This window comes from Ciconia boyciana, chromosome 9 (genome assembly GCF_034638445.1).
Source record: "Ciconia boyciana chromosome 9, ASM3463844v1, whole genome shotgun sequence".
Lineage (NCBI taxonomy): Eukaryota > Metazoa > Chordata > Aves > Ciconiiformes > Ciconiidae > Ciconia > Ciconia boyciana.
Window position 1 is genome coordinate 32,561,448 of NC_132942.1, and position 60,948 is coordinate 32,622,395.

At 46.7% G+C, this 60,948-nt stretch overlaps 2 protein-coding genes and 1 long non-coding RNA gene across 5 annotated transcripts; 2 read left to right on the plus strand and 1 right to left on the minus strand.

The window, feature by feature from the left end:
- The first annotated feature begins 18,249 nt into the window (after positions 1-18,249).
- On the plus strand, positions 18,250-21,482 carry POP4 (POP4 homolog, ribonuclease P/MRP subunit). Its single transcript, XM_072873403.1, has 7 exons — positions 18,250-18,309; positions 18,385-18,437; positions 18,922-19,145; positions 19,805-19,882; positions 20,063-20,124; positions 20,468-20,569; positions 21,060-21,482. The coding sequence occupies exons 1-7, from the start codon at positions 18,303-18,305 to the stop codon at positions 21,194-21,196; spliced, it is 663 nt and encodes a 220-aa protein (XP_072729504.1). The 5' UTR covers positions 18,250-18,302; the 3' UTR covers positions 21,197-21,482.
- A 63-nt stretch (positions 21,483-21,545) lies between these two features.
- On the minus strand, positions 21,546-40,346 carry LOC140657005 (uncharacterized). Its single transcript, XR_012044188.1, has 5 exons — positions 39,977-40,346; positions 38,579-38,678; positions 36,721-36,772; positions 35,952-36,107; positions 21,546-24,028 (listed from the first exon to the last, which is right to left on the minus strand). It is a non-coding gene; the product is annotated as an uncharacterized lncRNA (long non-coding RNA).
- Positions 40,347-40,554: 208 nt separating this feature from the next.
- On the plus strand, positions 40,555-48,627 carry PLEKHF1 (pleckstrin homology and FYVE domain containing 1). 3 transcript variants are annotated; one of them, XM_072873063.1, is made up of 3 exons: positions 40,584-40,660; positions 45,666-46,027; positions 46,314-48,627. In XM_072873063.1, exon 3 carries the CDS (start codon positions 46,326-46,328, stop codon positions 47,142-47,144), a length of 819 nt encoding a protein of 272 aa, XP_072729164.1. In that variant the 5' UTR covers positions 40,584-40,660; positions 45,666-46,027; positions 46,314-46,325; the 3' UTR covers positions 47,145-48,627. The 3 variants fall into 3 exon arrangements, with proteins under 3 accessions (XP_072729163.1, XP_072729164.1, XP_072729162.1); XM_072873062.1 differs by lacking the exon at positions 45,666-46,027 and having other exon boundaries at positions 40,555-40,660; XM_072873061.1 differs by lacking the exons at positions 40,584-40,660; positions 45,666-46,027 and adding an exon at positions 43,195-44,455.
- Positions 48,628-60,948: the final 12,321 nt, after the last annotated feature.

Consider the following 60,948-nt stretch of genomic DNA (forward strand, 5'->3'; position numbering starts at 1 on the left):
TTGTAGCCTGTTACCTGCACAGGGATGTGGCAGCAACTGGAAGTTTTGTGTGCAGTGGCAGGAGTAGAATTATCAAGGTCTTTTAGACTTTAATCACATTAAAGGTGAAAAAATATTAAATCTGCAACTAAAAATAACTTTTTATCCTTTCTGAGATCAGAAGTAAGCGTGCCGCAGTAGGAATAACAATTCTTATATTCCAATTCACTATAAAACCTCAGAACTACTAAACAATAACCTGAGGATTTGATGAAAAGTCTCTTCTAACAAAAGCAATAGGCATCTTTTATTTCCAGCGAAGACCTGCACACACGCAGAGATAACTCATTCCCAGGACACAGGATAACCTCAACCAGGGAGCAGATTGCCAAGATAACCTGGCTCTCCCCCTACCTTCGCTATATTTCTGCCTTCAAAAATGTGCAGAATGAGTCCTCCAGGTTTTGGGGCCTTGGTTTCCACATTCGGGCCAGCCTTTTTGCAAAACACACAGCCTGTGTTTGGCCTGGTATTTGCGTAGTGCAGGGGAAATAACTGGCTTGAGAGGAGGCTGCAGCTTTCGGTACAGTACTTAGCTTTAAAAAGCACTTAAAGGAATGAGAAACATTTTGATGGAAAAATGTAAAGAATTTGGAGCCTTATTGCCTGTGAGCGTGTTGAGGACTTGTGCTAAAACATCTGTCCTTTGAGCGTGCTCTTTCTTCTGAAAAGGGCAACTGCCTCACTTCTGCTGATTGTACTTACAAAGGGCAAAGTGAGGTTTTGCTGTACCCTTAACGAACGGAGGCTAGTGGCGAATCTTGCTCTTTCATAAATCTCAGCATTCCTCGTGGTGTCTGCTGTCGGAATCGATTAGGAGTAAGTGCTTGGACTGCAGAGCCGTGGAACGGCGGCCTGTCTCCTGCAGTGCCCTGCAGAGCCGGGCAGAAAGTCCTCCGGTGCTGGTGGTGGGCTGGGTGCGTCCGGGGGGACAGCCCCTGGCCCCTGCGCTGGGGACAGCACGGGCAGCAGCTCCTCCTCGCAAAGCCAGCGAGCAGCCCCGCTGGGAAGCATGAGCGATGGCTGTTAGGGGCCAGAGCTGAGTCATCGATAATATAATCATAAGGAAACACACATTTTTCCTGAGAGAAAATCAATAGAACTTTGCACTTTTCCTTGTAATATTTCCAGTCTGTGCCATCAGCCATAGTTTGCTCACAGTTATACTGCTGTAAATTCACTGCGAGTTAATGGATTTCTACAAAAATGAATGGATTTACAACAGTGTAAGAGAGCTGATGCTAGAGCCATGCACATGTAAAAATACACGGAACAAAAGTAGTTTTATAGCACACAGGTGACCTTCAAAGTGCCAAGACCTAGCAAGTAAAAAGCAAAATTACCTAGTTCCTGGTATGCTCCTTTTCTGGCAAAACTCCCAAGGAAAATAAAGCGTGCAGTCCTGGAACCATCGCTGTGCGTGGCAAGAGGGCCAGAGGCCCACCGAAGGGAAGACGGGCGAGCGAGCAGCTTCACGCCGTGATGGAGAATGCAAAAGACTGAACATGTCATTTTTCATTTCCTGCATAAAACATTTTGGAGCCTCGTATCACTGAGAATTAGTAAGTAAGTAAATAATGTGCTCCCAACCTTGTGTGTCAAAACTGGGTTGGTTAATGTATGAGCTGCCTCTGTTGCATTTGTTACTACACAGTAAATTTCATGCTTAGCCAGAGGCTGGCAAAGTTCATTTATTCATTATCCCCAAACTTCGGGCAGTTATTATTCAAACTCCCCTAGTACATCTATTTAATAAGAAGAGAACAGAAAATTGATGGGATCAAAAATGTTAAAGTCTTAATTAAAGCTTTTAGCAAAATACTGATGGGGGGGGGGGGTGTTGTGAGAATATTAATTTGTAGCGAGCGAGCGTGCTGCCCGGTTTTGCTGGGAGCAGGAGGGGCTCTCCCAGCCCTGCCGAGGGAGCTCGGCCCCTGCAGCCTGGTGCGCTGCGGGCCCCGCGGGGACACCACCCTGTCACCCCGGGGCTCTCCGCCACCCGGCGAGGGAGAACCAGTGCTGCAAGCCGTGGGAGAGGGCTAAAATACCGACATACGCAAATTATTGCTGATTAATAAGGAGAGTGTTTAGATGGTAAGACATTCGCTTACGGCATGGAAAATATGTGGGATTTTTTTCTTCAGTGTTTTGGGGCTTTTGTGGTGTTTTTGTCCCCCGGCAGCCCTGTAGTACCGCAGACCCCTGAGCGGTGATGCAGGGGGCTGCCGGGCGGTGGAGGGCTTCACTCTGGTGAGGTGCCCTGAGGCAAAGCCCCGGGCTGTGTGCGTGCATGCGTGGGGCAGGTTTGGGTTTTGCTCACACAGGAGCGGTTAGAGTTATTCCACGGGAAAACTGACTGGCCCTAAACCAAAGGGAAGGAGACGCAGGCTGGCAGAGTCCCAGGCAGGCAGGAGGGCGGCCATGGGGGTTCCTGCCCCAGAGCAGCAGCAGCGCCCGTCCTCTGGGCACGGCCATGTGGGGGGACGGGGATGGGGACGGGGACGGGGAAGAGGAAGGGAGACGGGGGCTGTTGCTGGTTTTAGACCATGGTTTTAGAGCAGCAATCTCTGCTGAGTAAAAAGATGCATATCATTATAAATGGAGCGAGCCGGGGAAAAGACGTGGTTCAGATCTGCATCAACAACAATCCAAAATATAGCACTAAACAAGATGGCTTTTTTTAAGGATCCGTGCTAATATCAGTGAATGGATTGAAATCTCCTATTTTTCCTCTGGTGACTGCCAGCCTTTTAATTATAGCAATTATGGACATACCAAGCAAATCACAGTTATATTAAGAGTCTAATCGAAGAGGACTGTGCTGTAGAGTTAGTTAATGGATTTCCCTATTTGTTGTCTATAGATTTGGTTTCCTGTTATTGTTAAAATGTTTCTTAAATCTCATACGGAAAATCATCTGTAGTTTAATACAAATTAAATGACAAACATCTTGATAAATAACTCAAAAATGCTTACAGTTCAATTCAGGATTATACTTTTCTGATAGGACAGTTTTTTGGAATTTACTCTAGGGAAGATGGGAAAGGGGATGTTAAGCTGTTGGTTTTTTTCTATTCCGTGACCAGATCTGTCAAAAACTTTAATTCATCTCTGTGTTAATACCCTTGAAATAGGAAGCAACAGCTAAGACTTTGGGAGTGTTATGCAGGATGAAAAAAAACAGATGACCACATAAAATGGGCTCTTATTTTTGGATCTTCTTGTCATTTTCCTTGAAAAATCTGAAGTCATTGATTTTTTTAACAAACTAGAATAGGAATTCTTCATTACTAAATATTTTTCAGGCTTGTAAGCTGCTCTGACAATCCAGTGAGCATCATGACTCATTCTGGGTTTCCGAGTGATCTACATAGTATCTAGGCAGGTGTTGATATTCAGGCTGTCAGTCGAAGTCAGCTGTTTTGGCAAAAATTAGTAGAATACTCCTGATTTCCAAGTGCTGTGGTTTTTATAATAGTTTTTTATTTCATTTTTTTTAACAGAGTGCTTCTGTATTCATGGTCCATGGTAAACATGAGACTGAGCTCTGAATTCCCATGGCAGAGCCTCCTTTTAATGTATATGCTGTAATTTATTTACTTACTGTTCGGGACAGTTGTATTTCAGTGCTCCCAGAGTTGTCAGCGTTGATCCAAGTGACTGATCCCTGTCAGTATGTCATTAATCAACTGTCTCTGCAGTTTTAAAAAATGTGTCATCAGCCCCACAGGGAGAGCTGCTGCGCTGTTCGGATGGGTCTGGGGAAGGTCGGTGTCAGGACTGTGACACCCTCCTTGGTTTGCCTCATCCTTCCCTCCCAAGAAGAGCAGCATGAAGGGTTGCTGTGACCTAGATATGAGCAGCTCGGCCAAATGTTAGCGAAGGGTCTGATAACTAAATTACCCCTTGGGACATGTGCCCTCCCATGGCATCGGCCAGCCCTGGGCCGGGGCACAGTCTGTGCTTCGAGACGTGCACTCAGAGCATCAGTCCTCTGGGGCCTCCGGAGCATCGCCAACGTGTTGAGGACTCCAGTTTTCTTTCTCTGCTTTCTGGGATCCCCTCGAAAGCACTGAAAGCAGTATGGCAGGGACTAAATTGCCAGGCTCCCAGAGCTGTGGCCAGCGCAGCTCAGGAAACCTCTTGCCCAGCGTCCCAGAGCGCGACTCAGCCTGGCGTGCTCTGCTCTGGCAGCACAGCCGCCCCCTCGCCCCAGCTTTGAGCCAGCAAGGACAGCGGGAGCACAAGGAAAAGCCGCCCGTTGGTTCCTGAAGGGACCCTCCAGTGCCTCAGGATTTAAAAACCTGCTTTCCCTAGTTAATCTAATCCCGTGTCTCCGACAGGAATTAGGATGTTGTTGAAACACCCCACATTGTTATACTGAACACACATTGCTCTGAGCTCTGGAAAGCGGGACGTACCCAGTCAGCGTGCCTTGCCGCAGCTAAGCCAAGCAGTGCGTGAGCTTGGGAGCTGCGCTTGCTCGGGAACGTTGATAAATCTTGGGACAAGGACATGGTGGGCACATCTAAATCCGTGTCAGGCCAAGGAATAACTGTACTGAGTGATGATCCAGACCGAACCATGTCTGTCAGTGATACCTGTTACCCTGAGGGGAATGCAGCACTCGAGAAGGCGCACAAGAGAAGCTAAAGGCAACAAAATCAAATGAGACGATGAAAATGTACAATTTGATTAAGGAAGCATCAGTTACTTTACGATCTTTACCAAATACAGTCAACGTTTGTGATTCATTTATGCTAATTCAGTGCAAGACAGTAAAAATACAATCATTCAGTGCTACAAATAATAGTGTAATCCATTTATAGAGTGCTTGGGTATAATTTCAACTTTTACAGTATAGTGGTATGAAAGTCTCAAGTTAGTTAAATGCACAGCAAGGTGCTAATTGCAGTCCTGGTTAAAATGAACCTCAGTTTATGGTTAAGTCGCTGGTTGAGCTAATGATTTTGTATCTGAGCTAGCTGAGTCCCACTGAAGTCAGCAGCCAGACTCTTATATAGTGAAATCTTTTTAATAATTAATAACACTGGCATTTCAGTCTCCAGAGAAGTAAGCAGGGTTTGACAAGACAGGAAAACCAAAGCTGAGCACATGCGGGTGCATTGATCCTGTTGCGGGTTGGTTGATGTGGCCACCTTGCAGTTCTTCAGCATGCAGGGAGAGACAGAAGAAAGGCTCGCTCGCCTTGCTGCCGCCAGGACTGGGAGAGCTCAGACTCAAGCAAATAGTAGTTAGCAACACACAGCAGGCACCTGTCAAAAGCTGAACTGTAACATGATTTAATATCAAGGCTGAGTAAATGGAACTAAATCCAGCTTGCCGCAGTGTCAAATGTGAGAAGTTGAACTTTTTGCAATATTTTTCAAGAACATAAAATCTCTTTATTAACCCAAGGGTTAATTATTTTGAGACCAGAGAGATCTTATGCTACTTACACTAGACTGAAGCATTTCGCTAAAGCAAACTGTCTCAAAAGCAAATGCATGGAGCTTTGCTGAGTTCAGAAAGTATTTGTCAGCCTGGTCGTAAATGTGCACGGAAAAGTCAGCTAAGTTTAGGCTCATTACCCAGGGTAATTCAAGCCTTGCCACTGCAGGTTTTTGGAGCAGAGCAGCACCACAGAAAGCGCTGCTCATGTGCAGTGCCATGAAAATGCCATGTGTTCACGCAGCGCGTTTCCCCTCATTCAGTGCTCAGCTGTTGCTGCTGGCATTTACAGGGCTCAAGGAAAACATCCGTCCGGTTTGTTGTTTATAGCTGGGAGTGCGACTGCAAAATGGCGAGGGAGGAGGGGAGGCGGTGTGGGAAGCCACCGGGGCCATTTACCGGGGACACTGTAAAACGCACCTGCTGTGGGGTCTTGGGAGCAGGAGGCAGCCGCGCTGCACAGTCTGCACAGGGAATGTGGTCAGTCAGTTCTGCGGTCATGCTGAAGCCATTTATTTTTATTTGAGCAACACTTAATATTCCCAAAACAGCCGGATGGAGCTCAAGGAGACAGGTGAATAAGCAGGAGCAGCACGATTTGCCACGGCTCAGAGTTTCACTCTGCTCTAAAACAAGCCTTTCTCAGTGGAGAAAAAGGGTGTGTGTTTTTTTCTTCATATGCTGAACCAAGTAGCAAAATAAGGTGTTTTCCCAAATAAACACACTGATAATGATTTTCGCTATGCATCCCTAGCTAATTGAGGTGCAATGAAGTGCATAATTCAAATGCTATCTAGCCTGAGGGCTTAAAGAAAAGCTTAACTCTGCCTGCAAACCAGAGTGGAGATAGCTGATGTGACAACTGCCTATCAGGAGGCTGCAGGCTTTCAAACAAGCAGGCGACATGGGTGCACTATCTGATTGCAGCTTAAATTCTGCCCACAGTCGTGCCTGCTTGGTTCAGCGTAGTTCCTCGATGGCCAATAAGGCATTCAATAGTCACAATGTGCAGCTTATTTCAGGAGAAAGTATTTTAACAGCACAGGTGACTATCGTGCATGCATTAAGAAAACCAGGACACAGCGAACCAAATTTAGTTTAGCTACAGTAAAACAGTTGTAATAGAGCAATGCTGACCCCAGCTACTGAATGGTGACGCTTGGCTTTTGGGGCACAGGAGAGATTAGGTTTTTCTGGTTTGTTTTCCTCCCTCTCTCTTTATATATATTTCATGCATATAGCATATATTTAGTATTCAGATGTTTGAGACAAAACCACAACATTTTAGAGAGAAGTGAGTGCCCTTCAAGCCCAGCAGCGCAAACCATGGTCTCATGGAAACAGCAATTGCAAGTGGAAAATAGCCCCTGCTGTGCAACACCTCCACTTTGTTATATTGCAATATATTTTCTTATTTTTCATGTGCCTCGCTCGTGTGACCCTGCCAGTATGTAAAAATGGTTGTTGACAGTTTCTTTGGTTTTGTTTTATTATAATGTAATTTATGGGATGCTGAAAGTCTGCAAGTTACTTGTACTTGACTGACATTTCTCTGAGAGTGGAAAAATTGCTATGTATACTTGACTGAGATTAAAATGGGTAGACTGTGTATAGCTGTATCCTGCTTTCCAAGTGCAGGATTGGAAGGCTTCCATTAAATTGTTATTTTCAGTTATTATTAGCTCCTAAATCAGTTAATATAATTTCTTTCCCATAATGAATGCACAGCATTGTAAGCCTAAATGCCATATTTTCTATTGATCTATTTCCACAACCTGTTTAGTGAAATAATTAAAATGATTTACAAAGCTGACCCAATATCTTAATGGTTTAGTAAATCACGTTGCTGTGTGGGATGCTCAGCTAGTTTTAATCTCGGAGCTCTTGGCAGCACCCGGACCTGGGAGTGGAGCAGCAGCGAGTGCCGTGCTGTGTCTGAAGGCGCGCTCAAAGCCGCCCGTGGAAACGCCTGTGGAGATGCTCAGGGAGAACAAGGGCTCCAGCTGGTTTGTTCGTTCATCACCTCTGTTCAAAGTAGGAAAATTTCTTGGTGTTACCAAGCCAGAGCAGAATTTGAGCTGCAGTCTGCAGGGAATATATCTTCACTGGCAACTTGAACATCCCTGTTTTCTACCCCCCAGAATTGACCCCACAGGTCTGTGTGGGCAGCAAAAATGGGGGCAGCTGTGGAGGCTGGTATTTTTACATGCAAGACGATGTGGGAAATTATTATTTCTATCTTTTTGGTTGTTTTAAGTTGTAAGAAGAGGACAACTCTAAACGCGATCTCTGTTTAAATGCCAGGGTTATGGAAGGGCTCAATAGGATTCACCAGTGTCCAGACAGAGATACACTGAGGCATGCCCCAAAGTCTCTTAAAATCTCTGGAAGCCTCTCTGGTAATCTCAAAGGGCCACAGGTAACTCCTCAGGCAATAGGGAGGGCTTCATTAAGACGATCTCCCTGGCACAGGAGCCCTTCCCGTAGTGAAACGGGCTCTCCTGACTCCTCCACGTCTCCCACAGCTCTTACAGGCAAACACACAGGGCTGATACAGGTCGGACTTACAAAATATTCCCGGGTTTGTTTCTAGCTCTCCTCCCGGTGTTAGGGTAACGCTAATGGGGAGCCCTGGGAGCAGGGGCAGAAGGACGCCACAGCAGTGCCTGGGAGGAGCCGTAGAAGCCAGTCTCTTCAGCAAGAGTGGCAAGAGCAAACTACATTTAAAGTACTATTATGAAAAGCTGGTAGCAACCCTCTTTCCCATGAAAAAATGTGCATTTTGACAGCTGCAGTCTGGAACAAAAGGGATTGAGGTGACTTCTGCGGGACCAGGGCAATTGCTGCGAAGCACGGAGTGTGCAGCCAGGGCCAGCCCTCGTGGGCATCACGCCCCTGCGGGGCCCTGCCCTGGCCAGCTGCGCAGGGGGACATCCCCTGGGGACACGTGTGCGGGCAGGAAGGTCACAGACCTCCATCCTGGTCCACGACAGGAAGGACAGAGCCCATCGCTCTGAAATCCGTCAGCGTTTGAGACACCATTTAGAATGTCTCCACTTGCAATCCCTGAGCAAGCCTCGAGCTTGCTTTCAGCATGTAGTACATTTTTTTTCATTCTATTCTTTTGCATAATTATACAAAGAAAAGAAAAATGACCTATAAAAACTTAAGAATTTGAAGACAGTTGTTGGATGCGCTTGGCAGCAGATGTCATTATCTTCCTTCCCTGACCCTGACCTGCCACCATTTCTATTTTGCTTTAAATGGGCCTGTAATTTCACAATGTGAATTCAGCTGGAACTATTCTTTTTGTTAAACTTTACCCTTGCGCTGACTGCTCCAGGCTCTGAAAAGAAATACTTCTTGATTGTGACTGTTCCAAAACGTAGGTCTGAAATTCAGAAGGAAGTGTTGGTAAATGGGCTGAAATCACACTGAAGGGCAAGCGAGTATTCCTCCTCCAAGGCAGAAGAAAATAAAGGAAAATCTGCTTTGCCTTCTGCTGCCTCAATGCTGATAATTTTACAGATCAGAGGATTTTTTTAGAAAGAAGCCTGCTGTGCTGCAGTGTGTGTTTCAGAGCTGAAACACCCATAGTCATGCCCCTAACGCCACACTTGGAAGTGTGAATCGGGGCCTCATTTCTACAAGCACCGCGCACCCAGCAGAACCTTGTGCTGCCGGTGGTGGAGGGCCTGTGCGGTGGCACGCACCACCAGCAAGCCCCGGCAGCTCCGGATTCACCGCAGGGAAGAGCGTGCAATGTTAATGGCATAGCTATCCTCTAATGCGTGCATGAGAGCCGTAGGGATGTTACACGAGAGCTTGATGGCTGTGGCAAATATGATTGAAACTGGACACAAGGGTCCAAAATGACCTCAGAGAGGGACCGTAACGCACAAACACACCCCGCCCATGTGCACAGCGGGGTCACAGTCCCCTCACTGCCTTCTGCAGCGGGTGAACATCTCCCCACTTCCATGTCTGTCTGGCCTCAGAATTAGTTTTCTTCCAGAACAGGACAACCACAAACCAGAAGGAGCTGGGCAGCTCTGTCAACAGTAAGTGCCACATGGCTAAAGCCGACGTGGCCCTGAGCAGAGACTCATTGCCCCGAGCCCAGACAGCACGTGCAGTTCTGTGATCACCAGCGCGCTTTTACATACAAGTCAGTCCTTTCCTGCAGCTCCTCCGTGCACCTACCAAAGCAGCTGTGAGCTCACCGTAGCCTCGAATAACCACTGTTCTTCTGTAGGTGCGATCCACCACTGCGGCACTCCTAATGTCACACTCGTCTAACTCTTAGCAATCCTTTTAAGCCACACCAGCACAGAGTGGCTCAAGCTCAAGCTATTTGCTAACTAGGGCTCTGCACTTACTGAGCTGTGGCAAAGCAAAGGATCCCAAGCAGCTGTCTGCAAGTGTGGTTCAGGTCAGTTATAAGTCCGTGATTAGTTAATTCTGTTGAGAGAATCTGCTTAAATTGAACATTTTCCCTCTCCCATTTTCACCCACTGTTCTGTTTTTAAGAAGTATAAGGTGCTTAATAATCTCTACCACCTGAAATAATCACTGGCAGGATGAAAGCTCTCCCCCTCCCACCCCTGCCATTTTGTCCCACTGCAAATTGTATAAATTATTCTCATGCTAAAATTAACATATATTGCTGAGGCAAATGAATTGGCATCTCCATGTATATCTATTACCTTCCAGCATTTCCTGAGAGGGCCTTTCATTTAATTACCACCTGACAGGCTAGCTCACTCCAGAACTGCAGGCGCATTTATTACTTTTATCTCCTTGGACACCTGCCTCTATCCGTGGTTTATCAGATTTCTACTGAAGAGATGGACAAAATATTTTCTATTGCACCAGGTTATTGTTTCTTTAAAAGGCACTTACTAGAGCACTGATCTCAAACAGAGGTTTTTTTGGTTGCCTTTGGATGAGCTGCTTTTTTTTTTCAATTATCAAAGCAATCCAGCAGCATTAACCCCCTCACTGCCCCACCACACACCTGCAGTTCAGAAGAAACCAGATTACGGACAGGGAGCTGAAAGCCTCCCGGCTAGCTCTGTGCGAGCAGCTGACCACCCTGACCACTGTTCACAAAGACCTGGCCTGCAGTGGGAGTCAAAACCCTTAGATGCTGCGACTACTTTTCATCCGCCCATGGATGAAAACTTCACGTGGAAATGCCGAGAGACTCCCGAGCACATGGCTCGGTGCCCTCCATTGCAGTCCAGTGAGGGGGATCTGCCTGAATTCCTCCTGACGGTTTGGGCCACACTTTATATTGTCACCAATGCCTCTATAACTGGTTAATAAAAAGCTAATGTAGATACAAGGAACATTAAAAAAAAAAATGCTGCCTACGTGCATTACCGGCATAGTCACAGCCAGTGTTATGGGTTATGCGTGACCTGTGTGACTACGCACCACTCCATAACGCTGGGTGAAGCAGCTATTCTCTCTTACTGCCTCAGGCAGCAGCTCAGGACGCTGCTAGTTCAGGTGTTGACTGTGGCAAAAGGGACATCGTGGGACTCATTCAGCCCGATCAGACAAATAGTTCCCACTTGTTTTTCCCTGGGTCGCACTACCTGGATTCATGGAGACACACAGATCCCATGGGCAGGACTCGCCTGGCGCGGCGTGTTGTGACAGACACGTTCAAACCAGTGCGACCTGAAGCTACGGGATGCCTCGGCAGATGAGGCCTTCGTGTGTGTGGACTCAGCAATGCATCTCTTGGACAAGGAGAGCGCAAGCTGATTAACTTTATTAAAAAGAATGGTTCACTCCTGACAGTCTAAATGTGTTGCTTCAAAAGAGTCTGGCAGGAACAGGGCCTTGCTGATAGTGATGCCTTTAAGAAGACGCCTCATTACAGAGGAGAAATGAGAAATTTGTGTCTGTTTAATTAATGAACCTTTTCAGCTTCCTTGGGATGTCATCCTAGTCCCTAACTCCAGGCACGCTGGCTGTTTGGCATGAAGCACCTGCTGACTGCGGGCTGCGCAGGAGGCGGCTGCGCTGCAGACACTGCCCTGCTCGGCGGGAGCCTCCTGCTCCTTCGTGGGTCGGGGCGGCAGGAGCAGCCCCGTGGTCCCGGCGAGAGCCCCCTGAGCTGGAGTGCCCTCTGCCCGGACTCTGACCCAAGCAGTTAGCGCTTAAGCACTGCCCGGGAAAAAGATGCTTCAGGGAAACATAAATTATTTTAACGTAAGCCTTGTGCGAAAAGTGCCTCTTCCTTCCTGTCGACTTAGTCCTAGTAAAAACTGCTTCGTCTCACTCCAGAGCCCTGAGGCTGAGTTACACACAGCATATGTAAAACTCTTGTTCATGGTCAGGAGCTCACTGTGTGTGGTCTGTGAGCGTGTGGGTGGCCTGGCTGTGCAGGAGGTCTGGGGTGACCAGAGGAAGCTCCCAGGCTGACAGGGATGCGCAAATACTGCAGCAGCCGCAGTACCGCAGCAGGAAGCTCTTCGAGGTATCATTTTGCTATTGCGCTCTGTTACAAATAGTAACATGCAGTACCCATAACATATTTTTGGCCGAAACCTACTTACCATGGGTAAAGTGCCAAGTCAAGACAACCAAACCATGTTGCGCAGGCTTGCAGAACTTGACAACCCTTTTCTAGAAAAAAGTCTAAACAGTTTATGATGAAAATCCAACATAATTGATTTTTGAGCCTAAAACCTTTTTATTTGTATTCTTTTTAAATGTCAATGAATTATGTTAATTTTATGTAGTTTAACCAAAACCAAATGAAATACGGTAAACTGTCCAATCTGCTATAGCTCTGATGACGATTATTACTTTCCAATTTATCATTTTTAATACTCATTTTGCATCATACATCCCTATCACACATAAGCCAATGTTAATTATGTTTTAAAATAAAATATTCAACAAGATCTAAACGAGACTCAAAGAACAGCAAAAGTAATGACTGTCAGACAGACTGTCATGGAATAATACATGAATGCAGAATGCTGGTTTGAATTAGAAAATACAAGCTGTTCAGGAGCAGCAGTGGTGTCTGTCATCCTGATGTGGGTTTGGATCATACGTGATCTCAGCACGCAGGGAAACCAAACATCAGCTGCCAAAGCCTCAGCTTACCAACTCCTCGTTACTGTTTTGGGGAGCAAGTGTTGCTTTGTTAGCGCTGCTCTGCGAGGCAAGGCTGGGTAGTTCTAGTGTGCAGTAGTTATCTCCAGGTATTCTAGGGTCGCTCATATTTTTTATATTTTAAGAAGGATATCATTTCTTATTTTGATACAAGAATATATTGGCGTTTAAAAAAGTGGCCTCCTTAACTTGTGATGAAACTGAATGCCTTCAAAATCCTCTTTCCCCTCATAATTCTACTGTGGTGCAGAGGAGGTTGGTGTATGGGAGAACTGGAGTCACATCTGCCAAAAAAAGCAGCAAACAGGCAAATTTCTTCCAAAAGAGGAACCAATTTTTAAATTTAGACTTGGAACGTGAACTGTAACGTGAACTGTAACAACAGGCAGAAACACGTATAGGGAATTCACAGCAGGCAGCACTCAGCAGACAGCAGCAGGCAGGCAAGGCAGGCAGGCAGGCAGGCAAGGCAGGCAGGCAAGGCAAGCAGGCAGGCAGGCAGGCAAGGCAGGCAGGCAGGCAGGCAAGGCAGGCAAGGCAGGCAGGCAAGGCAGGCAAGGCAGGCAGGCAAGGCAGGCAGGCAGGCAAGGCAGGCAGGCAAGGCAGGCAGGCAGGCAGGCAAGGCAGGCAGGCAAGGCAAGCAGGCAGGCAGGCAAGGCAGGCAGGCAAGGCAGGCAGGCAGGCAAGGCAGGCAGGCAAGGCAGGCAGGCAGGCAAGGCAGGCAGGTAAGGCAGGCAAGGCAGGCAGGTAAGGCAGGCAGGCAGGCAGGCACGGCAGGCAGGCACGGCAGGCAGGCAAGGCAGGCAGGCAGGCAGGCAAGGCAGGCAGGCAGGCAGGCAGGCAGCCATCCTGGTTGGGTCTGGCCTCTGGCGAGAGCAGCCGCAGCGGCAGGGCCCGGGTTCCTGCCTGCAGCCCTCCGCCAAAGCTACTGGTACCTTTGTTTGCGCTTTAAAACTTGGCTTTTAAATCGCTGGACTTTTCTGAAAACATTTTTGGATTCTTATTTGCCTTCTGACTTCTGTGCCACCAAGATATATTTGGATGGTGTTTCCAAACACCATCCACTTGGTTTCTTCCCACACAGAAAAGCCACTCTTTTTTGTTCACCCTGAAGTGGTATCTGCAATTTCAGATGGCAAGGAGCCAGGACTGTAAGGAAATAATGAACCTTCAGCTGGAAAGAATAGTTTATCAGCTGGGGGGGGGGGGCATGTCTCATCCTGATCCACAAGTTAAAGACAAGCTGATAAAGCAGAAAAATTTAGGGAAAAATGTATGGAAAAGAAACATTTGTGGGATACAGGGTACCTCAACAGATGACACTCATTAACCAGCTACAGCTGTCTAAAATGGGTCAGCCAAACCCGTAACGCAAGAGTTTGGGCTTCCACACACAAAACTGACAAACTTTCCTCTAGTAAACCTACACTGACATGAAATGAAAACTGGAGCTGCTAACATCAAATACTCTGTCTACCCACCGGGCCGAACGGCAGTTCTCACCCTGCCTGCCCACCGCCACCCCCCAGACACCACCCCTTCCTGAGCTGGTTTTTGCAGGGAACCGTGAGTACCGAATCCCTGGAAACCTACCGCACACCAGCACCACCAGCATCACCAGCACCGCCCTGACACCGCACAGCCAGAGCTAGGAGGAAGCCAGCTGTGCAGGGCACGGTCAGCCAAGGTGCCCTAAAAATGCTGGCAGGGAGCGGCCCTGCGCTCGCTCCCCGCCAGGCCGAAAGGAGATGTGGGCAGGAGGGGGAGAAGGCAGCTGCGGAGGGGCAGGGAGACGCAGGCAGGAGGCGGCGGGACAGCCGGGGGACTTAGGCAGGCCGGCTGCACGCCGCTTCAGCGCAACTGTGGGAAAGGGGGTGGAAATTGTATTAGCAGCTTGATATTTGGATGGAGGAAATCAGATCAGAGGGTTTTAAATGGAAATTATTCTCACCAGTACAGCCGTCCCCAGGGACCAAGTTCAGCTGCTAATACAATTTGGCCAAGAGGAATAAACTGTATTGATCTTGAGAGCTCCAATGCTTGCTAAGACAGTCCTAGAGAATTAAGGTATTTATTTCTTGTATCAATGACAATCAGCAAAAGTATAACAGTGATGACAGCCCAGTCACTTTTTACACCCATCGGTTAACTTCACGCACTTCTGCTCATCTCTCGCTTCGGTTCATAATTACTCTTTTTTAAAAAAACACTGACCTTCTATTCTTGTGTCACACAAATATCTGTAATTACCATCTTTGGTCATACTGCATCTCAAGTTTTAGCTTTCTGTGACTGTCGATATGCAGCTCTTTCTATAATTGCTCCCACATTCACTCAGCTTTCCCCAGGACACCGTGGTTACCTAGCCTGGCCTGCACACGTTTTTCCCCATCACTGTAATTCAACAGTACCTACAGGTACAGCAATACGGCCCCCTAGTGCACACGGTTAGATTGCTTCAATGCTGGATTTTTGCATAGGTTTTTCTTATTATTATTATTTTTAGAGAGCAATAAATAAAGCCATACATAGATTTAATAGAATAAGAAATGCCAACGTCGGCACCTGTAACTTTGTATTAATGATATATATTCGGGATTTATATCACTATAAACCCATTCCAAGGTGATTTACTTGAAGTAAAAAGCTTCAAAAGTCTAAGACATTAAGACAGGCGGAGCGGGTGATGCTGCACGTTCGGAAACACGCATTATAATTATTTTGTTTGCATATTTCCACCTCATTTTATATTCACATTTTACCCACCTTTCCTCATTTCTCTGAGCCTTCTCTTTCTTATCTACAAACTGTCTTTGCCTATTCTCTGGTTCTCGCCTATTCTTTTTCATGTTTATGTGATGGGAGTCTCAACTCCTGAGGCGGAGCCTTCTTGCTGGGACACACACTAACGCGCTGATCTCGCTCCCTCAGACATTATATCTGAAGATAAATTGGGAAATGAAGATGTAGAGCTGTTGGAAGAGACTGGCTTCCCCAGGCACCAGTTTAGCCTGGATCATTGGATTTATGACACCAGCACCACCAACACTGATTTGACTATTAATCCCTGAAGTGCCCTAGGAATTGCAGCATAAATCCAGTGAAGGAGCACTCATATGGCCCTAAAGACCTATAGCGCTTATCCTGGTACTCCATTCATGAAAATTGATCTTTTCTTAGTAGCAATGACAACTCAAGGAGTCCATGCTTTGTAAAACCAAGAGATCTGCTTGCTGTGGCAATGTACTTAACTGCCAGGAGGTCTGTGATACAAACCAATCGGCACTTACACTTAATACTCTGCAGAGAGCAGCCCTTTTTCCTTTACACACATACAGAGAGATCTACAATTTCATTCCCTGTTAGGGATCACTTTAGTGCCTTTGTGCTCCACAGCAGCACTCAACGAAATCATTGTGTTTCCTATACCCTGTCTCAGTAACTTGCTCCCTAAAAGTACCCTTTACCAAGCAGTGCTTAATTATCTGCTATGCCAATATCCCCCCGTGACAAGAATATAAACCTCTTCTCTATTTGGAGAACCATCATGTCCGAGCAGAGGGCAGCATGAGTTGGGACTAGGCTGGCAGGGAAAAGGAATTGGCTGCTCTGGTTTCAAGGTACCTCTGTCTTGTACAGCGAGCGGGACTTTGTCCTGTCCCAGGAGGAAAGGGGCAGCGACATCCCAGAGGAGGTAAACCCCACAGCGAGCGGCATCTTCCTGATTTTTTGACCTTGATTGCTAGAAACACAGGGACAGATTTTAAACAAAGATCTCATGTTGCTGGATGCGCAAGTACAGGCACGGTACTGTAGCATTTGACACGCTGTTAGCTACTGGCAACAGCTGAATGGGAGCGGGTACCTGCAACGGCAGCGAGGGCTATGGCTGGAGAGACCTTGAAGGACAGGCTGGGACTAGGAAAAAAACCCTCCCTCCTACCAAGAGAAGTGGGATGGGAAGAACTTTGGCGGGGGGCAGAGCGGGCCGGTGCCTGCCCACAGCCTGGGGAGCTCAGGCAGTGGCTGGCTCCAGCACCACATTTGTAAATCCTGGGCAGGGGAGATCAAATGAGGCAACAAAAGGAGGAAGGTGAGGGGGCTGCAGGATGGAAAGGTGGGAATAGATGTCCCAGCATCCCTGGTGGGAGCAATTGCAGGATGAGGGAGAAGTGAGGGTTGACGTGTCCAGGCTGCCCGTCACAAGTGTCCAGACTCTAAAGCAATGCTGTTGCTATGGGAAGGATGCTAACAAATCAATACTGGAACAACAGACTTGTCTGCTCCAAGTGTACATGATCATACCAAAGTGGTGGATGACTAGAGAAAGTGAGGTGGCCTGCATTACAGAAGGTATGATGACAAGACTTTTTTAAAAGAAATTTCCCCATGATAGTAACTGAAATACATGGTGCTCAACTTACTCTCCCAAGTCAGAGAATTTCTTAGTATAAAAGAGAAATAATAGCCAGATTGCATTTTGTAAGACTGCTTCTTTGACTCTGGTGAGAAATAATGTTAATTTTGCATCCTGATCTCTGCCAAAATAAACCTGTGACTTGCATAATAATAGTAACATGACTGTTCAGACACCTAACAGACATTAAAGGTATTAAGCGGTCCCTATCTAGCTTAATCTAAATGGCTAATTTAACAATCTACCCTGGCCACAGCTTCCCCCTTTGTAGAACCTCATAGTTGTGATAAGCAATGTCACTTCCCTGTTTTACATTCTTTTCTTTGGATTTTGATCTTAGCGATGGCTTCCCTCTAAACCAGAGTCTGGCACAGTTTGTGATTTATGAGGGACCCCGGTGCCAGCCATGTTAGGCAATAACCCAGAAACACTGGTACATGCAGGGAGGCTCCTCTTCCCCAGACACACAGGGGTCTTGGTTACCTCCAGCACTGCAGCCTCTGAAATTTGAGGTTAAGGCTGGGATTTACTACCCTAACCCTAACCAGCAGCTGGGGAGATGGTAACAAGATGGTATTTCTTTTGATACTCTGAGTAGTAAAAACTCTCTATAAAAGCGTTTTAGCACGCAGAATCTAGCAATTTCCCCCCCTTTTTTTGGCTCCCGTTTGCTGAGAAGGTTTCGACACCCCTGTCCCTTACGACGCTGTCACGCAGATGTCAGGCAAGGCCAGAGGGAGAGGGCCGGGCTCCCCCTCACCCAGGGCCTCCGCACTGCCGGCAGCTGCCTACGCGCCCACACAGCTCACCGGGGGAGCCGAGGCCGGATGTCGGATACGGGACTGTGTTCAGGTTATTTTCAGTGGGCTTCTTTGAGTCCGAAACCCGGGTTCAAGCAGCGCCCATGGCCTGAGCTCCTGTTCCCGGGCTGGTCGGGCCATCGCCGCGCCATCCTCACAGGCCTGCACCCGCCTTTGGGCCTCCGAGAGGCCCTGCGAGCTTTACATGCTCCGGGAACTGCCGTGAGGCGTTTTTAGCACGTAATGGTTAAAGAAAAAAACTGCTTGTTGTTTATTTCCCCCGTTACGAGCCCGCCCAACAAGCACGACGGCCCCTCCCCCCGCCCCGCGCCCTTCAGGGGCGGCCAGGCGCGGGCGCCGCCTGGCGGCCACCCCTGGGAACCGGGGCTCTGCGCAGGCGCACGTCGCCTCCGCTGTCGTCACCACCTGCGCCGGAAGCGCCGGTGGCTGCCGCCATGGAGGGTGAGCACCGGTGGGCGAGGGGGGGCCCGCGCCGCGGCGGCCCCGCCTGACGCCCTTCCCCGCTCTGCCTTGCAGGGGAGCTGTACCGCCGCCTGCCGCCGGAGGAGACGGGGGAGCTGCGCCTCCAGGTACCGCCGCCCGCCCGAGGAGCCCCGGCCCCACGGCAGCAGCGCCCGGAGCTCTGCCCCGGGAGCGACTGGCGGTTTCTGCTCTTTTCTCACACAGTCGTGTGTCAAAACCCCGTGAGGAAGCAAGGGAAGGCGGGTGGGTTTGCTCCCGCGGGCGGGGGCGCCGGCCCCGGTTTCCCCGGCCCGCTCCGTTTGGCTTTAGCGTTTGAAGGCGCCGTGTCCAAGCGAAGGCCAAACCCGCCATTTCTTCACTCAGGGAGGCGTCAGTTGACGTGACGTGAGGAAACCGCAGGCTGTTGCATGCTCGCGCTCGGCCTCGGATGCACGAGGGTTCAGCACGTGAACATTCTCCACTTACTATTACTTTTGTGTAGATCTCCCATTCCTATGGTGATTTGTCCACCTGGTAAAACTACTAGTCAGCGGCAAGTTCTTAATTTAATTAAAATTTAATATTTTAAAGTATCTTTTAAAATATCTTTAGCTGCAAGGATCAGAAGAGGCCAAAGCGTTTGTAAATGCCTTCCTGAAGCGTAGTATGCCAAAAAAGAAAGATGAAGCTATCCAGGATCTATTAAGTCGGAAAGCTGTAGTTCTTGAGCATTATTCCAAAAAAAAGACAAAGCAAAAGAGGAAGAAAACAAAAGGTTTTACTGCCAAGCAAAGGCGAGAAATGCGTCTTTTTGAAATTGAACCTGAACAGCAAAGGTAAGAGCTTAAATATTTTCTGTGTGTAGTAAAAGTGGGAAGTAGATCAAAGTACATAAAAGCAGCAGCATGTACATGTGGTTACTAACCCTTCGTACGTAAAGTCAGTCTGAGACTCTGTTTGTGGCATTTCACCATGAGAAAACAATTATTTTGTCTGTATAGTTGGAAAACTAATTTCTGTTTGTTACCGGTTCTTTTTCCTTTTGTGTAGCTAAATATAACAAGAAATTAAACCCAAATACAATCACCTCCGATTTCAGTTTTGAAGTTAGACTGCCTGTGACAGAAAGTCAAAATTCTGCATCAGGTTCCTCAAACTAATGCACGTTGAACAAAGCCCCTGTTGTTGCTAACATGAAGTAAAAGTGGGGAGGTATGGGAGTAGAAATCTCTTCAGCCTTAGCCATAGCCACATCGTCTAAAACACGTCACCATTTTGGGTTGATAGAGGAGCATATTTAGTTTGTGCTTTTTTCATAAAAGCAAACCTGCTGCTTGTTGTGGCTTATGACAGCGGATACAAGTTATGAGAGCAGACTGCAAAATTATAAATGTTAGTCTTAACTCTGTTGTAAACACAGATTAATTCTGTAATCAAGCAATAGATTTTTTGATAATTAAGTTCTCGTATAATACTTCTTGTCTTTTTACTGCAGATACACAATCTTTCTACCACTGCATGAACTCTGGAAACAGTATATCAGAGACCTATGTCACGGACTTAAACCAGATACGTAAGTTGCGATATTTCAAAATTAGCATGGTATTGATTCAGCAGGTATTTCCAGGTTTACTGAGTTACTGCTTCAAACATCATGGTTACTTGATAAGGATATGTACTATTTCTGTAAGCTTTGATTTCAATATTTTGTAAACCTAACATTCCATAAAATTTTCTTTCCCCCTTCTTCAAGGCAACCACATATGGTTCAGAGCAAACTGCTAAAAGCTGATCTCCATGGAGCTATTGTTACAGGTATTCTGTTTGGCTTCTTCTACAAAATCAGAAGTTCAGTAGACACTCCTATATTTGAGGTGCTTATTTTTAATTCCCTTTAGTATCATTAACTCTACAATCACATAGTTGAGATCATATGTTGATGGATTCTTTCTCTACTTACCAATGCTAATTACTTTCAACTGCTCTTGAAAATCCTGGTGTTAGTTGCAAAGATTAACTGCAAGTTTTACCAGCTATTACTGTAATTGCATTATTTCAGAATATTGCAAACCAGTTTTTAGAATGAGGCAACTGTAGAAGAGGAAATAAACTGCCTGTATTGAAACTTTCTAATACATACATACTTCTGTTCTTTCAGTCACAAAATCAAAGTGCCCCTCTTATGTTGGGATAACAGGAATCATTCTACAGGAATTTAAACATGTCTTCAAAATCATCACTAAAGAGGACAAATTAAAAGGTATAAGACAGGGGTTTTTTCAGTGCTTTTCACAATTTGAATAAATCAGAAATTTCTTAAACACATTCTTCATCTTACAAGTCTGAGCACATTGTTTTATATCGGTGATTTTAGTTCTTTGCGTAGAGTGGCACAAGTCAATGTCTTTACTGACCATGTAACAGCCCAGTATCTTACCGAAAAAGTATCTCATTAGAAATGAGCAATTAAAAAAAATGCATTTCCAACGAACCCAACATGATTACACACATGGCTCATTCATCTGATTCACATTAGCTGTTCTCTGCAACACTTACTGCATGCTCCTGAAAGAGGACTAACTTTAGTAATTCAAGTTTAAAATTTAGAAGTTTTGGTTATTTTTCTTCTCTTGCTAAAGCATAAAAACCTTGAAATGTGGCGAACCTCAGGTCTACATGTGAATAATATCCCCTGGTAGGTCAGTATCTTTTCATAACTTTTGTTACTTTCTTTCCTTTTGCATTTTCAGTTGTTCCCAAACTTAACAACGTATTTAGCTTGGAGATTGATGGATTCATTTCCTACATCTATGGAAGCAAGTTCCAGCTTAAAGCAAGTGAGCGATCTGCAAAAAAGTTCAAGTTGAAAGGAACTATTGACCTATGATTTCATGGAAAATCAGAAGTATTAATATAAACTGCAGGAAAACAGCAGACATTTCAAGACCAGGTTTTCTGGCAGATTAAATAGCTATGTGAAATTTTTCAGAAGTGTTTCTTCTTACTGAAGAATTACTGGTATCTGTTGTCTTTTAAGCAGTCTCGCAGACTGTTAGAGTTCGTATCTGTTTTGCTCTTTGTATATAACATTATTTTATTATACTTATATGATTAGTATTGATTACCTGACTTCTGTTTCAATTTATAATCATAAATTTGCACAATGAAAATTATGTCATGTAGCTGTGTGATAAGTGTTATTGTTGCCTTCTGTATAAATTGGGCTCCATCTGCCTATTATAAGCTTATAATGAGACTGTGGATGATACCAACTGCTCTTCTATAATTATTGTTCCTGGACAACATCAATATCTTTGCCTGGTGTAAGCATATGCAAGTAAGTTATTTCAACCGATAGGTTTTACCTTGAATATCTCCTTCCCTGTGGTTAGTACTGCTACAGATAACACAGTATATGAGTGAAAATATAAACGTACTGAACATGTAATGCAGCCTGCAAGCTGTTTGCTTACCAGGTCCTTACTAATAACATACTACTTTGAGGTTAAATCAGAGATGTCTATATTAGTAAATATATATTGTCATGCTAGAGCACAACACATCACATAAGAGGGCAGCACTTGAAGCTAGAAATTCAAAGATGGAAGTGGCCTGCATTCAATCTTGTACTTCAATCACCCACAAAATTGCTTTATGAATATTTAACCTCTATTCATAGAGCTTTACTCTAGCCTATTTTTATATATATTTAGACATAGTGTCTATGTTATACATTTAAAAAATACTTTATTCTTATTAAAATATACACGTTATACAATTTTTAAAAAGGCTAGCATGGATGGCACTTGTTATATCACTTGTGAGCACTACATCACCAGAACACAAGAAGTCAGGTAGTTTCATAATGTAAGTCTTCTAAACTCAACACAGCACCACTTGTGAAGAAACTTCTAGTGTTTAAAGTTTTTATAAATATTTGCTTTTTGCAGCAGTGGTTGTAATGGAGACCCCATACTTGCACTTGCACCACTGGAGACTTGTGCAGCTTTGAGTGCATGTGCTTCACATATTCTCAGCCTCTTTTTATCTCCTTTCTTCTTTTTTTTTTTTTTTTTTTTTGGGGGGGGGGGGCGTTTTGGGTTTTTTGTTGCCTTTTTTTTACTATACTTCCAGGATCCTTTTTTGACTGCCCAGATTCCAATCTCTCATCAACTAGGCAGGTTTTACTTGTTTGGGAGGTGGAAGTGACCCCTGTATTTAGATCACTTAACATTTTTCTATTATAAAAGAGCCTTGTTACAAAGGTAGCTTTCAGAAGATTTAAATTTAAATTCTGAATTCAATTTAAGGATCAAATGAAAGACCCATATCTAGGAAGAGGAGTTTTTCCCTGCCACCATTCAAGTGTTCATAGCCAGACAGGGTCATTTCTTTAAAGAGAACATAGCTGTTCTCTCACATGCACAGCAGAACACACAAGCCATTTATCTGCCATGAGAAAGCCAAGGAGCATCACCACCTCCAGCCCTCCCCAGTCCTATGAAGACACTAACTGTGCCAGTCAGCCCTCGGTCAGTTGGCCTCCAAAGCACCTACTTCCTTTCTGGACCTGTTGCTGGGAGAGGTTACAGGAGAGCTGCATCTCTCTGGCACAATCCCTCACACGCAGACCAGATTCAGCATCACTGAACCAGACTGATCAGCTGAAATCACAGCATGGGCAATACTGGTTTTCAAGAAGAACAGACTGCTTCTCTGCCCCTTTTGAAGTCAGGAAATAAAGCAGTTGGTATGGAAATAAATCTTTGTTGCAATTATATGAACTACTGCCCTTGAGATGGGGAAAACTGTTTTTGCTAGAGATGTATATTTTATACAGGGAAATCATAGAATAGTTTAGGTTGGAAAAGACCTTTAAGATCACCAAGTCCAACCGTTAACCTAGCACTGCGAACTCCACCACTATACCATGTCCCTAAGCACCACATCTACACATCTTTTAAATACCTCCAGGGATGGCGACTCAACCGCTTCCCTGGGCAGCCTGTTCCAATGCTTGACAACCCTTTTGGTGAAGTAAAATTTCCTAATATCCAGGCTAAACCTCCCCTGGTGCAACTTGAGGCCATTTCCTCTCGTCCTATCACTTGTTACCTGGGAGAAGAGACCGACCCCCACCTCGCTACAACCTCCTTTCAGGTAGTTGTAGAGAGCAATAAGGGCTCCCCTCAGCCTCTGCTTCTCCAGGCTAAACAACCCCAGTTCCCTCAGCCGCTCCTCATAAGACTTGTTCTCCAGACCCTTCACCAGCTTTGTTGCCCTTCTCTGGACACGCTCCAGCACCTCAATGTCTTTTGTGGAGTGAGGGGCCCAAAACTGAACACAGTATTTGAGGTGCGGCCTCACCAGCGCCAAGTACAGGGGGACAATCACTTCCCTAGTCCTGCTGGCCACACTAGTTCTGATACAAGTCAGGATGCTAATGGCCTTCTTGGCCACCTGGGCATGCTGCTGGCTCATATTCAGGCAGCTGTCAACCAACACCCCCAGGTCCTTTTCCACCAGGCAGCTTTCCAGCCACTCTTCCCCATGCCTGTAGCGTTGCATGGGGTTGTTGTGGCCCAAGTGCAGGACCTTGCACTTGGCCTTGTTGAACCTCATACAGTTGGCCTCGGCCCATCGATCCAGCCTGTCCAGGTCCCTCTGCAGAGCCTTCCTCCCCTCAAGCAGATCAACACTCCTGCCCAGCTTTATGTATCTGTGAAGTAAGAACAAGATGTGTTAAAGTTGTTAGACTCAAGTTATTATTCTACCTAGTACCCATTACTCCTCTCAACGTTCTCTGAAATTAAATCCCTTGGTTTCCTTTCAGAGGCCAGATGGAAAAACAAACAAAGTGGTAGAAAGCATAAATCATAGCAGAAACTTTCTTTTCAGGGCAATGACCTAATTTTAATTTTGCTTATAGTCTTCAGTGTAACATCTAATTAAGACATCTGTTAAATGCCTATAATATTAAGTTAATAGGGGGAAGCTAATAGAACTTTATTGACATAGTCCGGTTAATTAACATCAAGGGCCTTTAATGGATGTCTTAAATAGACATCATTAATGGGAATGCCATACAAATTGGAATTAGGCACAATCATGTTTCATTGTGCTGTGAAGGACATACCATATTCTACCATATGGACACAGAGATGAACATGATACAACTTCCCATAGCTACTGGCATTTCCATTTTTTAAACTATTTCAGTGACCAAAAAAGACAAATGCTGCCTAGCAGTCCCTTTCAATAAATAATAGCAAGGCATTCATTATTACAGTGAAAAGTGCTGAAGAGATGTTCAAAGGTCTCCTCAAGGTAATCCCATGCTAGTAGCACATAAAGACAGATGACAAATGAAGAATAACAAGAAAGCTGAACAGCCAACGCATTCAAGACGTCTTTACTGCAGTTGGTAAATCACCTGAAGAGGCCTTTTTGTAATGACTCGGTGAAGTGTTCTAAACAGCCCCCATAAATCACTTAAGCTAAATCACTCCCGCAGACCGCTGGTATCACCATCTACCCATCAGCTCCTTGAACCAAACCCCTGTCCCATCTGCTTTCTCCAGAACACTGCTCTGTGTTCATCTTTCACTACAACACATTAAACTCCCCATTGCTTGAGAAGGAACTTCCTTAGAAACTGGGTAATGTGAAAATGACTGCTCACCAGTCCTCCCCTGCTGATTCATGACCATTCCCCATCTCTTCGTTAGCTGAGACAGTAAATACTTAATGGATTTAATATTAGAAAATTGGAGAACTAATCACAGCTGTCTCTAATATGCCTCTTCCTTCTTATGTTCAACTCTGAATTGCATGCAACAGAGACATGTTTTTCATAATGATTTTTATGCCTAAACTCTCACTAAAGAAAAGGCTAACCGGGGAATAATGAACAGCAATGAACAATATACTGTCTCACTATGGTACACACATTTCTGCTTTCCTATTACTATGTATGTATAATATATACAAGACACATATATTTATAACTAATCTGAACTGAAACAATTGTAAACAATCCAGTTACTGAATTTCGAACATTTAAGCAAGAACGGGAAACAAACAAACCAACCCAATAATTTCTGTTTGAAACCTCAAAATAATTCATTGTAGGAAATGCTTGAAATTAAAGCCAAGTCACACCCAAGAAAACACGCAGAATTTTCTAGTTGAGGGGGTTTTTATACTTCCTCTAAAAGATGGATTACACAGCAATACAATGGAAACCCCCAGAAACCTCCCAGGACTCTCCTTGGGAAACTCTTAATATTAAATCACTGAAATCACAGCAGCACGTAGTTGACATTAACTCTATATATTCAAGCCACCCAATGTTTCAGAGAAGCATAAGAGAGAGCATAAAATTCTGATCCGGACCAGAGCCTTTTTTAAATGAATTCTCAAGTGTTGGACAAGTTCATCCCTCTGGCAGACTCTCTTTGTCCATTTTAGTATTTCAGATCTGGGAGGATGTGTGTCAGTGTGAGGTTAGAAATTATTTCTAAGCCTCTTACAACCTTTGACCAAGCAACTCTTGTTAAACAAACTTTAAAATAATTTGGAATGGTAACACATAGTCCTTAATAAGTAGCTGCACTTTGCAAAGGAGAAGTCCTGGCAAGGGCAACAAGTATTTTTTACCAGAACAATGCCCCTATTAAACTGCAAAAGAAAAGGAGAGGATATGGCTATGCCAGGCTGATACGATCTGGAAAAGGAAGCTTCTTGTTCTGAGGTGTGTACATAAAAGGTAGGCAAACCTGGCTTAGCTATTTTCACCATAATTTGCAAGTCACAGGTTTAGAAACCTTGACTGGAAACACTGGTGTTGTTTTCTAATAGGAAGAGATGAAAAAATGGCATGGGGTGAGAAAGAGTACAGAAGAAAAAACAGAGTCGGAGTTCAGACTGAATAACAAAGGGAAGGAGAATCAGTTTGGTGGGGGAAACAAATCCTGCAGAGAAAAGCTGCAGGTATTCATTGCTGGGACACTGGAAATTCTGTGCGTCGCCTGCAGACTTCCACTCTTCTAGGGAAAAAAGATACTCCAGTTTTGCTACAGACTGCATGTGTCACACACTAACCAACTGGGGGCTTTTGGTCCTTCTCCACATTGGCACTTTTTCTTTACTTCTGGTATTTATAAAGATTTTATAAAAGATTTAGAGATAACTTTTAACATTCTACAAATAAATATGAAGGAGGCCTTGAGAAGTGAACAAAAGCCACAGCATACCGTCTAAAAATTATCAAAAAAATATTTAAAAAAATTATTGACCCACCTTTGTCTCACACTCCCCTTCCTTAATTCTGTCATTCCTAACTAACTCTTAATTGGTAACTAACTCCAATTCTGAGTCACCTTCCCTACAGCGTGTGATGAAAATGTATTCTTTTGGTAAGGCAGAAATCTCCCTCAGTGTACTGGTTTAATTAAATTAACAAGTGAATGTGAAAAATAGAGGATCAAGCATCCACTGCTGCTGAGAGGAGCAGTTACATCTGGCAAACACAAACCTCCTGGGCTGCAGAACAAACAGGACCTGGCACTCTACCTACAGATGGGTTTTGACACCTAGCTCTGCACACTCTGCCTGTTGGATAGGGATTACGGAGAACTACAGAGAACCCAGCAACATTTAATACTGAATTAAGAGCTCTCCCTGTTAAGAGAGCGCTCTGCTGCTTTCTATTATTATATTAGCCAGATAAGGTACAGTACCTTACAATCATTAAAAGGAGAAAAAAATTGAGTATACAATTGACTAAAATTACATAACTGATAGCTTTGAACCAGGATGCTGAAGGAAAAGGCACAACCTAAACTTTATGGTCTATCCTGCCCTGCTCCCCAGCCTATTTTTACGCTGTTACTTTTTTTTCATTCTGCTAGGAACTATTCCTATAGCACCTAACTATTGCCAAACAACACTGATTCAAAACAAGTTATTTTCATATACTTTCAGGCGCTGACCAATCTTCTAATAACCATCACCTTCCATAGGCAACTAAACAGCATGTTAAAGATTTGCAGTACAGGCCTGTTAATAGAAATCTCTTCCTGGTGTATTAGTGAATAAATTCAGCCTCATTTCTTTCAGCTCTCAGAATGAGCTCCTAGCCTCATGACGTATGTGCATACTTTTGACTGAGACACTAATCTTAAAATATACAAAAATATATAACAACATAGTTAGAACATTAATTATAATATTCATATAATAGTTTCTGGGAAGTATGATATTACCAGAAATGCCAAAGGACTTTGGCTTGACCTCATGAATTTTAAATCAATAACCAAAATTGAATATAAATGCTAAAGTCCTCATATGCTTGTTAAAGGCAAAAGTTAAGACTTCAAAAACAAAACCTCAAGCATGACTGCACTCACTTGGCCATGAATAAGGCTTCTCAGCTGAGCCTCGTGGCTCCAGGGCCCCAGGCTTATAGCAGAATGCTTAGGGAAACGTGTCCAGCTGCCAGCACAGATCTCTGACTACAAGCTCCTTGGCCATACTCTAGTGTACACACAGTATTGGCCCCAAAATGGTCTCCACTTAATAGCACTATTATTCTGGGAGGGAAGGAAAAATAGGATTATGCACTCCTTGTAAATGTTAAAATAATCCCATAAATCTGAATAAAATGATTTTTTTTTTTTGTGAAATTGTCTGCAGCACTCTGCCATGCATATTCTTCCTCTAAAGGATTATTTCAAAATTATGGACTCAGAAATGTTCAGCTGCATAGTTCTTGGGTGGCTGAGGTGCTCACTGAAGAATTTAAATGATGTAATAGCTATTGAACACCCCATTATATGGCTGCCTAATTAATGTAAATGATAGTTATGTCTCACTCACAGAGGATTATTTTACACGGAGGAAAATCTACTCATTGCCACAGTAGCCATTTCGATAGTTTTTATAGGAGCAGTTGCATTATGGCTTCATTGAGTAAAAGGTAAGTAGCCGTCCTAAATAATGAAGATTGAAGGTTTAATAGTCCCAATAAAGAATCCTGCAGGTTTTTTATTTCAAAAATTAGAGTTTGATTGCAAGCATATGATAATGAGAGGGAAAAGAGCACTGGCACGTGGAATCCTCCTGCAGCCCAGGCTCCTTGGGAACTTCCACTTCTTCTGCGCAGAAATACAGAATAAGGACAGAAAAGAAAATAAGCTCCTCTTTACTTTTCATGACAGTGTGTCCAAGCCGCAAGCCTCTCCTTGTGGCAACATTTCAGTGGATAAGGATATGCTGGATTGTGCCTGTTATACTTAGAAGGCTGACATTACTGGAACAGCTGCCTATGGCTGATCACGTATACACAAATACCCTAAAATAATGTGAAGAGCCTGGCTTAGACCCATTTGAGTGATGATATGCAGACATAAGCCAGCCTTACAAACTTGTCTCAAAATTGTAGCCTATTACAGCAACTCTTTTTTGCGAGGCAATAGTCAAGGGACTTGGCATTTCTGTTACGAGACCCTATTTCCAAGGTTATATATCAGAGATTATAACAGCTATAAAAATTCAAATGAGATTTAAAACTTGGCATGAGCATTCTCGCTTGGGATCTAGTATTTTTTAAGCAAATCTCTGCAGGAAAAGCTAAAAGTTTACTTGTTCCGCTTGTTATTTTAAGTCTCTATTGCTACATAATTCTCAATCTAGATTCTTATGCACTCCCCACCGCAGTACCCAAGTAATCTCTTTCACAGCTGCATTTTCAGAATGGCAGTTTGGAGCTAGGACAATTGATGTGACATTTGTTTCTCCGAACAGCAAACTTCCAAGAAGGGTTTTAAAAGAACTTCTGTTCCAAGGCAGCCACTTTTTTCAGCAATAAACACCACATGTGTTTTAGCAAGTAAAAAGTGGCAACAACATTAACCTGAATTATGGTAACAATGACTACAAAACAAGTTGGCTGGGGATTTGCAAACACAATCTCCAGATGTCTGCAAAGATCGGATTTATCAAACACACTCCAGGCAGGATTTGTTGTGGGCTTGTACTTCCTAATAAAAGAGGTCTGTAGTATTTATTTACTGTTAGTGTCGGTGAAAGGTGCTACCCTTGTTACATCTTTCAGAAAGGTGAGTATAATATAGGTTAAATATAATATAGGTTAAATATAGGGAGGGGGAAAAAAAGATCGTAGGAATTGGAGGCAGCCTCAAGAGGAAACCTCAGGTAGTGCCAAGGGGAAGTCCAATGCACTCTGGCTGCAGGGACAAGCTAGAAATGCTAAATGCAAGCCATGGAGGATGCAATCTTATTATATCAACACAGCCTGCGGCCATTTAAAATGCTTCTCTCTGTGTGGGGCCTTAAAAGCACCAAACTGATGAGTAAAGGCTAGTTCTACCTCTGGTTTCAATCCACAGCCTTGCTGCTGAGGCCATGATGAGAAACCCTGGCAATTGGTTAGTTTAGGTATCATTTTTGTGATATGATTCCCTGCCATACAGGAGCTGGACTGACACCAACGCACTCTTTCCAAGCAGGTCTCCACACAACCCTCCCCACAGATAAGTGCTGCATGCAAATAACTCACCATTTGTGTTAGTGGAAGAGTGGCACAAGTATGGGCAGAAGCAGTGGGGCCATTAGATTTATGTTCCCTCACCTTCATTCTCACAGTTCTGCCGTGCAGTAGTTTGGACTGAAAACTAATGCTTCATACAAAGAATACAGGGTCCCTTATATCCTAGGCTCAATATCCAGAGAGAAAAAGAGAGACATACTTACTTATGTACACAGAAGTAAAATAAGTAAAACACATGACCCATATTTTTAATCTTGCATTTATAGTGCAATACCTCCTATTTGCAATGACTTGTGAACAACAGCTTTAGGACAGCACTGCATCAAGATAATTACTTCTGTTTAAAACAAAATGAGTTACTAAGGTGAACAGATTGAGTAATCAAGCTCAATTAAGCATGCGCAATATGCACTGTAACAACATTCACTGTTTGGTGAAGTGATAAAACAGCTTTATTTATTTTTTTTTTTACTTCTGGCAGTCTACCTCAAAGAACCATTCATACCTACTTCTACCCAGCTAGCGTCTCCGTGAAGATGTATCATGAATTTTAGCTACTTTGCCAAAGATATTGTTGGGGAGGGGGAAACAAAGAAAAACATCCTACAGCTACAAGCAGGAGACAATATTAGCACCTACACGGGCATCAGGCTTCGCTGGTACAGTCCACGTTCTGATCAAACATTGGTTTTGTGTAGGAGAACGGTGTCATGCTTTGGAAGGCAAGCCACTTTTGGGGCTACACACTTATGAGAACGTTTCAAAAGACAGTTTTCTTCCCATGCAGCAGAATGGTTTGTAGCTTCAGGAAAACTACATTAATGACTTGTGGCTTGGCTCTGAGGCACAGGTATTTTAATTTATTATTGTTGTTGTTTTTGTTGTTGCAGCTAACATAAAAATGCTATAGAAATCTCACCTCCTTCTATGCCGAGCGACACATTTTGCTTTGGTACCAGAAGATGGAGCCACATGCTCACAGTTTTAAAGTGTTGTTTTGGTTTTTTTTCCCTGTTCTGACAGAAAAACCACCCATGAAGCAGACAGTGCCTAGAAACTGCTCCCTTACCTTACATGAACTTGCCTTTTTACTACATCTATGTGTACTGCTAATCTGGTGCATGCATTACCTTATGTCAGCTGCCTTTCTCAGATGTTTCCATAACAACTGAATTTTCCTTACTGCAAATATATTTTCTGAATTGCCTACCATGTCAAAATGAAATCAGGAAGCAGAACCAACCTAAGCCAGGCATTTCCAACTGCTAAAATATCACATTTTTAATTTCCTTCATGAACTGATATACTTTTAAAGGAAATCATACATGTCCCAGAACCATCAACGTAAGACTCTCAACTCCTCATCTTGTTAAAAGGCCAAATAAAAGTAGATACAATATCATGTTTACTCTGTGTCCTGAAGATTAAAAATGTGTGCTCAGATGAGAAAATAGGCTAGGTTTGTACTCTGCAAACCCTTCAGTACTGCTGCAGTCACTCAGAGCAAGCCACGCATTTGATGCAACTGAGGCATGCCTTTGCCCACCCCAGCAGTATGCTGCTGCCCAGGGTGACTGGTTGCACAAGGCAGGGTACAGTTGCTTTTTCTCACCCTGTTGAAGGCCAATGAACCCCCTGTTCTGCTTCAAAACCTACTTGCCAAAAAAAAAAAAAAAAAAACCAAAACCCAGTGGGAGATGCTCTACCATGGCTGCTCCCTCAGGCCCTGCTCTGGGCAGCTCCCATCCACTGCCCTGGAGATGCATCCAGCCTGTAGCAGTGCCAGTGGCAGCTGCTCCACAGGCAGGGCAGGCAAGGAGCATTGCTGACCCCTCCCGCAGCTCCACACTGAGCGGTGGGACACAGCCGGTCAAGGCTGACAGCAAGTCCACTAAACCCTGCCCCTTAGCCAACAGAGTGTGAGCTTGTCCTACTGCATACAGCCACCTCCATGATACATTAAGATGAAAAGAGCCTTTGTAAAATGACATAACACCTGAGGGGAAACGAAACTCTTCATGAAAGGTATTAAAGCCTATCAGGGCTTTCCTTTGTTGGCTACTTGCTCCGTGTCAGCTGTATGAGCTGCCAGTCCTAGAGAGTCAGATCAAAGCAAGATAATGGCATTCCTAATAAAGCCAGCAGAGATCTTTCAGGTAAAAATGTTTATTGTTCAAGAACACTGTCAGGTCCTTTCATGTCCTTTCCTCACCTGGCAATGTCCCAAGTTACTACAGAACTGTTTGAAATACACAGACTTAATTATTCTTTTTGCCACTCTTTCAGACTGATCCCAGGCAGCAGAAGCAGGCAACTAGTTTCACTCTCATTCATTTCCTTAGTACAATGCCATAACCTCTTTATAACAAATCCTCCACCACAACACTTAACATCTCTCTAATGGGACAGTAAAAATGAAGTAGCAAAACGTTCTAGCAAAGTGGTTCACCAAACAAAAAATCTTTTTTTTTTTTTTACAAAATCTAAATATGGGACAAAGCATGCTGCCTCTATAACCCTGAATGCTGCAACCTGCTATCAGCAGTAGATATTCACATGTGGCTTCAGCTCCCACCAGTCCTTGGGGAACCACCACTTGATGGGGAAAACCAGAAGGGTGTATGTAACACTGAGTCAAGCCCACAGCAGGTGAGACTGACATAGGTGTCATCCGCTATCCAGAGCTTGTGGGTACCACAAGAAGGCTTCAGCACGTGGAACAACTAGAGTAATAGTTACTACGAATTCTCAGCTTTTATTTAAAAAAATTGTACTTGCAAGCTTATCTCCACCAATTAAAGGCACCCCAAGTAACAAATCTGAAGAAAATGTCACACCGACCCTTTTTCCCCCCCCATTTACTTCAGTGCTGTGTCCAAAAACCCAATTACAGCTTTGGTTGCCAGGATTTCTGAGCAGTGCCTCCAGCACCCCCTGTATGATTTTTGGACAATCACTTAAAAACTTGGATTTGCTTCCTTTGCCTGTAATATATGAAAAATACTCAAAATCCTCAGGGGAGCACTACATTTGGGAATCACTCTGGGGCTATGAAAGCACTCTGTAAAGGTGTAAGGGAGCTGTGGGTTGGGATACTGAGGCACGACAACCCCTCAACAGGAACAAAAAGGACTTTCATACTCTTCCCATCTGCAATCTGGGTCCCTTGCAGAGCAGCCACAGCTGTAGCAGTGGTCCCAGTCAAACTGCAGGAGGTAGAGACATCTCAGCCACGCACCCAGTGCAGGCAGAGGTCAGCTGTGCAACAAAACCACCAAAAGTGGCTGTACCATGTATCTACCAGGCTTAATCCGCATTAGACTACAAAACCCACAAAGGACACCCGGGCAGCATGTGTATAGCATGCTAGATGTATCTCAGATACGTCACCTGCACTGCTCGTGCTCTCTCTGCCCAGAGAGAAATGGAAATCCCAGACAGAAATACAGGATTCCTATTGAAGATCTGCACTGAAACAACGGCAAGCTGAGGAAATCTCCAGGAGGAAGCAGAAAAGGCCACACTGTTGATTGACTATTGTGTCTGCAAGATGGACGAGAATTTGAACTCCTTTGTAAGGAGACCAAACATATCACTTAATAAAAACAAGGCATCCTACAATGAACCTCTCTTTCCCATATTTATTCCTCTCTAAACACAGCAGTGCACAGATTATAGGAAATGGTTTTACATTTAACTTCAACCCCAAGTGGTAAAGAAACGGATTGTATCTCTCAATGTAAATTTGCATCTACCATCATTTAATGGATGTTTTATATATGCTATGTACTACTGTGTTTTTATGGAAAGGCAAAAAAATTACTTGGGAATTTGTTTTTAATTAAGCAATAAGGCTCAATGGGGTACTGCTATCATGCAATAAAACCACTCCTGGGGTGTTGTGAGGCATTTGGTCCAGATGAGTGCTTCAAATCACCCCCAGATTGTGATTAGATGATTACTCCCTGGAGTTAATATTAGATGGTTCTCTCTAGAGTTGTCTTATTGCTATTATAAAAAGTCTTCAACATGGGGAAACTAAGTATCTTTTGTGCTTGAAGAAGATGAAGTTCGCAGTTTCGACTGTTGAGTGGCTGTCTGAGCTGTGTGGGTCCCATAGATCAATTCACCTATTTAGCATGCATGAAAGATCATCTCAGTGCATTTCTTTGACCCAAACAGTTTTACAATTAAGTGGCTTTCTTTTTTCTAGGAGATGGAAGGATATAAAGAGCAAACAACTCCAAAATAAAGCAATCCCAAGACAAGGCGCTGAGGAATTTGATTCCGAGATATGTATTACTGGCTTTATCTTTTTGTAGGGAATAATGAATCCTAATCGCTATTATGCTAATTGCATTAATGAAGGCTAATGCATGCAGTAGTGGTAAGAGATTCTCCCAAGTTGGGTGCATGAGGAGGTACACGGCCTGAGGCATTTGTGGGGGCTCCCAAGCTAATGAATTCAAACAGCCCAAATGGTAGAGCCAAACTGCAGTGCCATCCCCTGCCTCCCCCCAGCTGCTCTTCAGGGTTGAGGTTAGAAAAGAAATAATTCATTCTGAGAAAAGACAAAAAAGAAAAAAACCAACCAGAAAACAAAAAAACAAAGCTTCCTGCATATTTCAGTATACGATTAAGAGAGAAATCTCAGGAAAGTATTAACTCTTGCAGGTCCCTTCCACTCTCAAAAAGGCAGGATGGTAGCACATGCACGTGGACAATTTTTGCTCAGCCTGAGCTGAAGTACAGAGCAGAATCCTCAACTCCTCCTTCAGATGTCCCTCAACAGCCCACCACACACCTCCTACTACACAAAATCCCTCTGGTTTCTCAAGGAGGCAATAATTTTTACACTTCACAAATTAAGGTGTGATCCTTCACATATCCTCTGCGCCCTAGCCTATGTCACATCTCATACCCTGCACAGTCCAGGCAGCAATACACTCTCTAAAAGCCGATAAACCTCTTCCACCTGGTAAGAAATCCCCATGGTTCCTCCTTCAGCTCGGCACCTCTCCATTTAAAGATCCAGCATGCCAATGGATGGGGATCCCAGCCAAGCTGAGGTTTGCTCTCTTGGTTTCCAGGATGTCAGCAGAACACCTTAGGGGGGGGGGGAAAAAAACAAAAACAAAACAACCACCACACTGCCTTTCTGTTTTCCCTTATGTTTGAAGAACATGAAAGGAAACAAGGATTTCCTTTTTTTTTTCCTTCCCCTTTCACAGCACTCTCTGCAATATGCACTCGATGTATAAAACTTCCCCAGGCAATCGCAGCAGATGCCTTCCTACACAAAAGGCATTGATGTGGGGTAAAGGCACAGGTCCCTTTACAAAGAGATTATTTTTCCTTTCTGAGCGACACACACACTCAGACTGGGCAGCAGTTCCAAAGGAAAGAGACCAAAGCATGTTCTTCACATAAACAGAAGCTATATCCATGGGCAAAGCAGGGTTTATGAATGAAACTTTTATGTCTTTGACTAATCAGTCAATCATAGGTGAACACATACACATCTTTTTAAATTAACTGATGATTATCACACTCCTGTTCCCTGTGCTTTTTCCCCACTTTAATATTTGAAATGCCTAATCTACCTAAGTTTAGTGTTTGAAATATCTAATTGTTCACCATGATTTATCTTGTGCAATAAAAACACACTCTGAATACGAGATCACTGTTTAAATAGAATAGAAATAGTAGGAAAAGAGTTCAGATTAAGAACACGCACAGAATGATGTTATTCTGGAAGGAAGGCTGAGCCCAAAAGATGCCGTACGCTCTCACAGCATGCTGCAAAATGCTTTCAGCAGCTTTTTTAGACACATCTCTTTTTTCCACATTAATTTCATACGTTTTTCCTCTAATATTACACCCCTCTCTGCACGGAATACCTGCACCTTCTCACAGTTCTGGCATTTCATACTCTCTTACCTCACCTCTTTCTCACCTTCCCCTTTCGTATTTCGACTAGAACCTGCTCCCATTACCAGGGAACACTACTCAGAAATAGTGACCTGGCAGCACAACAAAACCTACTGCTTGTTTGTCAGTGCGTACTCACCCATCCCACTCCTCTGAACAGAACAAACTTCTTCTGAGCTTTCCCTGTTGTATGTCCCCGTACTAGGCAGCTCCTGGGCGCAACCTGGAGACTCACGGCGACCGATCACTTGATCAATCCACTCCGAAAACAAACATGAAGCTCATGCTGTTAAGGCTGAAAGAAAGCATGGGTTAGTGATGCAACCTGAAAAAACTGAGACTGGATTAATAAAACAAACAAACAAAGACTTTTCCACTGAAACAATGCAACTCCTTCCTTGCTTGGACCTGCTCAATTTTCAGCTACGAAACACCCTTGCTACCTTCAACCCAACAGCCCACATGGGAGAAGCCACAGAGCTGTCACGGGGCACATGGCGTTGGTGCTCCAGGAGGCAGGGAAAGGGCTGCCAGTGTGGGACAGTGGGGGTGTTTCTGCACCGCAAGGCAAGGCACATCCTGACAGCAGCAGCTTCCCACTCACCACTTCATACGCCCAGTGCAGAGGTCCCATGTGCCCTCCTGACATCCACCACGTTCCCGCACACTCTCTGCTTGACCCCACGAGCATAAATCAGTGTATTTGGTTTGCTTGAGGTTTTAAGTTTCAAGTTTTATCACATCTCCTGATCACAGTATACTCTATCATGCAGAATGGTACACACTGATGACATAATGTAAAGAACATTTCAATTACAAAATACCCCGAGTATTTTACAGCTAAGAAGGGGGATATAAATGGAACTACATATTACATGCTGATCCAAAACAGAAATTAAAACTCTTACCAAGCTTTGGATCAGATCTTCTAACCACTTCCGTGATTACAGTTACAGACCACTGTGAAGAGAACAAGCTATTAAAACCAAAACTGGCTTAGCAGGGAAACCCCTAGCATTTCTCTCTCCCACTGTATGCTTCACCACTGCTATTTATCACTGAAAATTAAGAAGGAACAAGCAAAGTACCTTATGCCTTCACAGCACTGAGATCCACAGACAACTGTCAAAGCTTAACACAAACACCAACATACAGCCTAAAGATAAGATGGGTTTGAAACCCTTCCCGTAGTGCTGACAACCACACATGTCTTTTTTACTGGGGAGAACACACCGCCTTCTTTTTTTTTCCTAGAACCCAACCAAGAGCAAATAATTATTATGTATTTATACACAGCATTTAAATTTAGCCTCTGCTGTTACCTGCTTGGTCATTATTGGTTGTTCAAGACTTCAGTTCCAACTCTACCTAAAGGCCATGCACAGCATTGCACACACATGACCAGGAGAACAGGGCTGAAGGTCTGAGCCAGGGAAGGGCAACACATAGCAAACACAAAGGCTCTTATGATGCAAACTTGCAACTTTAGAATCTGCAAGTGCGAGTGGTTTTGTGCTCCTTGCATATGACAGCTTTTGCAATGATCACTGAGGCTTCTGAGCTGGGACATGACCCTGCAGTGAGGCACATGGGGCTATGAGTCAGGAGCTCCAGGGGCTGTTCCTCAGCCTCCCAAGTGATTCACTCTCAGCTGGAGCCTGTTGCTGCTGAAAACAATAGCAAATAACCCACTATTCCTATTTCAGTGATCAAGCTGCATATGACCATATGTAACTCTCCAAGTTTCTGTTTTACTCTCTGTGAGGAGGGTACAAACCCTCACACAGTTAGTAGAATTTATGCTGCACTTCAAGATCCTTTGAATAAAGTGCTGCACACATGCAAAGCACAGCAATGCCATTGTAAAAACAAAAGCACATACATTGCGTATTGCTTCCTTATGTGAAAAGCAGAGGAGCAAGCAGGTCTCAAGGTTGATTTCAGGAATACTTCCATCACTCTGACAATCATTTTGCGGCCAGGCTCCTAGGAACAACTCCAAAAGTGGGTAACTTCCCGCACATGGGCTGAGAGAAGTCCTGAGGACACAATGACACTCTGAAATGGGTTTGTCTGCCAGTGGTTTCAACGCATGTGGACTAGTGATATTTTGGAAACTGACATTTTGAAGTGTCAGTCTGTACGGACAAAGCTGAGCAGGGCTCTGATTTCTGCACCGTCAGACTTGGAAGCACCTAATTTCTAAAGCACACAAATGATGCTGGTAGGGCTTCAGAGGCACAAATCAATCACAGCAGTTCATACGTTTCTAAAATAGGCTGATTACCGAATCCACTGGGAGCCAGATCAGACACACATTCATCCCTCCATGCACACCACACTCTCACAGAGCATAGGACAGAGGTTATTCATGCTTACAAGTAACCCATATAATGAACACACATTGACTTATTCACTCATTAAGTAATAGGAGTATTCCAAGCTCAATTCAATAAAATCTCCACGGCTAAAAGCTGTCTTGTCCACTGATGAAATGCTCCATGTAGTCAATTAATTAAAACCACTGTCTATCCTAACATCGCACTGGGTTCCTAACATCCCAAACTGAATATCAATATTGAGTTTTATTCAAAATAATTTTATCAAATGCCTGTTCTTTTAAAAACATGCACTAAACACACACTGAGCTCAGAATTTAACAGATGTTTTTGTTACTATTATAATCTAATCTTTTCCTGCAGGCTGCTGTTGTAATTTTGCCATTAGAAGATAATAAAAAGCCATTTTCTCCCCTGCAGAGCTTACCTTTGGCTGACTCAGCTGAGCAGCTGCAGGTTCCTTTACTTGCTTTGAAATTATTGCATCCCAGTTGGGCAAGATATTTCTGCTACTGAGAAACAAGTGGCTTTGGAGAAAATGCCAGAGGCAACAGATCAGATAATGCAACTGGAGCAAGGTAAAGAGACTTTAAAAGCTGGTAATTTGGGCTGCAGCTTTTTCAAGTGGTCCCACAAATGTTTCCCTTTTACAGCCAGGAAAAAATAGCTCCTGAGCCTGCCTATCAAATAGTTCTTAAGACTACTGGTTAAACTCTGAGTTTGTATCTCAATAAGGCATTCAAACAAGGATGTAACAGCTTCCAAAACAACCAACCAACCAAAAGTCAGCTTTCACGTGCAACTGGGTAATACTGACTGCATGCCCAGTGTGTACCTTGAGGCTTCCCTCGCCTCATGCAGCAGTTGTCTGAACACACCTCCACTTCTGACTGAAGAGGGAGAAAGTAGAAACAACCTTCAAATCCCAGGCTGTTTGGCTAACCCAATGCTATGTATGGCCGACACGTAATCATTACTGCCCAGGTGAGCGTATTGAGAAACAACAAGAAAAATAAATCCAAGTACTACATCTCAGTGATAAAGACTATGATTAGGATAACATGAGAGCAAACTCAGAATAATTTTAGCACATAGGGAAAAAAAACAGTTTAATAATCTATAGCTGGTTAGATTCTGGCAGCTAAGACAAACCCTAACATATTTAGGTCAGTGCTTTGTATATTTACAGCTAGCTTTATGTAAAAAAGCATTTTGTTGAGGATTAATTTCTAAGTTGGGCAGATCTCCCCAGAGCTAGAAGATTGCTTGCAAGGCAGCCAGGATGGAGATGGCTGGTGTCCGGGCTCAACGCAAACCAGCTCCCAGTTGCAAGAACTGGTCTGCAAAGGCTCTGCCTCTCCTTCCACTGACAGACCAGTCGGTCCTGCTCTCCCACAAGGACAGAAAAGACCCCACACTAAAGCCCTAGCAATAACCTGAAAACCACTGCTCAGCCCAGCAGCCTGCCCTCTGTGGTGAGCTCTCTTCTCCCAGGTTTTCAGAATTCTGTTGGCAACCCGACAGCCCTCTCTGTAACCCTCCCTCATACACTGCCAGGGAGCCACATACTGCAATTAACTTAGTCCATGTCCTCATTCATCTGCTCATCTGGCACAAACATGAAGTACGAAGAAACAAGGTCCCGTGGAAGCTCTCCTGACTGCCCAAGCACTTTAGCTCTAAAGCGCACCACAAGCTTGCCAGCCCACATTATTATTACCAAAGAAAACGAAAACCTGGGAAAAAAAAAACATTTCTAATACCCTGACAGGTCCATCAGTTCCCATTAAAAATAGAAAAGCTATTACAGAAAGTGAGCAAGCACCTGAATTATAGATCAGCGCGGGCCCGGATAGCTCGGGGTTGTTTTACAGAGCCGGGCAAGAACCAAAGCTCAGCTCACCCGCGCCTCCGGCCCGGAGCGCCCGCAGCGGGTGCGAGGGACGCCCAGGGCCTCAGCTCACCCGTCCCATCACCCTCACGGCAGCGGCACACGCAGCCGCCGGGGAGGCACGGCCACGGCAGAAGACGCCCCCGCGGTACCCGCCCCTGCGCTGACAGGACATCGCCTGAGGAGAGGCGGCAGGAAAGGCCCAAAGGCGCCTGAAGGGCCGCACGGCCCGGGCCAGCCCGCTCCCGAACGCTGAAGGCCGCGGGCGCCGTGAGGCAGCCCCGGGCAGCGGCGAACGAAGGGCGCGAGGAGCAGCAGCAGCGCGCGCCCGCCCTGGCCCTCCCTCCGCGCAACCGCGCGCCCCGCCCCCACAGCGGGGAGGCCGCGCTCGGGCGCCCCCTGGCGGCGCCCCGCCCCGCCCGCCACCGCCTGCTCCGCTCCGCCATTGGCCGCCGCCCAGCGAGGGGGCGCGGCCCCCCGTGCCCGAGCGGCGCCCATTGGCCGCCGGGCGTGGGCGGAGCCGCGGGAGCGCAGCCCGGCCCGGCGGCGGAGGGGAGCCGGCTGGCGCGGGACGGCCGGGGAGCGCTCGCCGGAGGCGCCCGGGGTCCTTCCGCGGAGGTACGGGGCCCGGCGGCGTGGCGGGGGGGTCGGCGCGGCGGCTGGGCGGGCAGCTTGTGCGGAGGGGGAGAGTTTTGGAAGAGTGGAGGGTTTCCGCCGCCGGGCCGGGGCGGCGGGAGGGGAGCGGTCTGGCGGCTGCGCTCCGCTGCTGCGCTCGCTGTAGGAGAGGAGTGGGAGAGGCCGTGCTCGCCGCCGGGAGGGCTCGGCCCTGCGGGGCCCGCGGTGTGCCCTGCCCGCCTGGGACGTGCGCCCCCCCCCGCCTCGGGTCTGCCGTCACGCGTGTGCGGTGCCCCGCTCACGGGGGGGCCGGTCTGGACCGAATCCCTGCCCGCTGCTGTGCAGCACCCTGATGTCTGTGCGTGGCCTGGGCGTCGGTCAGAGTGACGATTTATTTGTTTTTGTCAGAAGGGACGCTTAAGTTACCAAGTTTGACCATGTACCCAAACCACAGAAACTGATCCCGTTGCGGAGTTGTAAGAGGAATCCCCCGCCTTTGGCCACCCGTCTCTTCTCTCAGGCGTTGGGAGAGATGGAGAATTCATCTCTTCCCTTGGTGATTACCCACCCTCACCGGCAAGCCTGTGTACGTCATTTGTCATGAGCCTGAGCCTGTAACGGGTGGCCCGACCGAATGCTGTTACGTTAGTCCTGTCGCCTCCAGCTCCAACGCCTGAGAGTTCCTTATGGAGGTCTGTTCCTTATGGCCACTCACCAGGTTGACGCTGATGAGCGGCAGAGTGGGGAGCAGGAGATGCTCGTGGAGCTCACTGAGGACGTGTGTGTGCACAGAGAGCGGGGGAGAGGGAGGGGGTGAGGCTCTTTGAGTTTCAGGTTTTCTTTCCTTCTGTACAAAGCTGCTTGGACACCTCTGAGCCTGGGTGGCACATGCAAGAGCCACAGCTGAGCTTGGGCTACCAGCTGCTGGTTTTGGTAGCATCCGTCTGAGCTCCTCAAAAGCCATCACTCAGCTGTCCCCTTGCTCTGGCCCTACACGCCAAAAGTCCTGGGCATGCCAAGCAACAGCAGCGAGCAGCTCAGTAACTCGGCTAGTCCATATCCCACAGGGACTGGTGGCATTTCTCAGTCAAAGGCCTAATGTGACAGTCATTCCCAAAACACACATGAACTGAATCGGGTTCCTCACGAGCACAGCTGGAGGGGAGTTGCCAGAGCCTGCCCCCCTTGCCCCCAGTTGCCCAGTAGTTACAGCATGCTGGGAAGGAGGGAGAGGCAAGCTGAAATTCCCTCGGGCAGGAAAAGGAGAGGAACTATGTTTTTCTTGCTCTAAATGTCTGCTCTGGATAAAAGGTGGCTGCATCCTGCTTACTGTGCTTGGCGAGGAAGAGCTTATGCCAGCCCTAACTCCAGGAGAGACTTGTCAGCTGAGCAAAGCAGAAAGTAAGAGTAAGAGAGAGCTGCAGAGAGATGAGGCTCAGGGCATTTTCTTCTGGCAGACCCCAGCAGTCAGCTCTGCTCTCTGGTCCATCTGGGCATGGCAATACTTATGGACCATCCCTTGCATGTGGTATGCATGAGGTATGCAATGGATACCAAGACAGTCTGTCCCGTTTGACAGCAAGAAAGGAAGAATCAGGTAGAACAGCTTACTACATTGCTACGCCTAAGCCATAGATACATACAGACTTGAAAAACATACCCCAGGCTCGCTGACCCAGGAGCTTAAATTGAAACGCTTTGCATGGCATGCATCAACATGGCTGTTTATAATCACAAGTGAACAAGCACTCATTGTTAAAAGATGTGGCTTGCTTACTTCTGGACCTGAGTGCAGAAAAAAAAATAGGTTTATATTTCTTTTTAATATTAGTCATATTCACTGAGTTATATATTCACTGCATAATTTGATCACATACAGAACAAACAGATCTTGACCAAAACAACCCCAAACTTTGCTATGCCAAAAACTCCTGTGAAAAGTAGCACGTCAGTAAAGTGCATCTTCCCCCCTCGTTTCAGCTGTGTAAGCTTCTGCCGCACATGGTGCACGTACATACGTATCACTTGGTAATAAGCACCATGACCCTGCTGACCTGACAGAGCAAATTTGAACAAACAGGAAAAAAAATATTTACCAAAATGAATCAAATAGGTTACAATTTATATCCTGTCATCACTGTTGTTCCAAAGGGAGAGGCTCCCAGTAAAAGAGACTATAATAACACTCAGCAGCTATCTATATTTACCAAATTCACATAGTACTTCCATTCCAAAGCCAAATGGAGTATTATTTGCAGTGAGTCACAATATTAACGTGAAATCGGTTTGTATGCGGTTACTCAAGCTCAGCACTATCTGGAGCTCTGGGTAGGATTGATCCCCTGTGGTGGGATGAGGCGAGTCACCCTTTGCAGATGGCTGTTTCTCCCCCCCCTAACTGAAAAGGGAGTTTGTAGAGGGATAGAGTTAGTTGTCCAAGTCAATGGACAGTAGGCGATGTGAATCCCACCCCTCCTATTTTTTTACTGCTTAGTATGTGTATGTGCTGTTCTCCAGTCATTTACACCTGAGGGAAGAGAGATGCTTTTGCTTCCCCAGAAAAACTCCTTCGGAAATGCCCTGGGCTAGAGCAGCAGCTGACACTTTTAGTCTTAGCAGGGAAGATTTTCCCAGAACAGAGTTAGCTTTTCTTTGGTTAACTCGTGGCATTTTAACTAGGTAACAAACCAGAGGGTGGAGGAATAACGATATACCCTGCAGGTTGAAGTGTGATGTGTAATGAGAGCTCACGTTCATTTCTTTCGCATTGCAAGATTGTGTCCATCCTCTGTCCAGCCCCTTCTCCCTTTGCTCCACGCAGCAAGTCCAAGAGCTTTCTGGCCTATGCAGGGGCCCAAATCAATACAACAGCTAAAGCTTTCATGGCAGCAGGGCTTGCACTCCTCTTTGAAAATGAGCTTACGTTTCCTGGCTCTTTGCAGGCACGGTCTTTATGTCTGACAAAATGTTTTCATTTCCACTGGGATCTGGTACGCAGAGATCCTTAGACATAGAGTCATGTCAAGTACCATACTTGCTTGAGAGGTTGGACCATGCTTCCAAAATACATAAAATAAAAGAAGCAGGCTAAGAGCTGGGGCTCCATAATCCAGAAACATGAGGAAGCGAGACTGGTGGGAACAGGATTAACTGCTTTGGTTTATCCCACTTGGTGTTGCTGGTGCCAAAAATTCTTGACAGTATTTTGTTGCATTCACAGTCTTTCCGCACCAAACTTCCCAAGCTGTAATTTCAGTTTTTCTTTTTCCTTTATTATTTTGTGTGCTCATCTTGCTCTTTCACTCAAAAGCTCCTCATCCAAGGATTTGTTTATAGGAAACCTTGAGAGACCACATCCCAGGATAGGTGAGACTCTGGGTATTCATAGTCTGGGATTTTGGTGTTCAGTTGTGGACCATAGTTTGCCCTGCCTGTTTGTTCTTCAGTCTAATTTGTGTGTTGAAGAGGGAGAGAAAAAAACCCACATGCTGTATTGTAATTCAGAATAGATTTGAGTGTATGTCCTGCAGCAGAGCAGCTCTCTTCCATGCACAGGTCCACTGGGGCTGACAGATCAAGGAGAGGAACGGAGCCTTTCTCCTCTCCTGACGGCAAGTAATAAATGCCTTTACAAAACTTCTGCATGTCCGTACTGAAATAGCAGGCTGGTTGGGGCATTACTTCAGCTGCTGCGGATGGCGTCAGGCCCCTGGATTCCCCCTGTCTGGCTGCAGCATGGCCCCCGGTCGGAGCATTGCAGTTAATTGTAAACTGCCCTCCACGCTGGAGAACACACACGTGAGTGGATATGCTTCACACTGTCCAGCTCCGTCAAATCCATTCTGGTGCTTTGAGGCCCTGAAGATACACATCCTTCCAGAAGGAAGTTGGAGGTCTTGGGATCCTCCCTCCAATTTGAGAGAGACCCTGGGTTTGTCCTCTCGTAGTACCTTGTCAGCTTGTGTTCACCTTACCAAGTTGGTATCGAGATGATCCCAACAACTCTTGGGAGGTAACTCTTGCCATGGAGCAGACAGGACTGGTGGACGCCATGCTGGCATTCTTGCAGGCTCAGGCAAGGCCCCAGCTGCTGAAGGTGCTGTCTTCATGGTGAGCAAGAAATCCCCATACTTGCCGTCACAGAAGCCAGCTCTTCAGGAGCACTGGCCACACAACGCTTCTTGGTGAAAGCTTCTTGGTGAAAGCTTCTTGGTGGAATTGACCAGTTTTTGTCAAATAGCTCAGGCGAGACACAAACAGCATGGAGCAGCCTTGAGCAGCAGCTCTGTGGTTTCCTTTCTAGCATACCGAAGGGGTGATTTGGGGTGAAGGGCAAGGGAAGAGTGTAAATCACCATTGTCCCAAATACACAGGACTAGGCATGTTGTCCTCCTCCTCTTCCCTTTCCCCTCCAGCCTCCACGGCTACAGGGACCCTGGATAAGGACAGGGAAAATGGTGGAGAGCGGTTCTGCATTAGTGATTCGATGAATTGCTAACAGCAACCAGGCCGACACACATCCCTGTGATCTTGGAGCCGCCTCGTGATGGCTGAGCTACCTCGCTGGAGAAGGAAATGACTCACGTTCCCATGGCCGGCCGGCCTCGGGCAGCACCCTTCAGCGCAGGAGGGGCTAGGTGCAACGAAAAATTGAACTTGCAGCATGGAGCGCTTTCCTTACTGCAAACTACCAATAGCAAAACATTTGCTATTGCTTCAGAGTTACCCTTTTTTAGGTTTTTCTATTTAAAAAAAACCCCAACAGACTATCGAAACCCCAGCTTCTATGAAAAAGAGGGCGCGGAGGTGTGGGGAGGGATGAGCACGCTGCCTTCCACTTCCCCTTCAGCAGAGATCAGACTGTTTTCAGAATGATGTGTCTTGTAACTGGAAGCACTGGCAGCCCCAGCGTAGCTGGGGTAATGGAGGAAGGGCTTGGCTTGTGTGGGTTTATTCACAGAGTGAGTGCATTTATCTTTTTTTTTTTTTTCCCCTTTTGTCACGCAAGGAGGACCAGCGGGAACAGGCAATACCACACTCTGTTTTGTTCCTGCCTCAGCTCTGGCCCAAAGTGGCAGTGGGGTGCGTGTGTCTGTAACTAATCCTTGAGAAAGCGGGTGTGCAGTCAGAAACGGAAGGCTTGCTACCAAGACCACGGATCTCCTCCCTGAGCCTGCATGCAGCCCAGCATCAGTTACCTCCCTGCTGCAGCTGCACTCCCTGCTGCCAGCGCCGAGAGTGACAGAACGGGGGGGGTCCTGGTACCTTTCAGCTGTCACAGTATGGTAGCTCCTGAGCAAGTACTTACACCCACATAAGAGCGGGTTCAGACCAACCAGCTTCCTTTACTGTGGGCACACAGTTGTACAGGTAAAAAGCACAGCTGTAATGGAAGAGCTGGCTCTGCCTTCAAGAGCTTCCCTTGCTGCAAACTGAACTATCCCAGTATAGACCGGGCCGTTGCAAAGTGGGGTCAGAAAGTTTGAAAATTGATTTTTAAAAAGTAGCAAACTAAAGTGAGGAGTGGTAATGGGATTACTCGTAACTTCAGGTTGCGTTAGGAGCATCTCACCTGTGCATATGTTTGCTACTCAGCCTCACCCTGGTGCAGATGTTTGCAGCTTCACCATTTCCCTCTTTATTTTCCTCTCTTCAGAGCGAGCTGGAGATGGTGGACCATCTTGCAAACACTGAGATCAACAGCCAGCGCATTGCTGCTGTGGAAAACTGCTTTGGGGCTTCCGGACAGCCCTTAGCCGTGCCGGGAAGGGTCCTTCTAGGGGAAGGGATTTTAACCAAAGAATGCCGCAAGAAACCAAAGCCTCGCATATTCTTCCTTTTCAACGACATCCTCGTCTACGGCAGCATAGTCATCAACAAAAGGAAGTACAATTCCCAGCATATCATTCCCCTTGAAGATGTCACTTTGGAGACGCTGCCAGACACCTTGCAGATGAAGAACCGCTGGATGATTAAAACCTCCAAGAAGTCCTTTGTGGTTTCCGCGGCCTCCCTCACGGAGAGGAAGGAGTGGATCAGCCATCTGGAGGAGTGCATCAGGCACCTGCTGACGAAGACGGGCCGGCAGCCCTCCACGGAGCACGCGGCCCCCTGGATCCCAGACAAGGCGACGGACATCTGCATGCGCTGCACACAGACCAAGTTCTCCACGCTCACCCGAAGGCACCACTGCCGCAAGTGCGGCTTTGTCGTCTGCGCAGACTGCTCCCGGCAGAGGTTCCTGATGCCCCGGCTGTCGCCCAAGCCCCTGAGGGTCTGCAACCTGTGCTACAGGCAGCTTCTGGCAGAAAAGAAGGAGGCGGAGGCAGATCGCAAGCAGCCGGAGCCGATCCACTCTGCTATCCCGGGCTACGAACCCTCCAGCGGCGATGACAGCGACAAGTCTGACGACGACAAAACTGACCAGTGGCCAGCAGACACAGAGTTTTATACCTCAGAAGTATCCTGGTCATCTTTCCATAGCTGACCTCCTGGGGAGTCAGTGGCATTTAGACATTGGGAAGCCAACTTCTGGCCTCCAATGCACGTCCTTCTTGATGTCTTCTCTGGAGGCCTTGCCTAGGAAGGTGGAGATGGGGTTACCCCTCTGAGAATGTGTCTCATACGACATGAGCACAGAGAGCAACAGCTCAGTGAAGAGCACGGACTGGGGCAGAGACCTGCAGCTCAGCCTTGGCCAAACGAGCTCACCCTTCGGTGCCTTAGTCTTCCCGTCTGCAAAAACAGAGCAATACTAACTTCTTTTCTCAAATGCTTTGAGATCGGCTCAAAGATCTCAAAGGAGCAAGAAATCCTGGAGTTAAACACGCTTGCCTGCTAGCGGTGCATTCCTCTGTCACGGCGAGGGGCACTCCGGATGCCGTTTTCCACGAGCACTGCATCTACGTCAGAGATTCTCATTGCAAGCGTGCCAGCCTGAGAGGATAGCCACTCATCCCTGCACGGTAAGGCCGGCACGGGCTTCCATTTCTACACCCGGGTCTCTCAACTTTGGAAACACTAAGGAAATGGTGCTCCGATTGCAGGGAGCTCATTCAAGGCTCGGTGTGAGCAGCCTTAGCAAAGCACTGGAGCATCCAGCTCTCTCGCATGAAAAGAGGCCATTTTGGTGGTACCGGGCCAGGAGGCAGGAAGGAGAGGGGAAAGGGACAGGTAAAATTATACAGAGGAGTGAGATAAGGAGGGAGAGACTTACCGCAGCTGACTGAACTAACTGCAGAGCCCCAGATCTCAAAAACAGGCAGTCCCACCAGATTACCAGCAACTTGATGAACTCAAGCCTATCAGGTAGAAGGATAGCCCGGGGAAGACTTGTTAAAAGTCTTGAAAAATCCAGGAAAATGCCCCAAATCAATATCCTATGAAGTACAGCACTTCAACTTCCACTTCCCTCCCGAGCAGGAGCCCAAGGCATTGAATGCTCACTTGTGGGCTCACCTCATGTCTATCAGTCTCACGAGTCCAAAGTTAAGGTCCCTTATGTACTTCCAGGATTGGAGCCCCAGACTTTACAGTTAACTTGAGATCAACTTTAAAGTTCAAATTAAGTTAGAAATCAACCATGTTTATTCAAGTATTCTATAATAGTATAGCATGGGAGTAAATATACTGAAAATCAGACAACAGCAATTGTTTTGCAGCAGACATTTTTACAAACTCCGTTATTACTTTTAGTATATTTTTGTATTGTGTATTTCATGCTCTTGAAAAGGAACATGGCTGGGAGTACACTGCCGATGTTATAAACCATTTCCTTACCATGACCTGCTCCAAACAGTGTATTGCCTGCCAGATGGCCAGACTTAGGGTTTTTTAAATTTCAGTTCAAAGTAATCATTCTTACTGTCTTTTGTAAACTGCTACTGTTCCAATGAATTTGTATTACTTGACTGTGTGTGAATAAAGATATGGCCAACAGGAAGAAGCCAGGAAAATATGACAATAAAGCATGTTGTTATTTAAAGAGTCTTAAACAAGAGCTGGGATTCAGGCCCAGCCAGCCAGCACGAGTTCTGACTCCTCAGCTGTGGGGCGAATGCTGTGGGTTTGTATTTACTTTTTCAAGGTAAGCGCGAGTGAAAAAAAAATTGCCAAATCTGATGCTTCCTTTCTATTTATACCCTGTTACTATCTGACTGAGTTTTCCCAAGTCTTTTGCAATCCCCTGCAGTAGTCTGTATTAATTGAAATGGTATTTTTCTGGTGGGGCCACAGCTTAGAGTGGGTCAACAAACTTTATGACCTAAGCAGATGTTTTGGGGTTTTAAAGCAGTAAGTACACTGAGGTCTGTTTTTCCCATCCCTCTCCAAGCTTAGTTCATAACTCCGCGCAGCAGTGATTGTTTTTATAATGCCTCCCACCCACCAGAAGGGTGTACGTGCTATGCAAACAGAAAATGACCTTAAAAATAAACAGCCATTAGAACGGTTCACAAGCCAAAAAAAGCCCAGCCGCTGAATCCGCGTCCATAGCTGGCGTTCCAGTTCCCTGCTCCTGAGGGGAAACTCCCGGTTTCTTCCTAGTAACTGGCTCCAGAAGTGTATTCCAGTTTTGAACCCACTCCTTAGTTCTCTCAGAGATCAGCTTTTCTTTATCTTATGTGTCCAAGGGTCTTAGTATTATCAGCCCCGAAAGAGCTATGAACTGTTTTTATCCACTAATGAAGGCCAGGCATGCCTCTAACAAATGCCTTCTTGTTGAGCAAGAGCTTTTCTTAATCACAGCAGGAAAAAAAAAAACAAACCCAAACCTAACAAACAAACTCCACCAGAAACAACCCAGCCCCTTTTTTCTGTGCATGCTGTAGTTGATGACCTTTCTGGAAGCACACATACCTTCCAGCAACTGGGACATCCCCGTTCCTTACAGGAGGTAGGTATGGAGAAGAGTCAAGGGTGGAAAAGCTGCAACACTCTCGCAAATAACTGAGAATAAGGGCGACTTGCATCACGTACACACACTGCTGCATTGAGACGTGGCGTTGTGGAGCCAAGGAGGTGCACACGAGCACTTGCACTTCCAGAGGCTTTTTACACGCACGCTGCCTTGTGTGCATTACAGTGCCTTCTAGAGCTTTCCCTCTTGCTATTCCCAGTTGCTCGGCGTTGCTCCCAGCTCTGCAGCCGTGCAGGCAGCGTCAGGGTGATGCACTGCAGCTGCTGCCAAGTGAGGAGACCCAGAAAGGCTGGGGCTGCCACAGGTTCGAGAAGACATTTCACATGGAAGCCCCAAGTAACCTAGTGACTCTTCAACTGTTATTGCATATGGTAAAATGAGCCTGCCCAGGAAAACATGGGGAAATTTAAACAAAGCCTCTCCCCCCCTCTTCCTGTAGTTTTATTAGCCAAGCTGGGGAGCTCAGCACTGGGATTAGAGCCTGGGGCTCCTGGCCTACTGAACACATGGGTTTTACATCACGGGCTGTGCTATTACAGTGCAGCCTGGGGTTTTCCAGCCTGATTCTATCTCCAGTCCATTAATGGGGCATTTCCTGATGGTTTGGGTTTTTTCTTTTTCAAGCTAAATAAATGCCTTACCAGGGACTCATTAAAGTTTGCAAACCCATGCTACTAGGAAGAGCGGTAGCTTGAATGCTCACTTTGGAAAAACACCTGCAGGCTGGGGATTTTGTGGGGTCACATCCTCCTCCTGAAAGGCAGAGGATCAGACGTGATGTGTGGGGATCAGTTCCCAGAAGGGGTTCCTTGCTCAGCCCCTGCCTGAAGGTGTCACGGCCCAAAGGCACAGCACCGTGCAGCCATCCCCGCTGCACGCCAGCCTTGGCACTGCCCGACCCCGGGGTGCGCTGGCGCAGGAAATCGGACAGGCTGAAAACTGCTCCTTCTGCTCCCTCCAGCAGAAACGGGAGCCCAGGAACTTTTAGAAAAATGCAAGAGGTTTTTGGCCCTCAGCGACATGGTTGCTTTTCAGCTGGGCACGCAAGGGCGAGGACAGTCCCCGTAGCTGTCAGGAGCAAGAACACTAGTGCACTGAACACAGAAAGCAAAACTTGAATGTTAGCATCAGAGCTGCTGAAACTGCTGGGGATTCTCCAGCAAAGAGACAGGAAAACAGTTCAGGGCCATGCGGTGAGGCAATCTGCTCTCCAAAGTCAGTAGGAAGGTGAGGAAGAGGACGGCACTGCTGTAGCAGCCAGTCACAAAAGCCGAAGGAAAGGTAACGGGGAGATTTGCTCTGTGAATACACTGAGAAGAAAGGATCAAAGAGGTTCAAGGAAACACGTGTGCTCCGCTGTCCCGGGGCGCAGCCAAGGCACGCCACCAGCTCCAGAGCACGGTGCTGACTCAGCCGTTCACAAGCGTTTGGAGGCAGCAGGGTGAAGCGAGCCAGCTTCACGGTCAGATTCTTGCTCCCAGTTACTCAAACGCGTAGTTTTTATCCAAGCAGGAGTTCTGGCTCTGCCGCAGCCCACGGCCTCTTCCGACTCACTACTGCTGCAAGGCAGTTTCTCATGTTCCTCAGCCTGGGATTTTTGGTTAGCAGAAGGAACTGAGGAGGACAGATGGTACCGACAATTGCTGAGCTTTAAAGCAATGTGACTCCAACAAAAAAAACAGGCTTCTGTTTCTGACTCTGTCTGCTCCAGGCTGCGTTGGCAGGAAGAGCATGTTACACTACTGTCGCTTCCACAGTGGACACGATATGGCAAAACAGCTCCAAGAAACCCTTGCCTGAGACCCGAGAGCTGGAGATGCTCTGCAGAGCACCGGGGGAGGAGCGCTGCGCTCCAGGGAAGCACGGGCTGCACACCATGGTGTAAAGCATGGGCGGGCAACACACGGCCAGGTCTGCTTTACACCGCACGTCACAGGCAGAAGTCCCAGTGCCGCGCACGCGTATGTGAAAGCACCTCTCCTGCCTGCACGCTTGTTCATAAAACCCCCGAACAGACACAGCGGTCGGTGCTGCAGTCCTGAGACGGCAGCTGGAGGAGAGGAGGCAGGCAGGGAGGCGGCACCGAGTACTGACAAAAGCTGAGCGACGCCCTTTGAAGGTGGCATTTGACTTCACTTCCAGTAAGGCCCAGAAATGAAAATAAACCATAGGCAGGTTTTCCGTAAACCTCTTATTGAGAGGTTCACGGCCAAGAGCAAGTTACACAACCTCCCCAGTTTGCTATTGTAGGAAGGGCAGAGAAAAAGGAGGAGGGGAGCTAGATACGAGGTTTTGATTTAGCAGAGCTCTCGTGCGCTGCTCTCTCTTGCACAGTCAAACCACCCTGGGGCAGAGCATCCGCTGCCGGCAGCAATCCTGCTGCCCCGCGCAGCAGGGGAGTGCTGCACCCCTGTTTGAGCTCTGTCTAGCCTCTCCTTTTTTGTCCTAAACCCAATGTGTTTTGGTGACAACCTTAAAAAAACAGGGTTTGAGAAGGGAAAAGCATTAACTCAAGGCCAGACAGGCCTCTTTCCCTCTAACAGACAGCAACAGGAAAAAAAAGTCACTTGTCATTTTTATCAGAAGAGTTACACATAAGGTAAAACCAGACCCTTAGTAGTTTCATGTACAAAGGATCTTCCAGAGACACCAGAGGGAAAAGTAAGTGCGACACCGAGGCCTCTCTGTGGATTTGTTCCCCCTCCCCTCGAAGCCCACAGGAGGAACCGTGTCCCCTAACAGTCATCACATCCCCACGTAGCCGTTAGCCTGCGACGACCGCCTCACGGAGCACGGCCCCGCTGCGAGAAGGCAGCAAGGGCGAGCGTCTGTGCTGGGGGAATCCTCTCGGCAGCCTGCCTGAGCTGCACGTAGAATCACAGAATCGTTTAGGTTGGAAAAGACCTTTAAGATCATCGAGTCCAACCATAAACCTGACACTGCCAAGTCCACCACTACACCATGTCCCTAAGCACCCCATCTACACGTCTTTTAAATACCCCCAGGGATGGCGACTCAACCAGCTCCCTGGGCAGCCTGTTCCAGTCCTTGACAACCCTTTCGGTGAGGACATTTTTCCTAATATCCAGTCTAAACCTCCCCTGGTGCAACTTGAGGCCATTTCCTCTCATCCGTTCTGTCACCCTGCGTGCGGCACGCTGGCTCTGCACATTGCCGCAGAACGAGCCCCTTGCCCGGGAGCTCCCCTTACGGTCGCCCTCAGCTGTCCTCACAGCTCAAACGGCCGGACTGGCTCGGATACCATAGTGCGAGCCAGCAAAACAAACCCACAAACCAGAGCCACCAGCACCCAGGTCACAACTGCCTGGTTTCCATCAAAGCCTCTGACTTGAGGAGCGTTTGCTCAGCAGCAAGCGTCAGGCAAACCAAACCGATTCTCGAGCGCCTTCCAAAAAATGGCCTCAAGCACGGCACGCTTGTTTACTGACCAGCCTCCGAGAGCCAGGCAGCCCAGCCAGGTTTCACTGTGCACGGCCTTTCTTAGTCCAAAGGTCTTCCCTACACTCCTGTAAGGCTTTGCACGCCCTTTGCCCCCGGCCCTGCTCCCCAGCCGTACCCAGAGCAAGCGCTCCGCTCCGGCCTCTACGGCTGGGGCCGCAGGAGCAGGGGAGCTGCCCAAGCACCTTCCCCTGCTCAGCTCCGGCGGCAGGAGGGAGCCTCGCACCGCTTGCAAGGTGTCTCCTCTCCGAGGAGAGGCTGCTTTTCGCTGGCTTGGCAGGACCCAGCTGCTCCCTGACGCACTCCTAGCACAGCTGACTTCACCGAATCACCCCAGCAGAGCAGAGGGAGGGGTGACGCCGTGCATTGACCCTGCAAAGGCCTCTGCAGCAGAGCTTTCTGCTGCGGTTCATGCAGGGGAGACACCTTACGCCCCCAAACCTCAACAGAGACAGGCTGGTGTCAGTCACACCTGTCCCATGGCCGGGGGAGGACTTGGCCCGCAGGGTGTCGGGCTGCAGCCGCATTTGTTCGTTGCCTAGTACCACGTTCGAGGCAGATACAAGACCCGCAGGCCAGCAGGCTGAGCAAGCCCCTGTAGCCGTGCTGGGTCCCAACAGGCACTCGAGAAGTCACACGCTGCAGCCATCTGTTTGCCAGGAAACAGCCTTAACGATGAGAGGTTCTGCAAAATCCACTGGTAAAGAGCGAGCTACGGTGTTAATCTGGGGAGGATGACAAATGGAGTCTGCCACACTTTGCTGTTTCAAGACTTTAGCAGTACCACTGCTGTCCCTATAACACAGCAGTTAGAGGTATGTTACCGTCCTAAAAACGAGGTCTGTAATGCAGCTGGTGTAGCCCCCGAGCAAGGGCAGCCCCTCCCAGCACGCCCCTGGAGCCCAAAGACAGCCCCTCCTGGAGCAGCAGTGCTGCAAGCGCCCTGGCGAGCAGTACGCACCGTCCCTCACGCCAGCTGACAGTCCCTCTCTCTCCTCAGGGACACGCAGTAGCCAAAGCCCAGCACACGGCTGCGTCACAGAAGGGATTCTAAAGGATATGCTTGTTGGTTTAGACCTTGCAAGTCACAGACAGACTGGTAAAAATAGGGTTACTCCTCCACCCAGCTTCCCCTGTTTCAGCACCCTCACCACGCAGGAGAGCCACCTGGGCAATCCATGAAGCAGGTGGCGGGGAGCCCCCAGGATTGCCACTCCTCTTCCCCGTGGGAGATGGAAGGGTCCCTCCAGAGGAGCTGGCCATTACCCGAGCACGAGCGATGCGGCTCCCCAGACGCAAGATTTCACAGGCAGCTCCAGAACCAGATGCGGTGTTACCAGCTGTTTGGAGCACAGCCGCTGGTCCCTCTCCAGTACAGCTCTGCCTCCCACCCAGCAGCACTTGAGCTTTCTCCTCCCTGCCCATCCTCCCCCACCAGGATTTGTCTCTCGTGTTGCGAGGCTGGGTTTTCCTGGGGCCAGCTCGCCCAGCTGTGCTGGTGGGACGCAGGCTGCGATGTGGAGCACGCTGGAGCCCCTCACCGCTGAACCAGCCCTGCACAACAGGGACCTCTGCGAGCTGAGGGCTTGCCGGCTGCAGGTTCGGGAAGAACAGCAAGATAGGGGAAGAGGAGCAGATTTTTTTTTTTTTTAAATAAACTTTAAATTAGTTCTGAGAGAACACTTAAAACATGCAAAAATAAAACGTGAAGAACTTTTCAATCAGCATATGACCCATGTAATCTCTCTCTGTAGAACAACTTTCCCTTCTGCAAAACAAAGCAATAGCATGACTGTATCTTAATACAACTTCCACTGTATGTAAGTGTGAATAAAGGAGCTTTCCTGCTTTAAAAATACTGGCTAGTGATTTGGATTCCGGTGGCACGGAGATGTTTTCTGCTTGGTGCAAGGAATAAAGACATTTGGTTTAATTTTTAAGCTGATACTGCAATTTTGAGAATATGAAATAACTGATTGCAACTGCTGGACTGAGAGAAGTTAGGTTTTCTACCTCTGCTTAATCACTTGTTTGGACATGGGAAAGTGTTCAGGGAGGAAGGCTCCGCTCCTGAGCGGGGTAAGAGGCACAAAGGCAAAGGGGCAGATCCTCCCCTATCACAGGAAAGCCCTTTTGTACAATAGGAAGCGTGCCACCCTGTTTTCAGAATGCGACTGCTTTGGCAGCACATACCTCATGTTTTACTTGCAATAGAACATATGTTGGCGCAATGCTGCAGGAATCGTGTGCTGCATATGTTTGGGATAACATATGAAAGCAGTCTGAATAAACCAGAGCTGGAGTCACCTACCCCAAAATCATGAGGGACAGCATGTAAGAGGCACGTATAGAGAGAGACTTCCACCGGTTTAGGCTCTTGTCAGCCTGTGATGAGAAGCTTTGAGGCAGTGGTTGATTCTGGACCAGTGTGTTTACTAGTCCTTGCTGCCACCAACCTGCCTAATCGCTTTCTGAACACATTTTTGTTTTGGCACCTAGAGCATCCTGTGCCATTTAGCTCCACAATTCAGTTACACCGTGTGAGCAAGCACTTCCCTTCACCTCCGTCGGTTCAGCGGGTGCACCCTGCCTTCTGTGCCACGGTATTGTTCCTCCTGTTCATCTCTGTGCCATTCACAGCCGCGACAAAAGCTCTCCCCACTACTGTCTTTTCCAGGTTGAACACTTTTTAAGCCAGCCCACCTCTCTTTACACAGATGCCCTCCCACACCGTGTTATCCTTCTCTGTATTCTTCCTAGCTCTACAATGCCCTTTTTGGCTCAAAAAGGATTAACCGGAGTGGATCGAGCAGACTGCACAGGCTATTCAACATGTGGCTGCGACCTGCATTCATTCAGTCACATAACATTTACTGCCGCCTTCTTGGCTTCCTTCCCCGTCCGTCCTAACCTTCTCGTTGCCTTCTGACCTGCTGCTGAGCACTGAGCTTGCATTGTCAGAAACCTGTCCACAGTGACCTCAAGCTCTTTCCTGAGAGAAAATAGGTCACTCGGAGCCCAGCACTGTGACCATATAATCAGGGTTATCTTTCTTCTGGGGGCATTTACCAATACTAACCAGTACCTACCGGTCTACTGACCGCTGGCTCACATCGATGCTAGCAGCTGATAGCAGGCGCTGCAGTGCTGCGGGCAGGTGGCTTCGCTGCCTGGAAAGGCTTTGAAACCTTGCAGTTAAAGTAGAGCATCCGCTCTATTCCCTGACATGTCAGCACAGCACATGCATGCAGCATGATCTTGTTTTCCTTTGTGACCAGTACAGTATTGTACTGGTGTGTAAGTACAGCATGGTGCCAGCAGCACAGAAGCTGGGGCTCTTCAGGTAAGCACAACAGTGCCCGGGTTTAACTCCGTGGCACTGGGAGTGCATCCTCTGGGCAGGGTTCGGAGATGGTGGAGACCGCATGCACAGATGGAAACCAAGCTGCTGCAAAACACTGGAGCCCCTTTGTTAAACACTTGGCATCATGCTGCCTTGCATGAACGTTTGAGGTTCCCAAAGATGCACCAGGTCGAACCAAAAGACATGGGGCAGCTTTGAAGCTGGCTCAGTTGTTGGGGTGTAAGCAGCCAGTAGCTGGTTAATTGATTTCCTGATTGCTGTCTGAAGACACCATCCAATTTTGGTTTATTGCATAACAATACCGCACAGTTAAATTATGTGCAGTAGAAATCCATACCTTTGTCACAAGGCTGCGTGGCAGCTTAATTAGTTAGTATCAGCAGAGCACTTTGAAGACATAAAGTGCTATAAGAGTGCTCCTTATTATCCTCATTGCTACTTATCATTAGCGGCACAATGCGAAGGCTAAATCTTTGCCCTATAGTCACAGGGCATGTGCTGCCGCCATTGTCAGCAGCCCCAGTCCCATGTGGCCGGGCTGGGGACATGAAAGCCCAAAATTGGGATTAGACTCAGTGGCAGCACAGGCTCCTGCAGAGCTGAACTTCAGAGATGCAGAAAGCCTCAAGTATGCAGGCGGCTGCCAGGCGATGGGAGGCTGTTCGCTGTGGTTATGGAACAAATATTTTTATACACAGATTCCTGGAGAGAATGGCTGGGACAAAGCAAGCAAGCCCCTTTTACGGAAACCAACAAAATCCGATCCAAGAGCCTGCCTCGCCAGCACCCTATTTAGCATTTTATTACTGACTTTGTTCCTGCATAAGCAATTAATAAACTGCAGTTTGGTCAAAAGTCTTCTGCGTGAACTTTAGCTCGCAGACAGGCACAGAGCAGGCAGCTCATTCCTACTGATACTCCAGCAAGTCTTCCGCTTTAACGCAGTATTTGCTAAACTGTTCTGCCCTGTCCCCTGCCTTCTTGAGTAATGTGAAGCATTTGCTCTTGCACTCATCTCTCCCAAGCCCAGCTGTTGCACCTTTTGTACCCTTCACTGCTCTAAAGGCAGCAAGTCTTTAACTTAGGATTTTGGAAAATCTGGTTATGCAGGGCTTAAAATTACCTTGAAGGGCAAGCTAGAGAAGTTAGATGCCCCCCTCATTTTGGCCTGAAAGAGTAGGATTCTTAGAGCCAGAGAGGTCTGAGTAAATGCAGATGGCAGTTAAAACTCAGAGCTGCCCTGGCCTGCCTCTCTTCTTGCAGAAAGCTTCCATTACTATCAAACAGAATTGCCTGGCAGGGAGACGGCAGGAAACTATCCATTGGCACAGTTAGCTGGGCAACAACAAAAAATCACGGTGGTAATGCATACAAATATAAGGAGAATGTGCTTACCTACAGTTCTGCACCCAGGATAGGCTTTACCCACTGGCTCGCACACCTCGGCAGGAGACGCGGATCTCTTCCAGCTCCAAGGGAATGCTGGTGCCTGGGGAGGTACGGTCAGGGCTACACACACCCCTGCCCGGCTCCATGATCCCTCTCATCAGGAACCCTTCTATCTCTGTAAGTGTTCAGGGGCTGATTCTGACTCAGCTGGGTGATTCTCCAATTAATTTGTAATTATGTCTCAACACATGGAGCTGCTCAGGGAGCTGCAGTGGGGCAAGGTAAAAATAAGACCTTCAAAGCTTTTGTTTTGTTAGATCAGTTTCGACACCAAGTTACATAGATTATCATCTTATTGACTGATACAGAAATAACAAACCCTTCATGCTGTCTTCAGATTACATGTACAAGGGAGTATCTGAGAGTGCTCTACTCCAAAGCAGCATGCCAGAGCACAGGAAAGATTTAATTTCACCCTAAATCACTCCTGCCCACTGAGGCTGAGCAGGAAATAAGGAATATAAAACATTTGCACCCTGTTAGACACTCCTGTGTGGGGTATAATTAGTTAAGGTCAAACACCAGTGTAAATCTTTCATTCCCCTGCAACAAAGAAAGTAGCTACATTTCACAACCTAGCAGCTTCCTCTTCATCCCCATTGCTATGAGCCTCTACTAACATTTATTACATTCCTCCTTCTTCGATGCTCACGTCCTGACTGCAGGATCGGAGAGTGGTTAGCTGCATAATAGTGCTATTACAGTGTTGTAACACACCATTTCCTATGGATAGATTGCAAAGTGTTTAACAAAAAATGCATTCAGGAACGAGATGGGAAGTTACTCAAGGTCACCCAGCAAACAAGCAGAAGAGCCAGCGAAGACGATACCTCTTCTGAGGCCCAACAAAATGGGCTTTGCACCAAGCTGTGCCGCTGTACCTGCTGACAGCTGAAACGTTGTCTTTGTTGGATGATCAGCAGTGACACTAGATTAAACCACACTGTTCTGAGGGACTTGCAAAGGTACAGATGTTCAAATGCAGTGTCTTTGCTGAATGTTGAAAGCTGTAATGTTCATGTTTGCCTAAATCCTTCCTGCTGAACAGTCATCCAAAGAAATGAATGCCTTCATTTTTGCAGACTTCAGAATAATTTTATATATTTACCTCTTAGGCTCTTCTGGAATTCATAAATCACACTTAATGAGAAGTATTAGCACACACTTACCGCAATTATGTGATGAATGTTTGATTTCTGGCTTACAGCCTGAAAAATACATAGATTTCTCTGATCTCTAGAAAGGTAAAGATGAAACCTCATGTTTTAATTAGGGGCTAATAGCTTTAGTTCACTCCAATGCAAAGGCCTTTGGTTTTTTAAAAGCTTTCCAACCCAGCTGAAAGTCTGCTATTCAATTAGTCTGGAGTTATACATCAGCTGGTCAAGCAATGACAGCCTTTCTAAGCTAGTGCTTTCTCCATAAGAGCTTTAACTCTGGGAAAAAAAATGCATTGCTTTTACATCCTCTGGCTGCACCGGTGCTGCTAAACTGCTGGTGGAGGCTGAGCTCAGCAGGTCCTACCGCTGCAGCTATGCAGGATTAAACCCCTGAGTCTGCCTGTATTTCACTAGTGAGCACTACTGGAGCTGCTGCAACATGTGAGGGAAAAGATGGAAAAACTGAATTTCCACATGAATCTGCATAGTTTTTAACAGAAATATTAAGATTGGTATAAATGCTGTATGACCGGAAATATGCGTGTGTGAAAGCACTAGAACAACAATTAAGAGACCTGTATGGATAACGAGGGATGCCATTTCATCAACTGGAGGAATATATTGCTGCTGTCAAGCCCCAGAGACCCCACGCTGGTGAGACCACAGCACAGATGGCTCCTGAACAGAAGACCCCGCACCGACAGCAGGACAGTCGTGGAGGCTGCAACAAATCACAAATGCCAGTCTTCCTTCTGATAGCCCAACAGGCTAACAGCAAGACAGTAGCAATAGGATATAAAAGATGTCCTAAAGGATATAAAGGGTTTGTCCAAAAACTTAATCATTGACAATCTGGAAGAACCCAGGAGATGAAGTGAGGATGTGACTCGTCGCTCATATTGTGCACAAGCAATCGTGGTCAGACCATTTCAGCAGGTATGCCATGAGAGTATGGCTGTGTAAAATCAATTTGCTTAATGACTTTGAATAATACAACCCCCTTCCCTTTCCATAAGATCTTCCAGTGAGGTTTGTAACACTAATTTCCTATAAACTAACCGAAAAGGAGAAAAGGCATGCTAACCACTGTTGGGTTGCAGTCACCAAATTCCTGTCATCTGAAAGGGACCCACTGGGTCTCAGTAGCTTTATGTTGTGTGTGCTAAACAGAATTTTGCCTCGAAAGAGCAGCTATTGTGGCCCACCCGAGTCCTTTGCAGGTGAGTGTTACCAGGAGCAGGTGACTGCAGCCACTCCACCCCACCCGTGCCCCACGCTGTGAAGCACATATGGCAGGAGCTATAAATCGTGAACTGCGAGAGGGGAAAGCACTTCTGCCAGGGCACCACGGCCTGTAATCAGGCTACAGTGCACAGTACAACACCACACCACTGGAATAATCTCAAAAGATATGGTGAGAAGTCAAATAATGTAATAACAAAATGCTGGTACTATCACACCCCACTGTTACCATCAGTCTGTAGCCTCACCTCACACAGCCCTCCATCACTAGCTGGGTGTTGTCATCACCACCTCACACAAAAGCAGCTGAATGGGGAAGCTGGGTGACTGCCCAAAGTCACCGAGCAAACTATTGCTGCAGGAGATCAGTCAGCTTCCTTAAGCAAACTGCCCTTAGGCAGGCAGCAGAGCACCTCTCCAAACCACCCTGCTCCTCAGAGCCAGCAGGCACAGGCAGGGGACCGGCAGCCTACAGAGGAACCCCAGCCACTGGCTTCCCCCGGCAAGCACGGACCCCTGCACGGACGGCCGCCCAGCACCCCCTCCTGCCAGCAGCCCACAGGAGACCTCTTTGGGAGAGATGGAGACTGTTTCGTTTGGGAATGTTCTTCTCCAGCAAAGCCCTCCGTAGGTGCGGGTGTGCAGCCTGGAAGGAGAGGGGCCGTCCTTACAAAAACTGCCCACGTAATGCTAATCCATG

What these genes read in the sequence shown, in the direction of transcription:
- POP4 (XM_072873403.1), top strand. An exon ending in CCATGGAGCTATTGTTACAG is followed by an intron (nt 20,125 to 20,467) that starts GTATTCTGTTTG and finishes CTGTTCTTTCAG; the next exon opens with TCACAAAATCAAAGTGCCCC. An exon ending in TAAAGAGGACAAATTAAAAG is followed by an intron (nt 20,570 to 21,059) that starts GTATAAGACAGG and finishes TTGCATTTTCAG; the next exon opens with TTGTTCCCAAACTTAACAAC.
- PLEKHF1 (XM_072873061.1), top strand. Translation starts at nt 44,393, where the DNA reads ATGGCCCCCGGTCGGAGCATTGCAGTTAATTGTAAACTGCCCTCCACG. An exon ending in CCACGCTGGAGAACACACAC is followed by an intron (nt 44,456 to 46,313) that starts GTGAGTGGATAT and finishes TCCTCTCTTCAG; the next exon opens with AGCGAGCTGGAGATGGTGGA.